General features: G+C 45.1%; 1 long non-coding RNA gene across 1 annotated transcript; it reads left to right on the forward strand.

Annotated features, from left to right (window-relative positions):
- Window positions 1–38,361: 38,361 nt before the first annotated feature.
- On the forward strand, window positions 38,362–43,808 carry LOC138745289 (uncharacterized). Its single transcript, XR_011346141.1, has 3 exons — window positions 38,362–39,307; window positions 40,016–40,081; window positions 43,420–43,808. It is a non-coding gene; the product is annotated as an uncharacterized lncRNA (long non-coding RNA).
- The last annotated feature ends 28,281 nt before the right edge of the window (window positions 43,809–72,089 follow it).

The following is a 72,089-nucleotide window of genomic DNA, read 5'->3' on the forward strand; positions in this document are numbered from 1 at the left end:
AGGAGAATTTAAATAGGAAATGGATAAGTATCTCATTAGTAAGGGTATCAAGAGACCTGGGGAAAAGGCTGGAAATTGGAACAAGGTTCAGCTGAGTGTAGAGTCATGGAACAGACTCGATGGGCCTAGTGACCTGCTTCTGTCCGTTTACCTTGTTATCAGATTTCCGAATGTTCAACGAACCATAGACACGATCTCATATTCTCTTCTTTTGAAAATGTAATTTATAGCAATATTTCCACCTGTGATACTGCTGCGGAACAATACATTCCGTGAAATGTTCATGACAATAAATTCAGATCCAGATTCTGCATTGTTCCAAAAAAAAGTCTCATTAATAGAGTAGAGATATATACTCCATTTATGTCTCCTGACCTATTGTTAATGTGAGGGGTGGTGGGGTGAAATCAGTCACATTGGACTCATTTAGGAAGATTTATTTTCGAGATTTGCAGTATATAGATGATTACTAAGTGATAAGTGATGAAGCTCCTCATGTCGGGGAAGAGATACAGAAGGATTTCAGCCAGATCCCACCGGCTGAGGAGCTGCTTCTTCCCACAGGCAGTGAGAAGAGCTGCTGAACAACGGATGAATTGCTGAATCAACTTCCCATGACTCGATGATTTGTGAAGAATATTTATTTTTAATAAATGTATTTCAGACATGCATTGAGGTGTAACGGGTTTACATCGAATGTAGAAAAAGAGACGTCTCACAGAATTGTTTTCCAGCATTTTGCTAAGTAGGTTCTGTGTCGATGTGTCGTTGTTCTGTATGTGTCTTGTGTCTGATGTGTGTTTGCATGTTTTTACATCAAGAACCAGAGGACACTGTTTCATCAGGTTCTACTTATGAAATCGGATGAGATATTAACTAATTTTCTTCGCTGAGTGTCGTGAATTCATATTGAAAGGCAGTGGATATCCTTTTCTGAGGATATTTCACCTGGTCACCTCATTCTAGGAATGAGGTGGAAGCTATGGAGAGGGTGCAGAGGAGATTCACCAGGATGTGGCCTGATTTGGAAAATAAGTCTTATAAGGCAAGGTGAGCAGAGGTAGGGCTTTTCTATGGACACCAAAGAAGGATGAGAGGTGACTTAATAGAGGTCCATGAGACGATGAGAGGCACAGATAGGGTGGACAGCCAGCACATTTATCCTGGGGTGAGAATACCAGAGGACTTCTAAATAAGGTGAGAGGAGGAAAGATTTGGCATAGAAAGATGAGTGGAGACTTAATAGCAGACTACAAGATTATGAGAGGCATAGATAAGGTGGAGAGCCAGCACCTGTTTCCAAAGGCAGGAATAGCAAGGACCAGAGGACATGTGTACAAAGTGAAGGGGAGGAAGTTTATGGGAGACATCAGGGGTAGGTTATTTTTACACAGAGAGTTGCGGGTGCCTGGAATGCTTTGCCAGGGATAGTGGTGGAGGGTCAAACATTAGGGGCATTAGACAGGCACAGGGATGGAAGAAAAATAGAGGGTTATTGGATAGGGAGAGTTTAGGTTTTTTTAAAAACAAGAATATATGGGTCGGCACGACATTCAGGGCACCCTGTGTTGAACAAGTAGTTTGTAAATGCAGCCGTTTACGTCAATGTTCATGGTGGACTTTGCTTATTGGTGTATGCTACTCTGACCTAGAATGATGGATGCCAGTGTAAGTTTGTTGTCTGTCTCAGTTGCTATTCTATGTGTGTGTCTGCAACTTCCAAAATGTCTATCCCTTGCATGGGGTCCCTTTCTCCCGGAAGAGGGGGTCAGGAAGCTCCAGTGTGATTTGGATAAATTGAGGGACTGGGCAGATACATGGTAAATGCACTACAATGTGGATAAATGTGAGGTTATCCACTTTGGTTATACAAACCGGAGGGCAGATTACTATTTGAATGGCAATAGTTTAAGAGCTGGGGAAGTGCAGAGAGACCTAGGGGTACTTGTACACCAGTCTGTGAAGGCCAGCATGCAGGTACAGCAGGCGGTTAAAAAGGCAAATGGTATGTTGGCCTTCATATCAAGAGGGTTTGAGTATAGGAACAAGGATACCTTACTGCAGCTGTACAGGGCCTTGCTGAGACCACACCTGGAGTATTGTGTGCAGTTTTGGTCACTTTATCTAAGGAAGGATGTTCTTACAATGGAGGGAGTGCAGAGGCGATTCACCAGGCTGATTCCTGGAATGGCAGGAATGACTTATGAGGAAAGATTGCGCAAATTGGGATTGTACTCGCTGGAGTTGAGAAGATTGAGAGGGGATCTCATAGAGACATATAAAATTCTGGCAGGACTGGACAGAATGGATGCAGATGGGATGTTTCCAATGTTGGGAAAATCCCAAACCCGGGGCCATGGTTTGAGGATAATAGGCAAACCATTTAGGACCGAGATGAGGAGGAATTTCTTTACCCAGAGGGTGGTGAATCTGTGGAATTCATGGCCACAGAGGGCAGTAGAGGCAGGTTCATTAAATATATTTAAGAGGGAATTAGATATATTTCTTCAGTATAAGGATATTAAAGGTTACGGAGAGAAGGCGGGGATGGGGTACTGAACTTTAAGATCAGCCATGATCTCGTTGAATGGTGGAGCAGGCTCGAAGGGTCGAATGACCTACTCCTGCTCCTATCTTCTATGTTTCTATGTCCCAAAGTGGTGTTGCCTGAACTCCCCATGTGTCTGCTGCCCTGTCAGTGGAATAAGCTTCTGCATTCAGTTGGGCCATGTTAGTGTCTTGGCAAGATTGACCATGTCCTGCAGGACATTCACCAAAAGCCTTTGTCTGATACTATCAGACTCGAGGCCGGCCACACAGGCGTCGCTGATCAGTTCTCCTGGTAGACAGCTGCCAGAACATCGGTGAGCCACAAGCTCACCTTTGCTTCCACAAGGCTCAAATGTATTCATCAACAGACTCATCAGGTGAATGACGGTGGCTGCCCAGAAGGATCTGGTGTTGATTACATTCTTTGAGGCTAAGGACTGCATTTTCAGGAGCGCCATAGCAGCTGAGTAAATCTTAGTCTCTCATCATCTGGAAGATGCGGTGGCCGACCTGTGCAAACAGCAGGTCTCTCCTATTGACATTTTTCCAAACGTCGTGTCACCTCAGAAAGGTGTTCAGGCAGCCACTGACCAAATTTTATGGAGGCCTCTGGATAATTGAGGTCAGTGTCCAGCTTCTCTGTTCGAATAGCCTTGTCCAGGGCATGCAGACAGAGTGATTAAATTGTAGCACTATCAATTAGACATGACAAACCGAAGTCAAGATTAATAGGCTTTAATCACTATAAAATTACAGGCATATCTTGCATGTTGTTGGCCCGATTCGAAGTACTGAGGGAGTAGATTGGGTGATACTGTCTTTATTAGGAATCCTGAAGGGGGAAGAGTTACAATATCAGGGGTGGGCCAACCAGTACAATGAATGTAATGCAGTGGTCCACCACAGTTTTGTTGGTATCTGTGTTGTGTCCAGTTCTGTGTCTGCGTGTTTTGCACTGAGGTCCAGACTACACTATTTTGTTGGATTGCACTTGTACAATCAGATGACAGTAAACTTGATTTGACCTCACCTGCAGCTATGAAGGAGGCCTGTTCATCATGGGGACACGGAGCTTTCTTCAATGACAATCCTGTTCTTCTCATCCAACTCTGCATAGATGTTCAGTCTGTCTAGAAGGGAGGCATCATTATTTGTAACTTGCAAGGTTGACTTGTGGCCTGTTATTGTCTTGATCCCTTGCCACGTCTTGTGTCTGTGGACGTCAGCAGGTAAGTGCATCATTTTCAGTAAAGGAATGGGAGTGAGATGGGTAGAAGTTGGGGAATATCCTTGATAGGGTTAGACCAAAAGATTTAATGCATGCAGTCGCCAGCTTCTGGAGTTCTGTTTTGATATTCAGACAGATATTGTGACCCTTTAGTCTGTGAAGTTCCTGCTGCATTTCAGTCAATAGAAATCATTTCTAGACTGGACTGGGGCTGTGTCATCAGAGAGGCAGCGTCGACGGGAACTGATCGCCCTGGAATGACAGAGGCTGAGGGGTGACATAAGCGAGGCTTAGAAAAGAGAAAAGACATGTGCCAAGCATAGAGAAATGTAATGTATTAATATGAACGTTACAGTGTGGTGTCTCACGAACCACTCGATTACTCCAATCACACCCAATTAACCTGCCAACGTAGTATGTTTCGGAGGGTGGGAGGAAACCGGAGCACTGAGCAAAAAGCCACACAGGTCATGGGGGGAAAGTACAAACCCTTCATACCCCAACATGGGGACACAACACAAACTCTGCCCATGAACCTCTTCACTCTGTCCTTTCATTTACACTTGTGTCTGCTCTCACTCAATCCCCCTGCTCATTAAACAGTTCTCCTGCCCCATTTCAGATTCAAGATTCCTTTGTTGTAATATGGCACGAGATTTGCTTTAATCTGTCCTAAGTCACAGAGCAGCAGCAATCATCAAGGATCCACACTACCCAGCACACGCTCTGTTCTCGCTGCTACCATCAGGAAAGAGGTATTGGTGTCACAAGCCCTGCACCACCAGGTTCAGGGACAGCTGCTCCCCCTCCACCATCAGACTCCTCAATGACAAACTCAATCAGGGATTCATTTAAGAATTCTCAATTGTGCACTTTATTGAGTTTTTATTTTATTCACTCTGTATTGCAGTTTGTTTACATTTATTTGCTTACAGTTAGAAACATAGAACACTGCAGCACAGAAAACAGGCTGTTCAGCCCTTCTAGTCTGTTCCAAAATATTATTCTGCTAGTCCCATTGACCTGCACCCAGTCCATAACCCTTCAGACCTCTCCCATCTGTGAATCTATTCAATTTATTCAAGAGTGAGCAGGCATTCACCATATCAGTTGGCAGTTTGTTCCACACTCCCACCACTTTCTGAGTTCCCCTTAATGTTCCCCAAATCCTTTCTCCTTTCACCCTAAAGCCATGTTCTCTCCTAATCTGTGGAAAGAGCCGACTCTCATTTACTGTCTATTCCCCAGAATTTTGTAAACCTCGATCAAATCTCTCCTCATTCTTTGACGCTCCAAGGAATAAGGTCCTAACCTGTTTAATCTTTCCCTGTAACTCAACTCCTGAAGAACTGGCAGCGTCCTAGTAAATCTTTTCTGCCCTCTTTCAATCTTACTGATATCCTTCCTGTAGTTAAATGACCCTGAACTGCACACAATACTCCAAATTTGGCCTCACCAACATCTTATACAACTTCATCATAACTTCCCAACTCCTCTATCAATACTTTGATTTATGAAGGCCAAGATGCCAATCCTTTAGTTCTTTACATGAGAACATTGAGTCCAGTTGTGTTTGCATGACCAATAAGTGGTAATTCTGCCTGACCCACAACAAAAATGATCTGAGGGTTGTATGTGATGTCATGTATGTACTCGGACAATAATTCTGAAATCTGGATGTTCCTGAGACTGGGGGCTTTGAATTAAAGGAGAGGTTGGATAGACTGGGACTGTTCTCCTTCGAGTGTAGGAGGCTGAGGGGGACCTCAGAGATCTTGAAATCTTAAAGTAATTCACCTTTTTCCCCAACATGTAAAATCAGAGGACATTGTTTAAATTGAGAGGGGAAAGATTTGAAAAGGACCTGAGGGGCATCATATTCACCCAGAGGGCGGAGGGGCGAGTGGAATGAGCTGCCAGAGGAAGTGGTAAAGCCGGGGACTATTGTAACGTTTTAAGAACATTTACTCAGGTACAGATTCCGAGGGATATGGACCAAATGCAGGTGAATGGGACCAGTTGAAGAGGACAACTTGGGTATCAGGGTCGAGATGGTCTGAAGGGTTAGTCTCTATTGATTACAACTCTACGAGTCTCTGATATCAGTGACTGCACAATCTCTTCCATAGAAAGCTCCAGCAGAAGAACAGGCCTTTCGGCCCTTTTAGTCTGTGCTGACCTATTATTTTATCCAGTTCCACTGACCTGCACATGGAACAGAGCCCTCTCATCCAGATACCTGTCCAAAGTTTTATTAACTTTCAAAATCAAGCCGGCATTCAACACATCAGCTGGCAGTTGGTTCCACTCTCCCACCACTCTCTGTGTGAAGACGTTCCCCCCAAATGTCCCTTTCAACATTTCACCTTTCATACTTGACCCATTCCCTCTGGTTCTTGTCTCACCTTAACTCAGTGGATAAAAAGCCTGCTTGCATTTGTTCCATCTACATCGCTCAGAATTCTGTGTTCATGTAAGCAGAGTGGTGCAGTGGAAGTGTGCTGGGCCCACATCCCAGAGGGGGATGGATCTAGATATTCTTTGGGTGTCATGGTTGGCTTAGCAGTTATCACAACTCTTTTCAGCGCCAGCGATTGGGCCCAGGGTTCAAATCACATGCTGTCTGCAAGGAGTTTATACTGTGACAGTTTATGCTATATTTTATATTGGTTAGAGATATGTTTTAAATGGAGATAAATTGTGGCATGTTTTTTAGTGTAGGTCAAATACAAACACTTTAAAACTGATCTCATTTAAAATTCCAGAGCTCTGCTCAAGGCAGACAGTCCAGGCTCTGGGTGCCTTTGCAAAAACTTTGAAGAATGGCTATAAGGATTTCACAAATAGGTGTTAATTCAACCTGCTGTGGAGTGATGGATTATTGTTTTGGAAAGCAGCAGATGGACAAACTCAGAGGATTAGCTCCGGTGCCGCAGTTTGAGTGCAGTTGGCTGTTCCCAGAGGGTCATGTGGTTTTCTGTGTGTGTGTGTGTGTATGTGTGTGTGTGTGTGTGTGTGTGTGTGTGTGTGTGTGTGTGCGAGAGAGAGAGAGAGAGAGAGAGAGAGAGAGAGAGAGAGAGAGAGAGAAGAGAGACAGAGTTGAGTTCTCCAGTTCTGCAGCAGCTGGGACTGGAACAGGACATGGTGGCAGCTTGTGGAAAACCCCATTTAGAAGATAGGTTGGGAGACCTGACTTCAGCCTGGTCAAAGCCCTTGTGGTCCACACGAGAGGAGATGTCTGGCTGGATAATGCTTCACTTCAAATAAGAGAAACACAAAAGGAACAGTGTGGTGACCTGTGTGATGATATGCTGCAGTACATCACTCGGCAACTAGGTGGCCTAGAGACAAGGCACCCGGCCTAATGACATCCGACCACCAGGTTGACCCAGAGGGCCCATGGTATAAAGCTGAGGTCCTGACCGTGCTCTCTCTCTCTCTCTCTCTCTCTCTCTCTCTCTCTCTCTCTCTCTCTCTCTCTCTCTCTCTCTCTCTCTCGCTCTTTCTCTTTCTCTTCTCTCTCATCAAGTTCTCAGTGGGGAAAAGGTTTAATGGTGATGTACAGTAAACTTTGGCAGATACTGCGACACCAGGTTCACAGTGGGGAGAAGTTTTAATGGTGATGTACAGAAGACTGAGACAAATATTGTGACACCAGGTTCACAGGGGGAGAAGGTTTAACGATGATGTATGGTACACTGAGACATATACTGTGACACTGAGTTCACAGCAGTGAGAATGGTTAACAGTAATGTACGTTAGACTTTGTCAGATACTGTGAAACCATGTTCACCATGGTAGGAAGAAGGTTTAATGATGATGAGAAATGAACTGTGGTAGATAAAGTGACACCAGGTTAACAGGGGGAGAAGGTTTAACAATTATGTATGTGAGACTGAGACAGATACTAAGATTATGGCTTCACAACAGTGAGAGGTTTTAACAGTAATGTACGATAAACTATGATAGATACTGTGACACCAAGTTCACAATGAGAAGAATGTTAAACAGTGATGTACGGTAGATTAAGGCAGATAGTGTGACACCGATTTCAGATTATGGAGAAGGTATAACAGTGATGTACAATAAACTGCGGCAGATACCGGGTTCACAGTGGGGAGAAGGTTAACGGTGATGGATGGTAGATTGAGATAGATACTGTGGCACCGGGTTCACAATGGAAATAAGGATTAAAGGTGATGTAAAATAAACTGTGGCCGATAAAGTGACAACATGTTCACAGTGAGGAGATGTTTAATGGTGATATATAGATGATTGAGGCAGATACTGTGACACCATGTTCACAATGTGGAGAAGGTTTATCAGTAATGTACAATAAACTGTGGAAGATACTGTGACACCAGGTTCACAGTGGGGATAAGGTTAACGATGAAGTACGGTAGACTGAGACAGATTCTGTGACACTGGGTGCACAGCACTGAGAAGGTTTATCAGTAATGTATGATAAACTGTGTCACATATTGTGACACCAGGGTCTCAGTGGCGAGACTATTTAACGGTGATGTATGGAAGACTGAGGCGGATACTGTGACACTGGATTCACAATGGGGAGGAAGTTTATCAGTGGTGTATGCTAAACTGTGGCAGATACTGTTACACCAGGTTCACAGTGGGGGAGAAAGTTTAGCATTGATGTACTATAGACTGAGGCAGAAACTATGAGACAGGATTCACATTTTATGAGAAGGTTTCACAATGATGTACGATTAACTGTGTCAGATACTTTGACATCAGGTTCATTTTGGGGAGAAGGTTTAATGGTGATGTATGGTAGAGGGAGGCAGATACTGTGACACCAGGCTCATTGTATTGTTCATTTATCTTAATTACTACATCTAATTTATATGCTCCATTTTTTTGTGGTAACTTCCAAACATTCCATAAACTTCAATTCTAATCAGAATTTGTTCATTTAAAAGCCCAAATTGTTTGATCTCTTAAGTACACAGCACAAAATTAAATTCTTTACCTGGGTTTGGTTCAACGGCACTTCAGTCTGCCTCATTATTTTTTCAGCCCCCTCATTTTGTGCTTTCTGCTTTGCCCAGCTGTTTTGCCAAATGGATATCCAACTCTGTCTTCTCAGCTTGACCCAACGTCTCCTCTGTAAACTTAAACAAACCAAGGAGACATAAGTTAAAATTTTCACATTGGCATTTTCAAACACAAAAATGACGCTGTGACTTGCAGTTTCATATCATAATCCCACTTGCTAAACTTGCAAGCAACTGCAACACATCCGACAGCTGGAAAATTGCAAGCGAACTGTTTGGTTAAAGCAAAGATTCCACCCAGGCACCCCATTAAAGTTCACAACAGATAGCAACCTGAAAGTTAAATACAAAGATCTGTATCAGGAAGATTAATGAACTTTAAAAAATAATAATTTCCACTATTGAAAGAAAACTCCTCTGGGAACACCAGGCTCTTGTTGAACATTTCCTGTTGTATTCCTCAAAATGGTTTGAATCTTAATTTCAAGCAGAGTCATTTGGTGAGATTGTTGGTCCAGAACAAACCCTGCCCACACATTCCCTTAAATACCTGCAAAGTCCTGATTCAGCTCTGCTCCATGCTAAAGCAATCAGAGCTTTTCTGAAGAGATAACAGACTTCAGATGCTGGTACATTGAGTCAAAAAAAACACGAATGCTTCCCTGAACAACACACCTCTCTCTGAAAATCAACAAGAACATTCCTCAACAGTAATTATTTACCTTTCTAGCACCAAACCTGGTGAACTTTATATATGTTCAATTCTGCGCACAGTATAAGAATGACCTGCATCCAGTGAACTTGAAGGAATGAGAAATGAGATTGGACTGTGAACCAAAGAACTTTTCTGAACTTACACACACATTACACACAGGTGCACTTAGAATTAGAAGGGGGGTAAGTTTGGTAAAGTAAGTTAAAATAGTAAAATAGTGATAAGTTAAAGTGTAAATCCGTGTTCATGTTGAAACAAAATCAGCTTTTGTTTAAGTCACCATTTGTCTTGGTGAATATCTATTGCTGCTGTGTTTTGGGATCCTCTGGTCTTGTAACACAGCACCAAGCTTCAGAACAACCCTCATTCTTTAGGTTATGATAATAGTCCATTAATGGGTCCCAGCATCTTTTCAAAATTATTAATTGACTCTTCAATAATTTTTGTAAATATCAACAAGACATAATATCATTTCACTGTTGTATATGTGTCGTTGGAGAATTCCCTTTCCTTTCAATCAGAATTAGAGTTTTGGGTGCTGTATTTGAGAAAATATGTGCTGGTGTTGGAAAAGGTCAGAGATGATTTACTGGAATGTAAGGGTTAGTGTATGAGGAACAATCGTCGACTCTTCAACTGTACTAGTTGGAGTACAGAAGGGTAAGGGGGGCCTCAGAGGCATTTTAAATGCTGGAAGACCTGGACAGAGTACATATGGCAAAGATGTTTCCCATGGTAGGGGATTCTAGGACAGGAGAGCATAATTTCAGGATAAAAGGGTGTCAATTTAAAACAAATGTGAAAATGTTGATTTCGTCAGTGGGTCATTGATCTGTGGAATTGAGGTCATTGGGAGTATTTAAGGTAGAGATTGACAGGTATTTGATTCGTCAAGGAATCAAGGGTAATGGGGAGAAAGCTGGGGAGTGGGGGTTCGTGGAAGAATAGTAGAACAGACTCGACGGGCCAACTTATGCTCCTATATCTTGTGATCTATATCCTGCTGGAGACTTAGACAACCCTCCCCTTGTATTCCATTCTCAGAAAACAGTCTGCATCATGAGTTTATGTCATGTGAACCCATTTCCGATTGAATTCCATGTTAAGTGACCCAATGCAAATTCTGCATTGAGAGGACTGCAGCTTCCAAATTTTAAAAATTGTTATCGAGCAGCTCAAATGAGATTTCTTGCTTCTTTTTTTGAAAGGGTTAAAATAGAATCAAATAAAATAGGAGAGGGAAAAACAGAATAATTTATATCCATGGGAATCGAAATTAATGGTTGGTGATAAAGATATACAATTGTTGAAACATTTGATTAATCTATGAAATAAAATAAATGATGAAATTGGTGTAAGTGGATGTACATCACCCAGAATGGCTTTGATTCAAAATTCTCGTATCTTTTTCAAAGGATCATCAATTTCTGGATTGCTGGTTTCGTAAGGGGATTATAAATGTTGAAGAATGTCATGAAAGGGGTCAATTAATGTCATTTGAGCAACTGAGAAAGAAATATCGTATAACTCATAGCAATCTTTTTTGCTACTTCCAACTAAGAGCATATTTGAAGGATAAGTTGGGACCAACCATGTTGTACTGAAATAGAAATTCCTTATAAAGAGGAATTGTTAAAAAATGTACTTTGATGATGTCCTCTTGATTACAAGTAGGAACTTTTAAATGAAGAGTTCATACATCTGGACAAATGTGGAAAATGGTTCTGAATATTGTAATTGATTGGCAAATATGGGCAGATTCATATAAGGATCTTAATGTAAGATATAAATTGGTTCAGTATAATTGTTTTTACATCAGTCATGTAGCAGATGTCAGGAAGGATTTTATCTGAAAGCTGCACCTGGAGTCAGGTGACTCAGGCAGTTGGATTTGAAAAGCTCCTCAGGAAGCTGATTTCCAATAGAGATCACGTGATCCAGGGGAGTTGTAAAAATTCACTTCAACTCAGCAGTCTGGAATTATTGACCAGAGTTCCACACTGCAGCAGTGAGGAAGGAATTCACAACTGGTTTTTCTTCTACAGTTACTTCTTACACCAGTGAAATAGAATAGAATAAAATCAGAATTATCAGATTAATGTTTTCGGAGTGGTGAAGATGTCACAACTTTCTTGCATTCGACTTAGCTTGAGATCTTCGATCTTAGATCTTAGATGTGATATCTTTTTGGGGAGAATTACAAATCTTTTTGAACATGTTACAGGAGATGTTTTTCTGTAAAATCCGACCTTATTTGTATTAGGAAATATTGAAGGAACAAGGCCCAAATTAAAACTATTAATATATCAATTGAAATTTGTTAAATTAACATTAGCTGTGATGAGGAAATGTATTGAACTTACTTGGAAATCAGATATATTTTTAGGGACGCCAAGATGACATGCAAAAATTCAAAGTTGTATTCCTTTGGAAAAAAATGCATATAGCTTGAGTAATATATACTCTATGCTTTTGTAAATTTGGCACATGAATATTCAAATATTAAGCGTTAATTTGTAAAAATGCCCTTTCCATCCCTCTAGACATGTGAGATTCTCCTCTACATTGAAAATTTGTTATTTAGATTTGTTAGATTTCTTCACCACTGCGAATGCTGGGAAAGCGGAGGACTAGTTCGGGGCAGCAGAAAACAGAAAGACCACACCACACCAATATCTGAGAAGCAGAGAATTCAGTCCACAGGTCAGTGACCAAGGAAGCAGATCAGTGAGGGGTTCTGCAGCTGAAGGACCCACATAGGTGGCAGGCTGTTTGTTACTTGAGGAGAGGAACCCACGCAGGCTGTTGGACTCTGTACAAAGCAGTCAAGAAACTAACACCAGGCCGTGGACTGCTAGAGACTGGTTCAAAACTGGCTAAAAGGGTGTCAGGTATCAGATCTGGGTTACGAGTGGGTGCTGAATGGTTCCTTATCATGTCAGAGTTCAAAAACTAGAGCTCGCATTGCCAATGACTTGGATTGGTCTGTGAGCACTGAAAGAGAATCCACAGACCCTCAGTGACTTGGCCCAGGGTTCGGGGTGACAGGGGTGGGGGAGCACTCAGTCTTTCTCTGACCGCAAGAGGCATTTCAGGCAATTTCTTTCAATGGCGAATCTGTCTGCCTTACAGTAGGAAAAAAGCAATTTTGTGTGATGTTACACTTTTTAATTACATGACAGTAAATTGTCTCCTGAAATAGAGATAGAGGTTCAAGTTTCAAACTATTACAAACTACACTCACCAGAGCTAACTGGATTATACCTCTTCCCACTTTTTGTTTGCAAGGACACTATTGATTTTATCACAACTCCTCTGCTTCATCTGTCCTGTGACAGATTATATATTTTACATGGTATATTGATATAATTTTGAAAGAGATGGATTATCGGAGTCGTGTAGGTCACAAACAAACACAAACATTTCACAAAACAGCTATTATTTAAAATGCTAGAGCTTTGTTGAGAGTGAGTCATGCAGGCACCGAGAACCTTTGCAAATACAGAACAAGGAGACTGTTTTGCTAAATAATTTCAAAATCAGGTGTAAATGGATTATTATTTTTTAAAGCAAGAGATGATTGGACTCAAAAGTTTGGGTCCAGTGCAGTCATCCGGCTGGTACCAGTTTGCTATTCTAATAAGATCATGTGGTTTTGCAAGCAGAGAGATGAGACCAAATAGGCTTTTTCTAAAAGCGAGAGAGAGAGAGAGAGAGAGAGAGAGAGAGAGAGAGAGAGAGATGGCAAGCTGGCATCTTGTTGAAACCACATTTTGAAGACGGGTTGTGAAACTTTGTTGTCCATACAAGAGGAAATGGCTGGCTAGAAATGATGTTTCTCCTGAAATAAGGGAAACAAAAGGAACTCAATGGTGTCCTGCAGAAGAGGTTATCATTTGGAAAACCCTGATGGTGAAAGTTTCTTTGGCAAGAGGGAATCAGTTTTTGTGTGTCCAATGAGCAAGAAAACCCACTCTGAAACCAACATGAGCCTTCCTGGAGGCTTTTCAGTACCAGAGCTTGGTGGAAATTCATAAATGTTGCATTCTGTGGACAGTATGAGAATTGATAGATATCGGTGAACTTGGAGGAGTGTCAAAGAACTTTATACACATTAAATACACCGGAACTTAGAATTAGAAGGGGACAAGGTAAGGCTATTCAGTTAATAGTGATAAGTTAAAGTTTGATCCTGTTTTTTTTTTGTTTATAGAAAATTAAAAACAACATTTGTTTTAGTATCCATTTGTCTTGGTGATTTCCTATTGCTGCAAGGTTTTAGGGTCCTCTGGACCCGTAACAGTCCCAAGATGAGGTCTTCTACTCCAGGACATCCAAAATGTCTTATTTCATCAATAAATGCAAATTCCCCCCATATTGTCTTTGATAAAGTTTGTACCCATATCTCCAAATCTCTTCTGCCCTTACCCCACCTCCTCTCCAACAGAACAAGGACAGGATCCCTCAGGTTTCTCACTTACCACCCATCAGCTGCCACATCTGACACGTTATCCTTGAACATTTCCAACTTCAGCATCATCCTCAAACCTGCTACATCTAAACCGCTCCACTCATATCCTTTTTTCACAGGGGCACGTCTTTCTGTGACTCTCTCGATGGCACTTACCTCTCCACCCACCACCACCTGATACACTCCCCATTGAAACCGGAGAAATTGCCAAACTTGTCCCTTCCTATTCTCTCACCTCCATCCAAGGCCACAATCAGACCTTCCAGTTGAGGCAGTGTTTCATATGCATCCCATCCAACTTAATCTCCTACATTTGGTCGAGTCAGTTGACCTCAATATCAGCAAGACCAAATACAGACTAGGTGGCCATTTTGCTAAACACTTTCAATATGTGGATCTAAACTTGAGCTTCCAGTGACCTAACATATCAATTCTCAAACCCTTCCCGCAACATGTCTGTTGGCCCCATCCCTCACCAGGGTGAGGGCAAACAATCTTAAAGAAAACACATTATATTCCTCCTGGGCAGCCTTAAACTCTATAGCATGAACACGAATGTTTCTAATTTAAGCAGCCACTCACCTCTGTCTGATTTCACTGTTTCCATCTCTTGATCTACTGCCCATTTGAATATATTTACTCCTTTAAGGCAGAAGAGTTGACAGTGGTGTTTTCCCCATATAGTTTACCATTGAACAACTGGCAAAATTAAGCGGCAGTTGTTGCAGAATGAATGGTGTTATTGTTCAAAATCTGTGTATGATCGAAAGTATTCTTGGACTGAATAGACATCTGGGCCATATGGCTATTGAAGAACAATCTGTACTTGGTTGTACATCCGAAAGTACAATGACTACTTCAATCCACTAAAGATTGTTAAAGAGCAAGAATAGACAATACAATCACATACAATTCCCATAAATACAGCACAAGTATTACTACATAAAACAATCACTCCTCCTTATTGGAGGCTGATGAGGTCAAGGCCAACGACTCTCATCCTGAGATTTTACAGGAGCGCAGTTGAGTCTCCTGTCTGGCTGCATAATTCGATGGTCTAGTAGCTGTAAAGCATCTGACAGGAATGATGCAGAGTTGTGAGGATCACTGAGGTCTCTCTTTCTTCTGTAGATGACATTTACTGGGATTGTTGTTCAAATAGGGCTCAAGGAATTGTAAAAAGACCGTTTCCACCCAGTGCACAGCATCTTTAACCACGTCCACCATCAAAATCAGGACTGCCAGGCTGGGGAATAGCTTCTTCCCACAGGCTGTGAGATGGATGAAAAGTATCCTGTAAGTGGGATAGATACCCCAAATATTTATATATGTAGCGGCTACTTTGATAGAGCTATGAACGCAACACACACACACCAGGTTAGTCAACACAAGACTGCTTTATTCAGACTTTGCAGGCTTCTTTTATTTACCATGTGTCCTGGCTCCATGGCAGAAGGTGGGACATCATTATGAGTTTGCTGCCGATCCACGGAACCACAGGTTTAAATTAAGCCCTGTGAGTGTCCCGCGCCTTCCGGCAGGAGAATCCACAGATCAGCGTGCCATTCCTCAGCACGCAGCACCACGCGAGGGTGGTCAATTAAATGGATGAGTATCCAGTTCTCTGTCTTATGATTTCACGCACCCGCCAAAGAACCTTGCCCACTCGGCCCACTAGACAGCTGCTACATCAACCCCCCCCCCCAGAACTGTCGCCAGAAACTAAAACACCAGCTGCTATTCTTCCCGCACCTCAGTCAGATAGCATTAATCCTAATGGACTTTGCTTAATTATCTGATTGTCCCGTCCTTCTTTAGGACTATTTCCCTTGCTACTCACACCTCCCATACTAACAGGTAAGTAAAGGTCCTCTTACCGGGATCCAGTAGCTATTCCTAGCGCGCTTCCTTAACGTCCTCCCGTCATTTGTTCTCAATGCCTCTTCTCGGATATCACTCGCTTCATCCACTGACCAGTCACCTGCCGTCTGTGAGTCCAGCTGAATCAGCCAGGGTGCACCTACCCCCGTTGTCGGGCACTCTGTCAGTGGAGGGAGTGGGATCCCGGACGAGCCCCCATTTGTTAGAAACAGAAGTACCTTTAAAGAAATTGCTCGAGACAAAAATTGAGAACAAAGAACATTTATTATACAACAATGCAAAGTTGGGTGCTTCCCCTTACCCTGGGAATACACACACACACTGGGGCTCACCCAACTTTTATACAGTTTATTTCAGTATAGAAGTACCCTCCCCCTTACATTCTTCTGCCTCCTGGATAAGTTTGGCATTAGGCAATCCCAATCCTGCCTATGTGCTGTTTCTGTGAACTTGGAGGACCAGGGAGTATCCTGTCGGTGTCCCATCATGTCATTGTCCTTATTCACACCTTCCCAACCCTCAGGACTTACTAACTCTTATATGCAGAATTTGCTAATTCTGTCTAAGGCTTACTAATTACATATGCGGAACTTGCTGACTCTCTCTCAGGCTAGAAGACACTTATTTTATTCAGACTAACTTTACTTCCTACATTCTACTATCTACCCTTATCCTATTCATACTGGCTTTATTCAATACACATATATCCATACTAGCTTTCTTCCTCTCTCATATTTTCATGTTAGTTTTACTCATCTCTCACAATCCTCACTTTTCTTTTAGCTACACTTCGTGAATTCTCAACTGGAATGTATTACTTGTAAACCTGGTCTTTTTCCCAGCGAGTCAGTAAACGAACTGCAGTCTCAGCATCATCAGAGAGAATTAGGGAAACATACATCCTTTGGGTTATAGTGATCTGACGAGGGGTCCGTTGAATTAAATACTGCACACAAGTCTTTAGGCAGGGGAGCACCATAATGGCCAGAACAGCGAGTCCAGCTGCTATGAGGGCTGTGGGTATCAGACTCCAGTTACCAATAAAATGTCTGGTCCATCCCACACCGACAGTCTGAACCTGGGCATGGGAAGATTTTCGAACTCCTGAAGAAGTGTCTTTAACCGCCTGACCGTTGTGAGCATTGTCATTAACCAGTCTTTCACAAACGCTGCCTTCAGCAGCCAACGAGTAATCGAGAGCCAGGCGGTTTTGTTGAACTGTGGCTCATATCTGTCGTCTTTCTTCAGCCCCTAAATTCAGGGCCATTGATATCTGTTCGGTGATGATCTCCAAGGCTGCCTGGAGTCTGATTAAACGATTTAAATGCCAAGCAGCTCTGGTGTTCTGGAACAGCTTACGTCCTTTACAACTGGAACTCCCCTTACAGTGGTGGTTCTTAACATTCCGAATGTCTGTGTGACCCAAAGGATGATTTACAAGAGACCAAGTTGGGGAGGGGTGTTTCTTGTCACTGAACCTGTGAGTTGCAGCCTGTCTGTGAATATTAGCATAAATATCACTGAACCTGTGAGTTGCAGCTTGTCTGCGAACATTAGCATAAATATCACTGAACCTGTGAGTTGCAGCCTGTCTGTGAACATTAGCATATGTATTCACTCTATCTCTGCTACATGTACAATCCTGACTAACATTCTGTCTGTCATTGTCCCACCATCTTCTTTGTGCTATCTCTTTAAAACTCCTCTTTTTAATACCTGTAGAGGCCAAAATACAAATACAAATCAAATCTACTCCCCTAGGGTCGTTCTGTTCCCCTGGTCCATGTTGGGATCCTATATTAACCCATACCCCACTATGACTATACTCTATACCTGCGCCCTGTCTACATTCTAAAGGTAAATATTTGTCACCTCTGCTGTCCCTGTTCCAGAAGGACTTAATACATTGTGAGCAATTTGGTGATTTCCCAAGAATTGGGAACCAACAAGTAAACAAAACAACAAATCGTAAAAACAGCATTACAGCACTTTTTCCCGGCGTAGTGTAACTTTCAGATCAGAAGGATGAAGGACTGCACGCCAGGTGGAGGGTAGATTATCAATGTCGTTAGTCTGTGGTTCAGCAGCTCGTTTAATTTGTTGGATGTGGCTCCATCCCTTTTCTTTCATTCGCACGGCGGTGTCTGTAATCAAAAGTACACAATAGGGGCCATCCCAGACAGGTTTTAGTTGGTGATCTTGCCATGCTTTTAGATATACCCAATCACCAGGTGTAATAGAATGAATAGGATACTCCAGAGGTGGGCAGTAACAGCTGCATGTCTATTTTCTCAGTGAGCGCAGCCTGTTTGGCAGCTGCATCTGCCTGTCTGTTCCCCTGTGCTTCAGGACTGTCACCACTTTGATGGCTTTGTACATGAACTACAGCTATTTCCTCAGGTAATGTAGGAGCATCTAGAGATTGGACAATTGAGTTTTCATGGATCAACTTTTGTCCTTTTCCAGTTATAATTCCCCGCTCTTTCCAGATCTTCCCAAAGGTGTGCACTACACCAAAAGCGTACTTTGAGTCTGTGTAGATCATGCCCACCTTGTTCTCTAGACCCTGGAGAGCTCTGCAGAGGGCATACAATTCACAAGATTATGCTGACCAATGACCGGGGAGGCGACCGGCTTCAATCACCACTCCTTCTTTCCCATCCACAACACTATACCCGCTATAGCGAGTGCCATCAATGCAACGGGAAGATCCATCAATAAACCACCTTTCACCCTCTTGTAAAGGCTCATCGCTTAAATCCTCTCAAACTTTGGTCTGTAAATCTATTACCTCTAAACATACATGCTCTAACTCATTTATGGTATTGTCAGAATTTGGAGAAACCAAGAAAGCTGCTGGATTGTGTTCTTTATTCGTAATCAGGGTCAAATCATCCCTATCCATTAGGATCACTTCATATTTTAAAATTCTAGAGTCTGTGAGCCACCTTCCAGCATGTTGTAAGAGAATATTGCGGACTGTGTGAGGTGTGTGAACTATCATCGGGGCACCAAACATAATCTTTCATCCTTCTTCAACTAAAATAGCAGTGACTGCAATGGCTTGCACACACTCTGGCCAACCACGACAAACAGGGTCTAAAACTTTTGACAGAAAAGCAACTGGCTGTCTACAGCCTGCCCTCTCTTGTGTTAGTACTCCGGTGGCTACACGTCCTTTCACATTGGTATATAGGTCAAATGGCTTATTTAGGTTGGGTAAAGCCAACACTGGGGCACGAATAAGGCGCTGTTTCACCAAGTTAAAATCTTTAATCTCTTCCTCTGTCCAAACAACAGCTTCGCCCCCTAGAATCGTGAGTTTATTATAGAGAAATCTGACCAGGCTAGAATAATTTTCAATCCAGATTCTACATTATCCCACTAAACCAAGGAATTTCCTAAGTTCTTGGGCATTCTTGGGAGGGGGAATCTGTAGAATACCACATATCCTTTCTGGACTTATTTTCCTAGTTCCCTGACTTACCAGATGACCTAAGTATTTAACTTCTGATTGAACAAATTGTAATTTGGATTCGCTCACCCTGAGACCCTTATTCTCCAGAAAATTCAAAAGTTCAACAGTATACTGTTTAGCTAATTCGTACGTTTTTCCCATAATTAACAAATCATCAACATATTGTATCAACTGACAATTCTCTCTCCGAGGAGCCTCATCTAGTATTTGTTCTAAGACCTGGCCGAATAAATTTGGTGATTCTGTAAAGCCCTGGGGAAGGACCGTCCACCAGTCTTGACTCTTGCATCCAGTAAAAGGATTTTCCCATTCAAAGGCAAACATGTCTCTGCTCTCTGTTGCTAACGGACAGGTCCAGAAAGCATCTTTGAGGTCAATCACACTAAACCATTTACTATGGGAATCGATTTTACCCATTATTGTATAGGGATTAGGTACAACCGGGAGACGGGTGAGAATAATTTTGTTCAGCTCCCTCAAGTCCTCCACTAATCGATAGGTACCATCTGGTTTTTGGACAGGTAAAATTGGGGTATTAAAAAGTGACATACAAGGTTCGAGTATATCATCTTTCACCAACTGGTCAATTACTGGCTGCAGCCCCTTTTGGCCCGCCATAGGAATTGGATACTGCTTTCGTCTAATTACTTGTCAGGATCTTTTAGAGAACTTGCAGGGGAGGAATATCTAACACACCTCTATTGCCTCTTTCTGCCCATACTCCAGGATTTATTAGTTCTCGATCTTCCTCGCTTAATACATACAATTGAACCCTGATACCTGATTCCTGTGGTCTGGTGCCAATAGCCAATTGGTCCTGTAAATCTCGTCCGAACAAATAAACTCCAGCTTGGGGAACTAGTAAAATATTCTCTGTTATTATCTTTTCTTCCATTTGTATTCTTACATCCCTTAATACAGGGACCGTAAAATCTCTTCCTCCTACTCCCAAAATCATCACGGTCCCCTCTATCTTAACACCCTTGGGTGGTTGTAAAATACTAGACCGTGCTGCCCCAGAATCTACTAAAAAGGTCATCTTGTCACTGTGGGGTCCTATGGTTAAATTTACCAATGGTTCTCCGTGCAGCCCCACGGTGTGTATTGACTGAGAACCGTGACCCCCCCCTATTCATAGTCTGCTTCCATCTGTCGGACTCTGGCTTTACCCTACCCTTAATTTAGTCTATGTGTCATCTGAGTCCAGCATGTTTGTTAAATGAAGTGATAGGAGAATCAGTTTATTACACAGCATAAGAATAAAGCTTAACAGAGCTTTGGTTCAGTCGTTTGTTCATAGGTCACTTGCACAATGAGCTATTCCCCAAGACTGACCTCTACTGTCCAGTCTCTACAGTTTATATAGCTCAACCTTATACAGAACAAAAGTTGGCTTCCTTTGCTAGATTTCTTGCATAAGATTTATCACAAGTAATTTCCTGCTCTGCAGCTATCTGGGGTGTAGAGCTCCCATCTTAATCCTCAAGGTCAGAATATCCTGTTGTTTTGATCAGAAATCAATTCATACCCCAGATATTTCTAATTATTTCTTTGTTCTCATCTGGCCATATTCTTCTGTTCTACTCAACACCTCCTTCTGTTTTAGCTTCTTACTGATTCCATTCTCTTTGTTTCTGACAGTCTCTGTCAGATTCTTTTTGTTTGTGCTAATCAACACCTCCTTTTGCCTTAACATTCCTACTAAATTGTTTCATACATATCCTCTCTTTTGTATCTTGGGAGCAGGCAATTCTAAACCTACTGGAATCAGCCAACTTTGCTACATACTGTGGCTGCCCCTTACTTACATTACTCTTTACCTTCACCATGAGGTAAATATTAAATTGTTACATAGTACTGAATTCATGTATATAAACTGAATAGTACATATTTTCCATGATTAATTAACCCCTATATTCCAACACATCAGTGCATAAGATCGCGTCTCCCTGGCTCGCATTGGCCATTCTCTCTTAAAATGTCCCTCCTTTTACAATGGTAGCAAACTAATGCTCCTGTTTCCCAATTCCTACCGGGATTACAACGCGGTCCCGGGAACGGTCGTCGTCCCCGGAATTCCCCTTTACCCTTGCCCCTGCTCTGCTCTCTACTCTCCCACTCCCGAAGCTCCTCCCAATGTCCAGGAGCTGGCACACAGCCCCTACCCTTTCCTTGCTGTCCCTCCACGACTTCCTTGACTGCTTGCATCAAAATCTTTCCTTTCTGTTTATTGGGCATTCTCTCTTAAAATTACGCACCTCCGTACTAGTCAGGAGCACATTAACAAAACCGAGACACCCTCCCATGGGAACTTCCTGTAAAGGTCTCATCCAGTTAATTTCTGGCTTATCCTCTCCTTTATAATGTCTAGGTTCCTGCTCTCAGGGAAATGAATCAAAAGGTTCTGCCCTTCCCTCCCGGAGGGTCTCACACTGTTTTGAATCAAAGTCTCCTCCCTCTCTTGTCAATTGAGGTGGTAATCTAGTACTTTGTGAACAGGTCATCATACCACCCCTACTTTCTTCTCCTTTCTTTAGCTGTGGGGGAGGAGGGGAAGGTGCAGAAGGGTAGAGCATAGGAGAGAGGGGAAAGATAGGAGCCGGCATAGGAGGAGCATAAGGTGGAGGAAGGGAATGTAACACATCCCATCCTTGTGTTTCAGGGAAAAAAGGTTCCTCATCCTTCTTGTCCTTACATTCCTTTTCATTCAAAACCAGTTGATCAACCGATCCACTGAGCCAGCAGGCTGCATATTCCCTGCTCTCAAGATTATCTCTTTGGTTTTGATAGAGCCAGATGTTCAATGCCTGATACATCCAGTGATCCTCGGATCTGAGCTTTGGCCAATATACCGAACACCCTTTTATCAGACTTTTAACCCATTCCAGACAGCAATACCTGACCATGGTCAGTTTGTCTTTCCCACGGGTTCTCCCCGCACCCCAATCAGATAGCATTAATCCTACCGGACTTTGCTTAGTTATCTGATTGTCCCGTCCTTCCTTAGGACTATTTCCCTTGCTACTCACACCTCCCATACTAACAGATAAGTAAAATTCCTCTTACCAGGATCCAGTAGCTATTCCTAGCGCGCTTCCTTAACGTCCTCCCGTTGTTTGTTCTCAATGCCTCTTCTCAGATATCACTCGCTTCATCCACTGACCAGTCACCCGTCGTCTGTGAGTCCAGCTGAATCAGCCAGGGTGCACCTACCCTCGTCGTTGGGCACTCTGTCAGTGGAGGGAGAGGGATCCCGGACGAGCCCCCATTTGTGAGAAACAGAAATTGCTCGAGACAAAAATTGAGAACAAAGAACATTTATTACAACAACAATGCAAAGTTGGGTGCTCCCCTTACCCTGGGAATACACACATACACTGGGGCTCACCCAACTTTTATACAGTTTATTTAGGTTTAGAAGTACCCCCCCCTTACATCCTTCTGCCTCCTGGATGAGTTTGGGATTAGGCAATCCTGTCTGCCTACGTGCTGTTTCTGTCAACTTGGAGGACCAGGGGAGTATCCTGTCGGTGTCCCATCATTTCATTGTCCTTAATGTCCTTATTCACAAACCTGCCTTTGTTCTAATTCACACCTTCCAGACCCTCAGGGCTACAACTTTCTTATATGCAGAACTTGCTAATTCTGTCTAAGGTTAGAAGACCCTTATCTTATTCAGACTAACTCTGCTTCCTACATTCTAATATCTATTTCTTATCCTATTCATACTGGCTTTATTCATTACACATATATCTATATTAGTTTCCTCATCTTCATATTTTTATATCAGTTTTACTCATTTCTCACAATGCGATTCACTTGCTTGCAAGTTTAGCAAGTGGGGTTTTGATGTGAAATTGCAAGTCACAGCATCATTTTTGTTTTTGAAAATGCAGATGTGAAAATGTTAACTTTGGTTTGCTTAAGTTTACAGAGGAGACGTTGGGTCAAGCTGAGAAGACAGAGTTGGATGCCCATTTGGCGAATCGGCTGGGCAAAGCAGAAAGCACAAAACTAGGAGCTGAAAAAATAATGAAGCAGACTGAAGTGACGTTGAACCAAACCCAGGTAAAAAATTTAATTTTGTGCTGTGTACTTAAGAGACCAAATGATTTGGGCTTTTCGTGGTGACCTATTTAAATGAACAAAATCTGATTAGAATTGAAGTTTATGGAATGTTTGGAAGTTCCCACAAAAAAATGGAGATATAAATTAGATGTTGTAATTAAGATAAATGAACAATACAATGAGCCTGGTGTCACAGTATCTGCCTCCCTCTACTGTACATCACCGTTAAACCTTCTCCCCAATATGAACCTGATGTCAAAGTATCTGACACTGTTAATCGTACATCACTGTTAAACCTTCTCACGAATTTGAATCCTGTCTCAAAGTTTCTGCCTCAGTCTATCATACATCAACGTTAAACTTTCTCCCCCACTGTAAACCTGGTGTAATAGAATCTGCCTCAGTCTACCGTCCATCACCGTTAAACCTTCTCCCTTGTGAATCTGGTGTCACAGTATCTGACACAGTTCATAGTATATCACTGTTAAACCTTCTCACAAATGTGAATCCTACTATAAAATAATGCTCCCCTTCTAAGTCTCGCTGTATTCGAATCCCCACCTATTTTAAAAATTCCAAAAAAAAGAGAAAAATCAATCCCAAAACAATCTACTCAAGAGTAGTAGCCCCCTAAAAATCTGGGTGTGGTAAAGTCCACAAGTGGCAGGTGACTAAAGGACTCAGTGTCACCCACCCCCAGTCAGACTTTCACAAAGTACTGAAACAAAAACCTTCAACCCAGTGATTCCAGTCCCAAGGATTGTTCCAGATCTTCAATATCGAGAAGACTTTGCGTCAATTCAACTTTTTTCCCATTCTTTCCATATTTTCCAATCTTCCCATTTCCATTCCCATTGACCCTTCCCTTCGGTGACAATGGTGACGATCGCCCATTTCCTCGTCCATCTGGCAATGAATTAGCAAATATTAAAGGATCATGGTCATCGTCAAAAAACAGAGATTGAAAATTCCCATAAAAATCTTTCAATACTGCTGAATAACGAAAAGCAAATTTATATCCCTTTCGCCACAATACTTCTTAGGCTGAATTAAATTCTTGGTCTCTTCTGATAATTTCTTGACTCAGATCCGCATTAAAAAAAACCCTATTATTTTGACCCATCAGTGGATCCTGATTTTGCCATGTTTTCTGCACCACCAATCGGAGGATCATCTCTCTGTCTTGATATTTAAAACAGCGAATCAAAACTGCTCGTGGTAATTGGCCTGGAAACGGTTTCTTCCTTAACGCTCTGTTCGCTCGATCTAATTCCAGTCCATCTGGAATGAATTACCTGCCCTACACGTCTGGGATCCATTTCTTCAAAACCTTCACCGGATCTGAACCTTCCATATCTTCCGGAAGACCTACTATCTTAACATTATTTCTACGACTTTGGTTTGCTAATGAGTCAAACTTCTTCAATAATTCCTTTTTCTGAATCCCCCAATCTACAAAAGGATCTTCCACTTTTTCCATTTTTTCTCTATTATGCTCCACTTGACTCTTGCATTCAAGAAAGCCTCCTCAATCTTTTTAAAATGATCTTGCACAGTATCCACTGATCGTGTACATCTCATAACATCACTCTTAACTACATTAATATCTTGCTTCACAAAGTTATTTCTTCACACACAGTGTTCATTTTAGTTTTCATTTCTGAAAATCCTTGAGTCATCTGATGAGTCATCTGCATTGATATATTTGACATATCTTCCATGAGCTGAGCAATCCCTTCCAGAATTGGAAACACAGAATCCAGTCCAGGATCCATCACCTCCCTTTGAGGCTGACAGCTCTCTTCTTCCTCCAAAGCAGTCAGTCCTCTTCCAGTATGGCTGCGGGTCTGGTCACCCGACAACAGCGTGCCGACCTCGTCAGCTCACTGTCGCTCAGGCTCCCCCACAGCCCACATCTTCTCCAAAGGTTCGTGGACCCTCGACACACTTCGCATGCACGGTAGGGCCACCAACTGCGCAGGTGCATCTTCTGATGCTACACTGCGCTCCCCCGGACCACCAGGCAATGCTGCAGTTTCACGGGCATGTCCTCGCTCAGCTGGCCCACCCTCACGCCTGTGTTAACGAGCGCACGAGTCGAAACTGCCGAAATCATCGCTGAGCTGGCGCCATTTTGCGATTGCACAAGTGGTGCCGATGTAATACTTAGCAGGGCAGGAGTCCTCTGAGGCTTGGGGACTCCAGTCAACGACTCCGTTGCTTCAGCTTGAACTCGGCCTCAATTCTTCAACACTTTTGTAAGGTAATTTCTTCTGGAACTGAGTTTTCGATTTTTTCACATTTGCAGCCATTTCGATCCTCCACTATTCCAAAGTCTTTTAACAGTATTTTAAATCACTTTTACAACTTTTAAAATTGAGCATTTAATAGTCTAACTGGGGAAGGGTGGAACCACACGTCTACCCTCTGCACCATCTTGTCACAGTATCTGACACAGTTTATAGTAAATCACTGTTAAACCTTCACATTACTGTGAATGCTGTCTCTCAGTTTCTGCCTCAATCTACCATTCATCAACGTTAAACCTTCTCCTCCTGTTAACCTGGTGTTAAAGTATCAGCCTAAGTTTACCACACATCACCATTAAACCTTATGCCCATTGTGAGACCAGTTTTACTGTATCTGCCACAGTTTATTGTACATCACTATTATACCTTCTCATTACTGTGAACTCGGTGTTACAGAGCCTGCCAAAGTCTACCGTACATCACCAGTAAACCTTCTCCTCAATGTGAGGATATGGTGTTACTGTATCTGCCACAGTTTAGTGTACATCACCGTTAAAAATTCTCCCCAATGTGAAGCTGGTGTCACTGTATTCGCCAAAGGTTATCGTACAACTCTCTTCAACATTTTCCCCACTCTGAACCTGGTGTCACAGTAACTGTCTCAGTTTCCTATACATCACCAATAAAGCTTTTTTTCCCACTCTGAGCCCAGTATCAACGTATCTACGTAGTCTCCTGTACATCACCATTAACCTCCTCCCCACTTTGAACCAGGTTTCACAGAATCTGCCACAGTTTATTGTACATCATTTTTAAACCTTCTCACTACTGTAAACCAGGAGTCACAGAATCTACCTTATTCTACCATACATCTCTGTTAAACCTTCTCAGTACTGTGAACACGGTGTCACAGTATCTGCCAAAGTTGACTGTACATCACCATTAAAATTCTCCCCATGTTGACCCATTTTTCACTGTTTTTGCCACCATTTATCATACATCACAGTTCAACCTTCTCCCCACTGTAAACTTGGAGTCACAGTATATTCCACAGTTTATTGTACATCACTGATATACCTTCTCCTCATTGTGAATGTAGTGTCACCATATCTGCGTCAGTCTTCTGTACATCACCATAAACTTCTCCCCAATGTGAACCTGGTGTCACTTTATATGCCACAGTTAAGATTACATCACAGTAAAACCTTCTTCCAACTGTGTACCTGGTATCACAGTATCTACCACAGCTTATCGTGCATTACTGTTAAACCTTCTCACTACTGTGAACTTGGTGTTGCAGTATCTTCCAAAGTCTACCGTATATCACCGTTAAATATTCTCCAAACTGTGAACCTTTTGTCACAGTGTCTGATCAGTTTATCATACATTACTGTTAAACCCGCCGGATAAGCTCCAGAGAGCGAAAGAGGAGTTCTCAAATCTGAAGGAACTGGGGATCATTCATCGCTCCGACAGTCCTTGGGCCTCGCCGCTCCACCTGGTCCCAAAAGCCTCCAGTGGCTAGTGCCGCTGCAGAAATATTCGACGGCTTAATGACACGACAGTACCTGACCATTACCCCATCCCTCACATTCAGGACTTTACGGCCAATCTGCATGGCATGAGAGTATTCTCCAAGGTCGATCTGGTGCACGTGTATCATCAAATCCTGTTGCACCCCGAGGATATCCACAAAGCAGCCATCATCAACCCCTTCGGCTTGTTCAAATTTTTATGCATGCCTTTCAGGCTCAAGATCACCACCCAGACCTTCTAGCACCTCATTGATACGGTGCGCAGGGATTTGAATTTCGCGTTCATTTATCTGGATGACATTCTTGTCACCAACAGAGACTGGGCACAACACAAATCTCAACTGCACACCCTCTTCTCCCGACTGGCCGAATTCGGCCTAATGGTCAGCCCGGCCAAATACCAGTTTTGTGCAGAAGAAAATTTGGATGGGATGAAACTAATCCAGGTGGTTTTCATCCTGTTACTTACTGAGTCCTGTGAAATAACCAAGTACGAGTAGATGGTGGATTTGTAATGGGAAAAGCCAGAGTGGCTCCATTAAAGTCAGTCACCACACCTTGAATGGAATTGACTGCTGCTATTATGGCGAGCAAAATGGACGCTATGTTAAGAAGAGAATTACAGATGGAGTTAGCAGATCCTGTGTTTTGGACTGATAGAACATCAGTGCTTAAATATATTAATAATGAAATCATGAGGTTTCATCTCTTTGTGACTAACAGAGAGAATGAAAACCTGGACAACAACAAATGGCAGATTTACCACAGGACAGAGTTTCACCTGATGAATTCCCATTTACATCCGTGGAAGTTGATTATTTTGGTCCTTTGCAATTAAAGTGAGGACGAAGTGTTGAAAAACAATATGGAGTTATTTTCACTTGTTTGACTATGAGAGCAATTCATATTGAAGCAGCGTCATTGCTTGATACAGACTCTTTTATTAATGTTCTTTGGCGTTTTATTCCTAGACGTGGTCAAGTAAAAGAATTATGTTCTGATAATGGATCGAACTTTAAAGGAGCTTATCGAGAACTATGAAAAGTTATTTAAAATTGGAATCAACATCAAATTCATGATGCATTATTTCAGAAAGAAGTTAATTGGATATTTAATCCACCCATAGCTATGGGTGTGGTACGGGTAAGGGTTAGTTGGTTGTGGAGAACATTTACGAAGGTCTGTACTGGGCAGTACTGGGCAGCAATGCTTAATGTTGTAATGGATGCAGAAGCTCTGGGAAGGGGTAAGGTAGGGACTGGCCAGAAAGTCTGCAGATGCTGGGTCCGAGGGCAATGCACAAACATGCTGGGGAAACTCATGGATAGTTTTGTGAGGAGCAGGTCCTGCATCACGAGTCAAATTGAGTATTTCGAGAAGGTGTCAAAGGAAATAGATGAAGGTCAAGGTCTGTATGTGCTGCACGTGGATTTTAGTAAGGTGCTTGACAAGGTCGTCATGGTGGCCTCATTCAGAACGTCGGGAGGCATGGGATCCATGGAGCCTTGGCTTTCTGAATTCAGAATTGGCTTGTCTGCAGTAAATAGAGGGTAGTAGTAGATGGAACAATGACTAGTGGCTCTCTAAAGGGATCTGCTCTGGGACCCCTGCTCTTTGTGATTTTTATGAATGATGATGGGAGTGGAAGGGTGGGTACGTCAGGGGATGACACAGAAGTAGAGATGTTGTAGACAGTGTAGAATGTTGTCATAGGTCATCCAGTTTGCAGAGAAGTGACAGATAGAGTTATATCCTGGAAATACAGATGTACTTAAACAAGCAACTGGTACAGGTTTATTTCCAGAGTCATTTTCAAGGGCACGAATAACAGTTATTCCAAAGAAGGTTGGAGACCCATTAAAATTAGTTTCATATAGATGAATATCTTTATTGAATGCGGATTACAAGAACGTGAGGGCGGAGCACTTGATTAATGGCAGGATGATGAACAGTGTGCAGGACAGAGATATATTTAGATCCTGCTCCATAAATCGCTCAAGGTTGCTGTGCAAATTGAGAGGGATTTTGAGATGGTGTATTGTGTGCTGGGCTTCAGGAGTCAGGGGATTGAGTTCAAGAAGTGAGAGGTAACGTTGCAGATGTATAAAATTCTAGTCAGACTACACTTGGAATATTGTGTGCATTCCTAGGGCGAGAATACCAGTGGACGTCTAAATAAGGTGAGATGAGGGAACTTTAGACAAGATGTGAGGGGGATATTTTGTTGAAACAGAATGTAGTGGGTGGCTGGAATGCATTGCCAGGGGTAGTAGTGGAGGCTGGTCCAAAAAAGGCATGAAAAAGATTTTAATTTCGGGACAGGAATAAAAGAAAAACAGAAGATACTGGTGAGAGGGAGGGAAGAGTAATATTGTTGTGGGGTAGGTTCAGATGGGTCAGCTGAAGGGACTCGACTGATCCATCCATGATTTTTCCAGCTTCTTGCTGCCATGTCGTGGTGAACCAGGGTGTTGCCTGATGGAGACACGGTACTCTGAGCTCTGCAGATATAGATTGTGGTTTTCTCCATAACACACTTCCTCAGGTAAAGCAAAGGAAGGGAAAGGCCCTAGTGTGCAGGGGTAGGGAGAGGGGTGATGGGGGAAGAGTTGGGGCCCTCCAAAGTCATCGTCATCAGGCCTCAGAGACGGCATCTCTATCACTCGTATTTCTCTTCCCAGGAGAAGGAGCGATCTCAGAGACAAGACACGAGTCCAGAAGAACATTGCATCCCAGCTGAACAGAGGACGGACAACATCATGATGGCCTGAACCCCTCCCCTTCTCCCTCTGGCCCTGCCAACTCCATTCCCCACTTCTTCCATATCCCTTCACCCACCCATTTCTCCCCTACCTATCCTCCATTCCAAACCCCCCCACTCACCTTCCCCTTCACCTACCCTCACACCTATGCCCTAAAGTCAGCCCTCCTCCCTTCACCTCCCCCTCCCCTCTCCTTTGCCCCTCCCCTTCACCTCCTACCCTTCCCCTCCTCCCCTTCCCCTCCTCCCCTTCCCCTTCCCTTCCTACCCCTAACTTAGGGGAAGGAGGGATAGGGGAAGGGGGTAGGAGAAAGGAGGTAGTGAGAGGGTAGGGGTAGGTAATGGGGTAGTGGTAGGGGGTACAGATATGGGGTAGGATTAGGGGAAGGGGGTAGGTGTAGAGGATAGGGGTAGGGTTTAGGTTAGGGTTTGGGAAGGTGGTAGAATTAAGATAAGGGTCAGGGACGGGTAGAGGTACAGTTAGGTTTAGGGTTAGGAGATGTGGGGTCAGGTTAGGTCGAGGTTTAGGGTTAGGTTTAGAGTTCGGGTTAGTGAGCTTGTGATATGTTTAGGGGAAGGGGGTAGGAGTAGGAGGTAGAGGTGGGGTGTGAGTTGGGGTTTGGGGAAGGTGGGTAGGATTAGGGTTGGGTTTAGGGTTCATCGTAGGGATAGGGTTAGGGGACAGAGTGGGAATAAGAGTTAGGGTTGGGGACGAGGTGTAGTGTTTAAGGGTATCGGTAGTGTTAACGTTAAGGTTAGAGTTTGTTAGGGGTTAGGGTTAGGTTGGGGAGGGGAGCGGGGGAGGCGAGCGGGCCACGGGAAATGGGGAGGTGATGGGGGAGGGGAATGGGCATGGGAATGAGGAGGGGTACGGTGTAGAGGAAATGGGAGGTGAATGGAGGAAGGCATCGCTACCCCCTCCCCTCCCCACCCCTTCCCCCACATTATCCCTGCCTCCTCTCCTCCTTCCAGAGGAAGCCCGGCCTCATACCGGCCAGAACCTCCCTGTAATTTCAGAGCGTCCGTATCAGGAAGTGACTTCGACGCTTGCCGCTGGACAGACATCTTGTCTCTTGATTCATTCTATACCATTGATATTAAATTTAAAAATGGTTTGGTCTTTTAAAGCTTGAACTCAAAAGGCTGGTCCAGATAGACAACACAGAAACAGGCCCTTCGGCCCCACTCTCCTGCTGGCTGTGCTGTTGTAATCAGTCCATATTCCTCTCCACCTTTTCATTCTTAGCTCCCATCCAGCTCATGTTGCCTTGTCAATCTCACGTTCTGTGGGAAGAAGCTATTTCCCTCCCTGGCTTCTCTGCTTTTATTCCTCCATATCTCCTTCCTGATGGCAGGGGGACAAAGATACTCTTTGCTGGATATCCGGAAGTCTATTTACAGAGCCCATCCCTGCAAAAAATTCAGGGGTCCCTTGCCTTGAGGTTCCACCCATGTTGCCTCTCCTCAGCACTCTCTCATCAGAACACAGCTGTACCTTCCTTCCCCTCCTCTCCCAGGTCTCAGTATCCCCTGACAATTCCAGTCAGCTGCCATGTCTACACCCTGCCCCACCTGCTATCGAATGCCCTGCATCCTCCTTCCCCGTTGGTTTCCTCCTGTTATCAGGCATCAGAATGGACCCCACCCTGTTGAAACTACCCGTATTCTCACTGATCTCTCTGCACCACTGCCCTCCATCCAGGGGTCTTGGTTGTCTTGTGGTGATGGTGGAGAACAAAGTACCAACTCAAGGAGATGGGGAGCAGTAAGGAGACCCCCAGTTCCAGGAGACATGGAGAACCACAGAGATGACCAACTCTGTCAATCCGGTAGAACCTGGTCATCAGGTGCAAGGAGCTCTCGGGTACTGCTGCACGTGAGGCAGGTGTGGCCCATCCCCACACCTCCACCCTGTCAATTCCCAAAACACATTTCCTATTCATGTGGGGGTCCAAAATGGATAGAGTCTGGAGGAACATGTACGACGTCAATCAATGGCGGCATAGCCCTAACCAGCATGACTATTGTGTATGGCTGTGCTTGGAAACAAAGTGCAAGGGCACCAAAAGCCGCTATGTGCTGAAGTTCTACCTGGCTCAGGTGTTGCGAAAGATTGGTCTGGCCCTGATGCCACACAATGTCCTAGTCAGCAGGACTTTGCCCCATCACCTTCATGGGAATGGTTGCATAGACAAACACTGATGGCCACAGGGCCATCAGGCAGTGGTCAGCATGGAATTCCTGCTGACACAGAGACTAGGACTTGATGAGATACTGCGGGGTGGTCCCCTGAGCAGAGCATCCAGAACTGCTGGAAGACCAGAATCTCAGTGAAAGATGCCCTTTGGTCTGCCTGAAACCCAGATAAGAGAAGCAAACACTAGAAGCCCAAAGCAAAGGGAGGAAGGTTTAGGGGCAATATAAGGGGTTTTTACACAGAGTTGTAGGTGCCAGGAATGCCTTGCCAGGAGTGGTGATGAAGGCTGAAATATTAGCGGCATTTAAGGGCTTCTTGGACACATGAATGAAGGAAACATAGAAGATAGGAGCTGGAGTAGGTCATTCGACCCTTCGAGCCTGCTCCGCCATTCAACGAGATCATGGCTGATCTTAAAGTTCAGTACCCCGTCCCCGCCTTCTCTCCGTAACGTTTAATATCCTTTTACTGAAGAAATAGATTTAATTCCCTCTTAAAAATATTTAATGAACCTGCCTCTACTGCCCTCTGTGGCAATGAATTCCACAGATTCACCACCCTCTGGGTAAAGAAATTCCTCCTCATCTCGGTCCTAAATGGTTTGCCTAGTACCTTCAAACCATGGCCCCGGGTTCTGGACTCCCCCACCATTGGAAAGATCCCATCTGCATCCATTCTGTCCAGTCCTGCCAGAATTTTATATGTCTCTATGAGATCCCCTCTCAATCTTCTAAACTCCAGCGAGTACAATCCCAATTTGCGCAATCTTTCCTCAAAAGTCATTCCTACCATTCCAGGTATCAGCCTGGTGAATCCCCTCTGCACTCCCTCCATTGCAAGAATGGAGGGTTATGAAGGAGGAAGGGTCTAGTTTTTATTTTGCTTGGAATTGATAGGTCAGCGCAACATCGAGGTCTGAAGGGCATAACTGTTTGACGTTAACCTGCTGGTCTTTTAGCACATGGAGATGTGGGTGAGGGAACGCTGCCCACCGGCCTATTCCAGGTTGCTGAGAGATGCACTGAGGCTTGGTGCAGCCAACACGAGGGCGCTGCGGGGAAGGACTCTAATCCTCCGGGTATTGAGGGGCAGAGACTAAGGGGAACACCTTCAACCACAGAGTGCAGGGAGTAACCACAAGGTGTCAAAGTTGTGGAATGATGTAAACAGAGAACATGTGCAATGAAGGGAATATAAGCATGCAACATGAGGATGAGAAAAGACATGGAACAGTTGTCCTCTTGGTCAATAATTTTAGAATAAAATTAATTTTAAGGTGAAAAAGAGAAAAGCCCGAACTCAGTCAACTTTGTTTCATGAGATACATTCTCCAATCCACGAAAGCTCCTCTGTACCCGTTCAAATTTAACCCGAGGAAACTGTATTCATGGTGGAAACCTCTGCAAACACACAACCGGACCTACGCACAGAGAGACAAATGATACACGTGCAGTTCCTCCCAAAAAAGAAATAAATTCTGTTGAATCAATCGCAGAGTCATGGAGTCTTTGTCTGAGCCGGTCATCCATCATTCTCCATTCTCACTGCTCGCAGGAAGAATCTGTTTCTGGGCCTGGTGCTACTGGCTCCGATATTCCTCGACCCCTTTCCCGACGAGAAGAGCTGCCAAATGCTGTGGGCAGGTGGAAGGGATCCTCGACGATGTTGACAATGAACCCGGTTTATCCCATTGATATTTGTGGTGGGTGGGTTGGGGGCTGAGAGTGCCCATGATCCTATCTGCCACTCGTGGTCCTGCCGATCATTTTTAAAAAATATTTATAAATTTAAAACCACAACAAATTCACACAATTAATAATAATGCTCATCTAATGTGTGGCATCTATAAAAGAAAAAATAAAAAAACCACCTCCCACCTTCATCCCCAATATCCTATCCTCTCCACTTCTCGCCTCAACAGAAGTGTCTGTTACTTTAAAGTTTCATTGAATAAACGGAGGCCTTCAGGTGAAAGGGAGTGTCAGGGTTTCATGTAAATATCCACACCCACCCTTGGTAAATATGGGCTCCATATTATTATGACATATCAAGTTGGAGTGGCCTGTTAACCGAGACACGAGCCACTACACTAGAGAGCTGACAAACACGCTGACAGCGCAGACCCCATTGGGGCCAATGCCCAGCCCAGGGGATGACCCACATGGTTGGGCACAATGAACAACGGGAGGGTCGCCTTCCAACCCGAGGCTGGAGCTGCCTGTTCAAGCAACTTATCTTCCACTTCCACTTCTTGGGTGCATGTCATTCTTTCCAGACTTCGCGGGAGTGCGCCTGCTACAGTGGTGAACTCAGCAGGACCCAGCCCTTCAGTTGGACGTGAAGATCACGGTCCAGTTGGCTCTTCAGATGGTTTGGTTGAAGCTGTCAACGTTCTGGATGTCGCAGCCACACGTGGGGTTCAAACAGGCCAAGGACCAGTTCCACCTCCAAGAGATCACCGCTGATGACATCCATTACTCCTCCATGACGTTCTTGCTCATCAGGACATGGCAGCAAGGCTCATCGACTTCCGACATTAGCCTCCCGAGCAAGGCAAATAGGATGCCCTCAAGGAGCTCTTTACCCGCACCTTCAGGCCACGCCTTTATCCTCCACCTCATTCTGTTCCTGCTCTCACTGTCGCATGGCCCAGACAGTCATTGTGCTATTTCTTTTCAGCTCTCACCAAACGCCCTGGACCCACTTTTCAGGAACTCTTCCCTCTTCCTCCCTACGTCATTGGTATCTCCATGTACCACAACCTCTGGCCCACTTTAGGATGTCTTGGACACCAGCAGCAACACCCCAGACACTGGCACCAGGGAGGCACCACCTGGAAAAGGTCCAGGGTCCTAGTCCAACAGTCTTTTTCCTGAGCATCCAGGCAGCAGAGAAATATCAATGGTTGCTCAAAGCAAAATCCTCATTGCGGTGCCCACCGACAAGTTGAGGCACAAAGTTTTGTGGGTCTTTTGGGTTACTGGTGCCAACATATTCCCCATCTCACCCTGCCCCTCCATCTACTGTACAATGTTGCCCAGAAAAAAACAACTCTCCACTTCATTGATGACCTGAACAACAAATGGCTTCTTTAATGGCAAAACACGCTGTTGAACACCACTGCCACTGACCACAAGCATCCCCAACCCCTCAAAACTGGAAGACCCTTTGAATGACTTGTCTCTGCCATGAAGACAATGGCCTAGTGGAGCATAAAGCAAAAGAGGCAAGGTCGCCGAGTCCCACACAGCTTCTGGTTCAATTCCCTCCTGGAAGCTGCCTCCCGCGACTCCCCATCTGAGTGTCAGATGCTCGCCTGCTCACCACAGAGAACCAGATGGCAGCAGAGACATTCACACTCCAGCCACACCTCCCCAACATGTGATGGGTTAAATCTGCGGATGCCACTCACAGCAGACCGAAGAAGTGGTACATGGCAGACCGCAGAGAGGCCGGGCCCGAAGGGCTGAGCCACTTGCAAGAACAGATCATGTCCTGTCCGAAAGTGACAGCCTCCCACCTGAATGACCCCGAGAAGAGCTTGGCACCATGGCCTGGGGAAAACCGTTCAACACCCTCGATGCTGGACAGCAGGAAAAAGCTTGGTTTACTGACGGCTCCGGCTGGTGGAGGTGCGAAAAACAGCGGTGTAAGGTGGGAGTGCTCCAGCCCACCACAGATAAAGTACTGACACAAGAGGGTGTGGTGGAGGGGAGAGCCAACTGTTCAAGCTGGCAGCTGTGGCACTGATCCGAAAAGGGACAACCAGGCGGGCCCAGGAGCCTCTTTTCCGATTAGTGCCACAGGATTTCTGGGCTGTGCCAAATAGCACGTCAGTGTGGAAGGGTCGGCGGCAGGAGACAGGGAGGCAGATCCATGGCTGCCTGCTCTGAGGACAACAGCACTGGCAGATATTCTGAGAGGTGGAACAACAAAAGAATAATCAGGGTCCACCACGTGGATGGACACACCTCCAGGAAAACCGCTGAAGCTGACGCGATGCCACTGTGGACTGAGCTGCTCAAATATGCTCTGCCACTATTTTCCCCAAGCAGAGTGACCCCGGAGCCTTGGCAGCATTGGTGCATCATAAATGTGGGCATATGGGGGCACTTTGATGGACAGAGGATCTGGGGGTCTCATGATGTTGCAAGAACTGTGATGGCCAAATGCCCTATTTGTCAGCAATTAAAACCAAGGGCCACATTCGCCGGGGTTCGGGAGCTGTCCAAGTCTGATAAATTGACCATATCAGTCCTCTCCCCTGCCAAAATAAAAAGTGATATGTTCTCATGATGGACAGCACATACTCGAATGTCCTGCCAGCGGGCCGACCAAGCACCATTTAAGCGTGCTCCATATGTGGAATACCCTATCGGATAACGTCCACCAGCAATGGGTGGTGATGCCAAGTATTTGGGGCCACCTGCATATCCCCTACTACCCACAGGCATCCAAGATCAATGAGTGAATGAATGGCCTGTTCAAGGCATCGTATGTGACAAGTTGATTGTCAAGTCTTCTATCCATGAGTGGTTGCAAGTGTATCGATTAATCCGGCGAGTTTGTGTCTGTGTGTGTCTTTTACTCCTCATGCGACTTCACTACATGTGTCAATAAAAGACAACTGTGTTCAAATTCGCCACCCTTGGGACCCCTCGAATCAGTTTCACACACATAATAATTGGTGCAGTGAGCAGGGTCCTTCGAGTTCCGTCTGAACACAGCTGCAGTGGAGATGCTTTTGAATCAGGACAGGAACTATAGTGCAGGCAGGGAGAACAAGATCTGCGGGTGGACTGACGAGAGTGCAGGATTGGGGAGCTTGGCAAGCATGCTGGCGGACCACGGCAAACTGGTAGACTGGTCCAAGCTCCTGGATCCACATCTTGAGAAAATAGGTCACCACGTGTTGTCCCACTTCAAGAAGTCGGGGTCCCCAAAATCTAAGGGGAATCAGAGGGTGCCTTTTGACTGCCAGTGTTTCTCCTGAGAAACCAATGTGAGATCATAGAAAGGAAAGATTTGGAGAGGGCCCAGGAAAATAAGGAGATAAAGGTGTCCCAGCAGCGCTGCTGTGCACTGCAGAAGGCAGTACAGACTCCCCCAACCTGAGCCACTGATGTCGAGATGAGAGGGACAGAGGTAGCCAACAGGCATGCCAATCAAGGTCTGACTCCCCCCCCCACCACACCCGCAGTGAGTGAGTTTGTACTGGCCATGGAGCGATTAGCCGAGGCCATTTGCCAGGATTCAGGCATTAAAGGTTTCAGAACAGGCCAGGAAGAGCATGAAATCAATTTATTTGCAGAAGTTGTTCTGATATATCTAACAGACCCGTCACACTCATTGCCCAAGTTGTGCTCCACGCTGGAGGACTATGGGGAGATCTCTGGGTATAAGTTCTTTTGGGATATGTGCAAAATCATGTCACTTAGGAAGGGGGATTAGAGCCAATGTGAAGAAAATAGTCAACAAATGTGGCGGCAAAATGGGATCAAATATCTAGGAGTTAGAATAGATAACAACGAGTAATTTAGACCAGCTGAATTATTCTCCCCTTGCTTGGGGAAATTGAGAAGGATTTAAATGGTTGGATGTCCCTGCCCATTACACTAGTGGTGTCACAGAGAGGGGAGGTGTCACAGAGGGGGGAGATGATGACACAGAGGGGGTGATGATGTCACTGCATGGGGCAGCCATAGCTGAGTTGTGCCATGGCACAGCAACACAAGAAAGATGCATCTCCTGGAAGGGGATTCTGGCCCGCATGTCGGAGTAGGATGCTGTCTCATCCCAGGGACCCTCTGATCAACAGGGTTGTGTTTGGAAGCACCCTGCACCCATGGGTGAGATAAAGAGCCTGTTACAGGCTCCCCGACTGGGACAGAGCCTCCTCTGGCACCATCCTTCACCCAGTGTGGGCAGAGAGAATGGAGGCTGCATTTAATTTCCCCTCTCCCCATCCTGAGTGCAGGGCACTTTATGAGGCAGCTGGGGGGACTGGGGAGGGGAGAACAATGGCATGTGAGGGAATACAGGGGTAGGGTCTGTAGGAGTGGAGGGGAGAACGAAGGAACGGGGTTGCACCACAGGCTAATGTCAAGGGAGATTGGATCAGAGGTAGGGGACATAGGGTTGAGCTGGGAGGATGGGGTGCGAGGGGACGGAAGGCACTGGGGAAACCATGGGGGTGGTGTTGGGTGGGGGATGAGATTGTGGTAGAGGAATCGGGGAAGGGGAGATTGTGAGGTGTCTGAGGGAGAAGAGAAGTTGCGAGGGGGATGGAAGGTAGACCTTTCAACAGATATGGGACAGAGCTCCCCCTCCACCTGGAATGGGATCTGTCCACTGAGAGACAGGACCGCTCCTAACCCGCCCACCCCCGGGTTACAAGATCCCTTCCACCCTTGCATACACCCCCACACCCCCCCAACTGGGATAGGATTCTTTCCCCCAGTGGACCTGGATCAAGGTGCTAGAAAGTGTTTCTGCTGCGGCGGACCCAGCAGAGTTGAGCGATGAAGCGTGGGGGTCTCTCCGCACCACCTGCTCCCTCAGGCGACGGGGTCTCGCTTGCATCATGGAAGATCACGGTGTTGCTGAGCTTCTGGGAATGTGGAGGGCTTCTGCTAAACCTGTGGTAGGGTTCAGAGTGGTTCATCTCCCCGGGACGTGCTGAAGGTCAAGGATGACCCGATCCTCTCATGGAGGGAGGGTTGTAGACAAAGTGAACGGCTGCGGAACTGGCTTCAGTCTGAGGAGAGTGATCAAAGAGGGACCTGGGGTGGCAATATTTCTACTGAGAGGCTGGAACGAACCACCAGAGGATCAATTCTGACATTTAGGTGACCCTTGGAAGGGAGTTAGAGGGAGGGGTAGAGACTAACTTGGACAGCAAGGCTGGGTTGGGATAAATGACCTGTTGTGTACCCTCTGGGTGTGTAAATGCTGCTGCTTCTGCCCCAGAGGACATGGCAATAAGGTCACAACAGAGGTGGCCACACCGTGTCATGGACCCAACGTCTCCAAAGTGGTGTCCTGCACAGATGATAAAATCATCGACAATGGATCTTTTGGTGTGGTGCACCAGGCAAGGCTGGTGGACTCCGGAGAGCTGATTGCCATCAAGAAGATCTTGCAGGACAAGAGATTCAAGGTGAGGGGGAGGAGCAGTTGTGTGGAAATGGAACACCCTGATATTTAACTTTAGGCCTACAGCACGTTCACAGGCCCTTGCGACACATGACCCGTTTCGCACGTTCACAGGCCCTTGCGACACATGACCCGTTTCACACAATTACACCTAATTGACAAACAACACCCCAAACACATTTTTGAACGGTGGGTGGAAAGAGGAGCATCTGACAGAGACCAAGGCAGCCATGGGGTTTGGAAACAGAGAAAGTCACACAAACCAACAACAGTCCCCCCATCCCCACACACAACCCCCCACCCCACACACACACACACACACACACACACACACACACACACACACACACACACACACACACACACACACACACACACACACACACACACACACACACACACACACATACACACACCTGGCAAATATCAGAGATTTTCTTCAAATTCATTGTTTAGTAGAAGCTGTGAAAACAATCATAAAAACTGAAATGATACTTCATTGAACCCCCTGACGAGTCCCCACTCCAGCGACACGAAAAGTCCCCCCCACCGACTCTCGACGAGTCCCCCACTCCGGACTCCCTAGGAGTTCCCCACCTCTGACCTCTTGACAAATCTCCTCCCCGCCTCCCCCCTCAACTTGGACAAGTCGCCCCTCAGGGCCCCGACCCATCGCCCAGCCTTGCTGATGTTCCTCTCTCGCAAACTGCAGATCGTGCGAAAGTTGGATCACACCATCATCGTCCCTCTTCTCAACTTCTACTCCTCTGTAGTCAAGGTAAGATCCACCTGCACCCACCCCACCCCCACTCTGATGCATATCATTTGCTGCTACCTTCCCCATTCCTTCAATCGATCTGTCTTGCTGCAGCCTCTCTGTTGCCTCCATCCTGCCCCTCTGACCAGTGCCGACTCCTTGACGCTGGCTGCCCTGCTCCTCACCCATTAACTCATGACCTCTTGCCATTTCAACTCCAGACAGCAGCAGCCAAGACCACAAGACAAGGTCGCCAAATTCGGCCACTCAGCCCCTCCAGTCTGTTTCCCCAATTCATTTCATGAATGTATTTTCCCCCATAACTCACTTCCCCAGAACCTTTTCGTGCTCTTCCAAATCAACGCCTGCTCTGAATCTTCCCAACAACTCAGCCTCCACATGTTCGACCCCAGCCAACACCCGGCTGCAAACATTTCTCATCTCGAAACGTCAATGGTTTTTCTCTCCTGGTGAATCCTTGCCTCACGAGGGAGGGCGGTCAGAGCTGCACATTTTTGCAGTCTCACCAGAAGCTGAATGATGGGGCAGCGGACGGGTCCACTACGGCCTGTTGACGCTCTGCTCGCTGAGCCCTTGGATTCATGCCATGTTGTGTTGAGCACTGGGGGCATCAGGCCTACAGAGAGCAGGAGGGGCTGGCACTCCTGTTGGGAGAGGCGCTGGGTGTTGGAGGGTAAATCCAGCTGACATGTTTGTATTGTGTCCAAGAGAAAGAGGAGATTTATTTGAATCTGGGTCTGGACTATGTTCCAGAGACGGTTCACTGCATGGCCCAGCACTTCAACAAGGCCAAGCAGCCCATTTCCATGATCGACATCAAGGTGGTTGTGGGTCTGGGTGGTCAAGTTGTCCACTGGGGCAAGCTTGGATGTTGGGGTTGGAGGATATGAAGGAGTTCACTGGCTGAGTCTCACTGGGGACTGGATATCGATGAAGGGTGCATGAGGGTCTCAATGGGTATTGGTGAGGAGAGAAAGGGTAGTGAGGGGAGAGGGGTGGAGAGGATGATGAGGATGGACGTTGATTGGCAGGGTGGGGCCCTTCACCCACCTCCCCTTACCCTCAGGATCCAGACCCGGCCAGTGTGGAGGCAGAGTGGGTCATGTTATATCGTTGTGTTGCCAGATGTTCAGGTACCAGCTGTAGCAGAGCCTGGCCTACATCCATCCTCAGGGGGTTTGCCATTAAGACATCAAGCCCTAGAAGATGCTGGTAGATCCCGAGATGGCCTTCTTATTGCTCCTTTATTTCGGCAGGTAGATCCACCCATGTCTGCCCGTTCACCACCTCAACGCGGTCCTGATCCCTCTCCCCAACACGTCCCCTCCGCACCAGCTCTCACCCCTCCCACACCAGCTCTCTTCCCTCCTCCCTCTCCCAACTTTCCCCTCCACAGCTTAATAACTTATTCTAAATAAGATTGTGGGGGGCTTAGATGGAATGAACAGCCAGCAAATTTTCCTAAAGTGTCAGGTGCAAATCCCAGAGGGCACCCGCTTCAGGTGAGGGGAGATTTTTTTTATGCAGAGAGTTGTGAGTGGTTTGAATGTGTCACCAGAGAAAGTGGTAGTGGCTGGTAGAATAGGTACATTTAAAAGTCTCTGAGATGGGCATGTGGATGTAAGGGAACAGAATTTTTACATGATAGAGGAATTTGGGGATATGGCGAGAAGGCAGGTAGGTGGAGTTAGGTCATAAATTAGATCAGCCATGATCATATTGAATGGTGGAGCAGGCTCGATGGGCCATTTTTGTCCTACTCCTGTTCCCACTTCCTATGTTCCTATGGGTGTGGTACAGGTAAAGGTGTGGAGAACATTGACAAAGGTCAGTATAGCCTTTATGGGCCAAAGGGCCTGTACTGGGCAGCAATGCTTGATGTTGTAATGGATGTGGAAGCTCTGGGAAGGGCTAAGGGAGGCACTGGTAAGGAAGTCTGCAGATGCTGGGGCCGAGGGCAATGCCCAAACATGCTGGGGAAACTCATGGATAGTTTTGTGAGGAGCAGGTCCTGCTTCACGAGTCAAATTGAGTTTTTCGAGGAGGTGTCAAAGGAAATAGATGAAGGTCAAGGACTGTGTGCTGCACGAGGATTTTAGTAAGGTGCTTAACAAGGTCCCCACAGTGGCCTCATTCAGAATGTCCGGAGGCATGGGATCCATGGAGCCTTGGCTGTTTGGATTCAGAATTGGCTTGTCTGCAGAAAACAGACGGTAGTAGTAGATGGATTAATGACTAGTGGATCTCCAAAGGGATCTGCTCTGGGACCCCTGCTCTTTGTGATTTTTATGAATGATGATGGGAGTTGAAGGGTAGGTATGTCAGGGGATGACACAGAGATAGAGATGTTGTAGACTGTGTAGAAGGTTGTCATAGGTCATCCAGTTTGCAGAGAAATGACAGATGGAGTTCAATCCTGTAATTCAGATGTACTTAAATAAGCAACTGGTCCAGGTTTATTTCCAGAGCCATTTTCAAGGGCACGAATAACAGTTATTCCAAAGAAGGTTGGAGACCCATTAAAAGTAGCTTCATATAGACCAATATCTTTATTGAATGCGGATTACAAGAATGTGTGGGCAGAGCACTTGGTTAATGGCAGGATTATGAAATGTGTGCAGGACAGAGAAATATTTAGATCCTGCTCCATAAATCACTCAAGGTTGCTGTCCAAATTGAGAGGGAGTTTAAAATGGTGTATTGTGTGCTGGCCTTCAGGAGTCAGGGTATTGAGTTCAAGAACTGAGAGGTAACATTGCAGATGTATAAAATTCTAGTCAGACCACACTTGGAATATTGTGTGCATTCCTAGGGCGAGAATACCAGAGGACGTCTAAATAAGGTGAGCTGAGGGAACTTTAGGCAAGACGTGAGGGGTACATTTTATTCACACAGAATGTAGTGGGTGGCTGGAATGCATTGCCGGGGTAGTAGCGGAGGCTGGTCCAAAAAAGGCATGAAAAGGATTTTAATATGGACAGGAATTAAAGAAAAATGGAGGGTACTGGTGTGAGGGAGCGGAGGGTAACATTGTTGTGGGGTAGGTTCAGATGGATCAGCTGAACGGTCTCGACCGAACCATCCATGATTTGTCTAGCATCTTGCTGCCATATCGTGGAGAACCAGGGTGTTGCCTGATGGAGACACATTGCTCTGAGCTCTGCAGAGAGAGATCGTGGTTTTCACCAAAACACACTTCCTCAGGTAAAGCAGAGGAAGGGGAAAGGCTCCAGTGTTCAGGGGAAGGGGGGATGATGGGGGAAGAGTTGGGACCCTCCAAAGTCATTGTGATCAGGGCTCAGAGACAGTATCTCTATCACTCGTATTTCTCTTCCCAGCAGAAGGACCGATCTCAGAGACAAGACACGACTCCAGAAGAACCTCGCATCCCAGCTGAACAGAGGACGGACAACATTATGATGGCCTGAATCCCTCCCCTTCTTCTCCCTCTGGCCCTGCCAACCCCATTCCCTGCCTCTTCCATGTCCCTTCACCCACTTCCCCTCTTCTCCTCTACCCCTCCTCCATCCCAACCCCCTCCCGCTCACCTTCCCCTCCTGCCCTCACACCTATGCCCTAACCCCAGCCCTCCACCCTTCACCTCCCCCTTCCCCTCTCCCCTTCCCTTCCCCTTACCCCCTCCCCTTCCCCTCCCCCTTCCCCTCCCCTAACCCTCCCCCTTCCCCTCCCCTTCTCCTCCTCCCCTTCCCCTCCCCCTTCCCTTTCCCCTTCCTACCCCTAACCTAGGGGAAGGAGGGGGAGGGGGAGGGGGTAGGAGAAAGGGGGTAGTGGTAGGGGATAAGGGTAGGGGTTGTGGCAAGGGGTAGGGTAGGGGGTAGTGGTAGGGGTTGCGGGGATGGGGAAGGGTAGGGGGTAGTGGTAGGGGTTGCGGGGATGGGGAAGGGGTAGGAGGTAGGGTTAGGGGAAGTGGGTAGGTTGTAAGGGATAGGGTAGGGGTAGTGGTAGGGGGTGCAGATATGGGGAAGGGGTAGGAGGTAGGGTTAGGGGAAGGGGGTAGGTTGTAAGGGATAGGGTAGGGGGTAGTTGTAGGGGGTGTGGGTATGGGGAAGGGGTAGGAGGTAGGGTTAGGGGAAGGGGGTAATTGTAGGGGGTGCGGGTATGGGGAAGGGGTAGAAGGTAGGGTTAGGGGAAGGGGGTAGGTTGTAAGGGATAGGGGTAGGGTTTAGTTTTGGGTTGGGGAAGTTGGGTAGAGTTAGGGTTAGGGTTAGGAGCATTGTAGAGGTAGCATTAGGTTTAGTGTTAGGAGACATGGGGTAGGGCTATATCTTGGTTTATAGTTAGGTTTATAGTTCGGGGAAGTGGGCTTGTGTTAGGGGAAGGGGGTAGGAGCAGGGGGGTAGAGGAGGAGTGAGGTTTGGGGTTAGGGGATGGTGGGTAGCATTAGGGTTGGGGTTAGGGGGCGGCATAGGCGTAGGGATAAAGTTAGGGTTAGTGGACGGGGTGGGGGTAGAGTTAGGGGCCGTGGAGTGGTGGTAGTGGGTATCGTTAGTGTTATGGTTAGTTTTAGGATTTTGTTAGGGGTTAGGGTTAGGAGTAGGAGGAAGGGAAGGGGGAGGGGAATGGGGAGGCGAGAGGGGGACGGGAACTGGGGAAGGGAAGGGGGGAGGGGATGTGGGAGGGGAACGGGCAGAGGTAAGGGGAGGGGAACGGGGTAGAGGAAAGGGGAGGTGAACGGTGGACGGCATCCCTAGCGCCTCCCCTCCCCTTCCCAACCCCCGCATTTCCCCTGCCTCTCCTCTCCTCCTTCCAGAAGAAGCTGGGCCTCTTTCCGTCCAGAACCTCCCTGTGGTTTCAGAGCCTCCGTTTCAGGAAGTGCCTTCGACGCTTGCTGCTGGACAGACATCTTGTCTCTTGATTCATTCTGTTCCGTTGATATTAAATTTATAAATGATTGGGTTTTTTAAAGCTTGAACTCAAAAGCTGGTCCAGATAGAGAAAACATAAACAGGCCCTTCAGCCCCTCTCTCCTGCTAGCTGAGCTGTTGTAATCAGTCCATATTCCTCTCACCCTTTTCATTCTTAGCTCCCATCCAGCTCATGTTGCCTTGTTAATCTCATGGCCTGTGGGAAGATGCTATTTCCCTCCCTGGCTGCTCTGCTTTTATTCCTCCATATCTCCTTCCTGATGGCAGGGCGACAAAGATGCTCTGTGCTGGATATCTATGAGTCTATTTACAGAGCCCATCCCTGCAATCAATCAGGGGACCGTTGCCTTGAGGTGGCACCCATGTTGCCTCTCCCTCAGCACTCTCAGAACACTACTGCACCCTCCTTCCCCTCCTTTCCCAGGTCTCAGTAACCCGCTGACAATTCCAGTCAGCTGCCATGTCTATACCCTGCCCCACCTAAACTGATGGATCGACCAGCGCCTTCTCCCCTGAAGAGTTCGAGGAATCCACGCTCTTGCAATGTCCTGCTATCGAATGCCCTGCATCCTCCTTCCCACTTGGTTCCTCCTGTTATCAGGCGCCTGGATGGACCCCACCCTGTTGAAACTACCCGTGTTCTCACTGATCTCTCTGCGCCTCTGCCCTCCATCCAGGGGTCTTGGATTTCTTGTGGGGGTGGTGGAGAACAAAGCACCAACTTAAGGAGATGGGGAGCAGTACAAAGACCCCCAGGTCCAGGAGACAGGGAGAACCACACAGATACCCATCTCTGTCATTCGGGTAAAACCTGATTATCAGGTGCAATGTGCAAGGAACTTTCGGTCCTGCTGCACGTGGGCCAGGTTTGGCCCATCCCCACACCACCACCCTGTCAATTCCCAAAACAAATTTCCTATTCATGTGGGGGTCCAAAATGGATAGAGTCTGGAGAAGGACCGTGTACATCATCAATCAATGGGGACAAGGGTGTAACCAGCATGACCATAATTGTGTGTGGCTGTGCTTGTAACCAAAGTGCAAGGGCACCAAATGCTGCTCTGTGCTGAGGTTCTACCTGGCTCAGGTGTTGCGAAAGATTGGCCTGGCCATGGTGCTGCACAATGTTCCAGTCAGCAGGACTTTGCCCCTTTACCTTCCTGGGAACGGTTTCATAGACAAACACATTTGACCACAAAGCCATCAGGCAGTGGTCAGCAGAGCATTGCTGACACAGAGACTCCAGGACTAGATGGGATACTGCGGGGTGGTCCACGGAGCAGAGCATCCAGAGATAGACATCCAGAACTGCTGGAAAACCAGAAACTCGGTGAAAGATGCCCTTCAGTTTGCCTGAAACCCAGATGGGAGTAGCAAACACTAGAAGACATCTGTCTAAAGCAAAGGGAGGAAGATTTAGGGGAGATATCAGGGGTATTTTCTTTTACCCAGAGTTGTGGGTGTCAAGAATGCCTTGCCAGGAGTAGTGATGAAGGCCAAAACATTAGGGACATTTTAGGGGTTCTTAGTTACATTGAGGGGCTGAGATCAAGGAGGATATTCTCCAACAGCAGAGGGTGGCAGTAACCACAAGATGTCAAAGTGGTGGCAATGAAGCTAAACAGAGACCGTCTAATGTGACTGTGCGCCTGGCTGCGGGAATTTGGACTTACGATATAAATCTTGCTAAGTGCTAGTTCAGGTTGGAAACGTTCGACTTCCTTGGGGGTCAAATCAACAGGCACGGAACTAAACCCTGCTTGAAAAGGTAGAGTTTGTTAAGTGCTTCCTCAAACCCCACATAATGAAGGGGCTGCAAGAATTCACTGGTACGATTAATTTTTATCACTGATTCATACCGGTTGTGGCCGACATCATTTTTTTGTTTTTAAACTTTATTTAAGATTTTATAACATGAATAACATATAGAATTACATTTAAAAATTAAGAACAAAATAATAAAATTACAATACAGTATCAGTAATCTAAATAAACTATACCCTCCCCAATAATTATTACACATTAATAACCCAACTCAAATTAGTACAACCCCCCCTTCCCCCCCAAAATAAAGAGGGAAGAATTAATAAAGTTAATAATATATGTGAGAAAAAAACCCACTTACAAAAAAAACAAAAACATAACCAATTAAAATACTAACAAAAAGGAAAGTAATTAATACTAAGATATCAGACTTAAAAAACATATTTAAATCAAACTTAAATGCATATATTTAACAGAGTTAAGATGAAACATATAATTAACAAACTTAATATAAAAAATTAGTAAAATCAGTAACATTGTCTATCAAAAATTCTGAAACAATAATCAATTCTTTAAAAAAAATTGTAGCATGAGAAAAAAAAAGATGAAAAATAAAACTTTCTCAATAGAGATAAACCTTCACCAAATATCAACTAACTTCACATCTATCATCATATTAGTCACATAAACTGCCATCTTAAAACAAAATTCCAACCTCATTAAACATTGTACAATTCAAATTTGGTACTCTTCCACCATTTTTCCCTTTTAACCTTGAATAATTACCCAATAAAAGCTCCAAAACCACATTTAAATATCCCCAATCATTACGTTAAAATTCAGATATCCAAATATAAAAATACATCTGCAACGAAATCTATATCTTCAACAAATGGAGCATAAGCCAAAAACAAAATTCAAGCCTCATTAAGAATTGTACAATTCAATTTATAACTTTCACCATTATTCCCTTCGTTCTATAACTAAAATAGCAAAATAATATACACCAGAATTACCACTCCTTTCACCTTAAAGTTAAAGAAAAAATATTAAAAAAAAACTTATCCATCCCATTCACATTTAAATTTCAAATATTCCTTATCTACTGAATAAACTTTACAAAAAAAACCACATGAATTTTTAGTTTTTTGAACAATCAAATACTTTCTCATGCTTTTTTTTATAAACACAAAAGAAAACCCTTAACTCTTTAATCTAATAATACAAAAAAAGGAAAAAAAAACAGGTAGGAGGTTAAAAATACCCCCTCCCGTCTAAACCGCGCAATGCGGTAACTCCCAAAAAAATGGGTGTGAGATAACTCACACGTAGCAGATGACTTTCAGGAAATAGTGCCCATCCAGTTCTCTCCCCCAACTCTCACTTCATCTTAAACTAACATCATCATTATTTAATATTCAAAAAAAAATTAAAAAAAAAGAACAACTCTTCTTTTAATCAGCTCCAACTGCCGAGTCACCATTACAACCATTCCTTCTTGCAGCACGGCTCTTTTCTTCCATCTCTTGTCTTCTTAGAGATCGCGGCGGACTACGTCTCTGTTGAAACCGAGTAATTGGCAGCTCTTGAGCAAATGCTATAGCTTCCTTTGGAGAATCAAAGAACTTTGGTTGGCAACCATCTTGAAAAACCTTCAAAACAGCTGGATATCTAAAGGTTGCCTTATAACCTTTCTTCCACAACAACTCTTTAGCAGAATTGAATTCCCGTCATTGGAACATAACTTCTTGACTCAAATCCGCATAGAAGAAAACTCGATTATTTTGAATCATCAAGGGTGATTTTCTCTGTTGTGCATTTCTAATAGCCACTCGTAAAATTATTTCTTGTCGTAATAATTCAAGCAACGAACCAAAACAGGTCTTGGACTTTGACCTGAAATAGGTCTTCTACGCAAGCCTCTGTGAGCACGTTCCAGTATTATACCTTCCAGGAAATGTTCTTGACCCAGCACCTGCAGAATCCATTCAGTAAAAAATTTTCTTGGGTGTGGTCCCTCCATTCCTTCCGGCAAACCAATAATCTTTATATTGTTCCGTCTGGATTGGTTTTCCAAATAATCAATCTTTTTCACCAAATTTTTATTTTGAGTTTGTAAGTCTTTGACCATTTTGGTCACATCTGAAACATGATCTCGTATTTCGTCTATATCTTCTTCACACGAATTAAATTTATCTCTCACTTCAAGCTTAAAAGCTCCAAACTCAGCCATCTGTTGAGAATGTATTTTCACCACAGAGTATTAAACCTAGTACCAAGTTCAGTCATAATCTTGGATAATCCCTGCATTGTATAAGATCATTTAGATTCAAGATTCACAAGAATCTTTTCAATTGGAAGAGATTCTGGCTCAACAGATTCCTGCTTCTTCTGCATAACCAAAGGGTCTTCTTTTGCTTCCTTCATTCTGGTTGCCTTCCTTGTAGTATAGCTGCGTGTGGAAACCCCAGCCACAGCCTCTCCAGCAATGACTGGAGGACGCTGGCCGGGGTTTTCCCCAGTCCATCAAGTTGTATAGGTTCTTTTATCTCAAAAGGTGCAGTTTGCAGTGCCACCGCTACAGTTGACAAATGCCTTTCCTCAGCCGGTACTTCAACTGATGTTACTACAAGTGGTTCATTCATAACATTGCCGTCAGATGGTACTGCACATGTGCGAACCTGAGTAATTCTTTGTTCTAAAGGCTGTTTGGCGCCCACTTTAGAGGGCTCTACCGATGTAATATTGAACTCTACATCCGAAAGCTGTACCTTTCTCCTGGGATCCATTTCAGGCTGAGTCTCGATGTCTTTCCTGTAGGTAGGCTCCAAAACTTGAACTTTTGGAAAATGTAGTTTTTTGATAATCTGTTGTCGTTTTTTTTTGCTCTTTTCCACCAATTTTACCATCATAAGTTAAATTAACATCACTGAAGTTATCTAAACTTTTAAAGAATTTTAACGGGCATTTCTAGACAAAACATTAAGATAGAGTCAGGAGAGGACTGGAAGGCACGTCTGATCCTTACACCATCTTGCCACGCCCCCCCGTGGCCCACATCATGCGGAGAAAGGTAAAGACATTACCTGGGACAAAAGGATTTGGAGGCGTTCCAGAAGGCCAAGGACGCACTGGCCAACACAACCCTTGTGGTACACGCCAGGCCAGAGACACCCACCACTCTCACAGTAGATGCTTCCTGCACAGCAGTAGGGGGTGCACTGGAGCAATTCATCAAAGGGGAATGGCAGCCCCTGTCCTTCTTTAGCAGACATCTCTGGCCACCTGAACTCAAATACAGCGTCTTTGACTGAGAGCAATTGGTGCTGTACCTGGCAGTCAGGCACTTAAGGTATTTTTGGAAGGTAGACAATTCAGTGTCTTCATGGACCAGAAGCCATTAACTTTTGCCTTCCATAAAGTGTTGGACCTGTGGTCGGCCAAGCAGCAGCGACTCCTCTCATATGAGTCTGAGTTCACTACCGACATTCAACACATCATGGGTGACGCACTGCCCCATCCCCGCAATCAAGTCTATCCAGGCCCTGTCCCAGTGAATAGACTACTTAGCCCTCGGCAGGGGACAGCAGGATGACCCTGAGATCCTTGCAAGCAAGACAGCAATGTCCAGGCTCAGGCTGGAGAATGTTAACATCGATCCTGGTAAGTAGACGCTCCTCTGCGACATTCCAACGGCAAACCCCACCTCATCGTGCCGACAGCATTGAGATGGCAGTTTTATGATGAGGTGCACAATCTGACGCACCCAGCCATCAGTACTGTCAAAATGGTGGTCAATCGGTTGGTCTTGCTGAGCCTTCAAAAACAGGTTGTCAGTGGGCCAAGGCCTGCACACTCTGCCAGATGACCAAAATACAGACATACGTGAAGGCACCATGCCAGACATTCGAGCCAGCACCACATAGGTTCAGCCACATCTACAATGACATTGTAGGGTCATTACCGGCCTCCCGCGGGATGAGTTACCTTCTCACCAAGATTGCCTGCTCCATGAGGTTCCCCGAGGCGGTCCAGCTGGCTAACACAACCACTTGTGTCCTCCATTAAATTGGAAGCGGTAATAAATATAAAGGAAAGTTTGATAATAAATAGTCTCCCTTGCAGTTGGGGTACAATGTATTTCTTGAGATCAGAGGAATCCTGGAGCCAAGACAAAGTGATCCAGTGTTTCCCAAGGATTAGATTGAGTTGTTGGGGTAGTTGTAAGTGGAAGGGCCGAAAGGTCTCCTGCTCCTTCCACTGCCTTTGATTTCTGTCTTGCGATGCTGATTGAGTTCACCTGTGTGTTCGCTCGCTTGCTGATTGGTTGCTTCAGTTGCGCGAGCCAATGGGTTGATTGGGTGAGGCCGCTATGGGATTGGACGCTAAAGTCGGGTTGGATTGATGGGCGGTTTCGCGGGCTGATTGGCTCTTGCTGTGAGGAGGCGGGACGTTGGTGGCGGCGTCGTCTGCTCGGGGTCCGTCGCGTCGCCGCGGGCACGAATGGGATGAAGTTGGCGGCAGCGCCGGGACCTTCCTCAGCCGCGCAAGCGGGCGACCCGCAGCCCGCTGGGCCCCACCCAGGAGTGGCCGGTACCAGCGGGGTGTTTGGGTGGAGTCGAGGGGTCGGTGCAGGGGGCGGGGAGGGGATGGGGATAAGGGAGAGGGAGGAGGATGGGAGGGGCGGGATCCCGGAGGGGGCAGGGCAGGTGAATGAGGGGAGGGGGCGGGGCGGTGAATGAGGGGAGGGGGCGGGGCCAGGCAGGGGTAAGTGGGAGGGTGAAGGGGGAGTTGTAGGGCGAGGGGGAGGCTGGGCATCCAGAGAACTTGGAAGAAGGAGAAGTGAGATTGAACCTTGAACCAAAGAACTTTTCTTAAATTTATACACATTACAAACATGTGCGCTTAGAATTAGAAGGGGGTTCATTTGGATTAGTTAAGTATCGAGTTAATTTAAAGTTTCATTCCAATTTCATGTTTAAATTTGATTAAAAATAACTTCTGTTTTAAAAACCACTTGTCTTGGTGAATGTCTCTTGCTGCTGGGTTTTGGGATCCTATGGGCTCTTAACAATATGTGCTTGGATATTGACATTGGGCCTGTTCAAAGTAGGAAATGGCTTCTACCAGCAGCAGTTTCTGTTTGACAAAAAATATTGATAGGTGGCTGACCACATACGTTTCCTAAAAATTAATACCCTTACCCTCCCTAAACCACATTCAGCCCCGTGACATCTTTCTACGTTGCATTACTGGGACCACCAAGGACCTGACCCATTTCCCATCTCTCCTTGCAATGCCAATATGGCAGCTGCCATTAAGAACTGACAAATCACATTTTAATTCAGCAAGCAAGATGAAAATCATCCTGACATCCTGCTTAAAAACAAGGGTCAACAAACCTTCCAAATTTTGTCACTTCATTTTTATTTCGATTCCCATGGGGCATTAGTAAAAATGTCCCATCCATTTGCTCACCAAATTATGAGTAAAATCATGATCCCTGTTCATGAAAACCCATAACATTCAATGTTACACAGATAATCTAGGAAGAATTCTGTAATAAAAGTGAATGAAACATTGAAAGAATTTCCCCCTTATAAATGCTGAGATTATGGTGCGTCAAGAGACCAGGTGAGCAAAAAGAGGCCAAATCGCTGCAACACTTGGATAATCCAAGATGGCACAGACTCCCCTTCACTGCCGAGAAGGAGCCCACTCCTAGCACCATGTATGGGCTGAGGAGCCCTACACTTCCACATAGCGGCAGCCAGCTGGAGAGTGACTCCACGACACAATGACGTAAAGATGGAAGTCAGGGAGTACGTCACCAGAAGTGGGTTGGCCAGCGAGCACACGTGGGGAATTTAAAACAGTATGTGGTAGCGCTGCCACAGCGGATGCTACAAGGCGATAACTTCTTACTTGCTGCAACCAAACAGGTCTGCAAGATACATCAACCTAAATAGAAAACTTGACGAGAAATCCCAGAGATCATAAATTCAAAAGGATTAGTGAAATATTGACTCTGTATTGTTAACACCAAAGTCCCTATATTTTTAAGGCATTTGGACAAGTAACTGAGAAACATTGCATTTTAAACACTTGGTACATCAGGATCAGAAGGATTGGAGCAATTATTGTTCAAGTGACACTACTTTAAAAAATAACATCTAACTTTATGAAGAATGTGATACAACAACAGGAAAAACGGATGGAATCAGACACATTCTATAAGCATTGGGAAGCAAAGAAAAATGGATTTGTGAGAAGTGGCTTCACGTTCACAAAATCTGCTCGAGACAAAAGTTGAGAACAAAGAACATTTATTTACATTTACAACATTGCAAGGTTGGATACTCTCCCCCTACCTCGGGAAAGTACACCGAGGGCGGGAAGCTTCTTTGTTTTTATACATTTTTCAATTCACCTCCCCTTACATTGTTCCTACATTTATCCTTCTTGGATTGGTTTGGCTCTTTTCCCTATTCGCCTGACTCTTGACTGAGTCCGACTTTCTCCTATCCCGTACTCACACCTCCTTTCCCCACCCCCTATTAAACAAGCTCTTTGTGTGTGTACGTGCATATTTCTTAAATTCCTCTGTTATCTTGTTTACTCTGTTCTGCTGTTTTTCATGCGCCATTTTACACAAAGAACATTTTAGCTTTTTTCTTGCTTTTTCTTTCTACCTTCTATAACTGTTTCAGAACTCCTAACATTAAAATAATAACTGTTTCTAAACTCCTGCAATTAAAATAATAACTATTTCTAAACTCCTTCAGATTTGTTTTCCATCCTTTCCTAAGCGACCCAATGACCCCCGACAGGTCCTCCCCGACTTGCGACCGTAATGAAACCCGAAAGGTCCCACAATGGACGCAAGTCGGAGATTTGCCCCTGTGTGAGGAGCCCTGAAGTCTTAGAGACTATTTTTAAAATCAAACGAGAACAGAGACACAGGGCACGTATGACCCAAAATGTGCAGATTGATTTTGTGACTCAGTTTCTCAGGGTCCATCGGCTGGGGGCAGCCACCTTAATTTCAGTGCGTATGCGCGACTTGTTAGTTGGCGCTTCCACAAAGACTTTGCTGAGTGGCCCTCAGTCGGCACGTGCGTATCAGCCGCACAGGCGCGACCCCAACTCCAAGTCGCAAATCCACAGTGCATGCGCCAACCAGACTTCCAAAACTTCACCATTATGGAGGAACATAATCAGGTTGCCAGGCAGGGAAATAACTTATTCCCACAGGCCCACAGGTTGACAATGTAATGTCAGTTGAATGGGTCCGTGGAATGAAAAGGTTGAGAGGGATATAGTTTGTTTGCAAGCAGCTTGGCCAGCAGAAAAGAAGGAGCGAAAGGACTGTTTCAGAGTTGTTTATATGGACCAGTCATTTGAGTTGAATCTTTAAAAAATTCATGACAGGCTGGACTATCATTTTAGATGGAGATTTTATATTGACACATGCAGCCCGGGAACAGGCCCTTTCAGCCTATGAGCCACAACCACTCAATTACACCAATGACCTACAACCCCCGGTACGTTTTAAATGGTGGAAGGACCAGGAGCAACTGGTGGAAACCCACGCAGACACGGGAAAAATGCACAACTCCCCACTGACAGTGTCAAATTTGAACCCGGCTCGCTGGCCCCTTAACAGCGTTGTTCTAACCGCGACGCTAACCTCGCCAATCTCAATGGTTCCCAGAGTTCTTCCTCCTACTTTCCATGAGCTGTGATTGCTTCAAATTCCAGTGCCCTTGTTTCCCTGAGGCTCTGACCCCTGCCCAGTGACTCTGTCCCCAATGCTTCTCCCTGGCCAGATGATCATCGCTCTCTTTCCCGGCTCTCACCCAAACTTTCTTACCCCATTTCCACCACCTACAACCCCCCTGTCATGTCCCACCCATTCACCCACAGGGCCAAGGGTAATGAGGTGGGGGCAGGTCCAGGCTGTAGTCACACAGCTTGTCGAAGGACAAGTGAGAGCAGGAGTCCTGGGGCAAATGGTGAAGGGTAGTGTGTACTGTAGCAGCCAGCTACAGGGGCACAGCCTCTAGTGTGGGGGTGGGGGTGGAGAGAGGACTGGCTCAGATGGGACAGATGTCCCGGTGCCAGGGGTCAGGGAATTCCCCAGCTCAGTGAAGGTCTGGGATGCAGCCACCGGCAAGGAGACTGGGCCACTGCTCTCCCCACATCTCCACCATCTGGGGGTCCCTGCAGCAGCACGTTCCAAGTCCTGTCAGTGGGGGAAGGGGGAGGTTCAGTAACTGGGGTGGGGCAGTTCCGATGCGTGATCGATTGGAGATGGGCCTAGTGAGAGGATCGGTCCAGTGGGAGGTCAGACATGATGGGGAATGGGCCTTTGGGGGAGGCCTAGTGGAGGGTTGGGGCTTCAGGATGGGTCTAGTGGGGAGGTGGGGGCTTTGGACACCAGCCAGTGGGGGACAATGGCTTTGGGAATGGACCTGGTGGGAGTCAGGGGCTTTGGGGAGGGACCAGTGGGGTATTGTGTTTGTGGGAGGACCTGTCGGGCAAAATAATTAGTGACAGGCCGAGTTGGGAACTGTATTGGGGACGGAATCGGTAGGAGTTGGGAGGTCCCGGTGGGGATGCGATTGGGAATGGATCCAGTGGGGGATGGTATTGGGGTCTGATCTGGCGGGAGATGGTATTGGGGTTGGATGCAATGGGGGAATGGATTGGGGATGGACGCAGCAGATGACGGGATTGGGGACGGACTCATCGGGAGACGGGATTTTGGATGGAACCGGCGGGGACAGGATTGGGATGGACCCGGCGGGGGTTGGGATTGGGGATGGACTCGTCTGGAGACGGGATTTTGGATGGAACCGGCGGGGACAGGATTGGGGATGGACCCGGCGGGGGGTGGGATTGGGGACGGACACGTCAGGAGACAGGAATTTGGATGGAACCAGCGGAGACAGGATTGGGGATGGAACCGGTGGGGGATGGTATTCAGGTTGGACCCAGTGGGGATGTGATTGGAGATGGACCCGGCGAGGGATAATATTGAGTATGGATCTGGTGGAGGAGCATTTTGGAGATGGACCCGGTGGGGGATGGACCCAGCAGGGGGCTGCCCATTAACTCACTCTTCAATGCCTCACACCATCTTTGCCGAATGATCACAGCCGGATGATCACCGCTCTCTTTCCCAGGTTTCACCCAAACTTTCCTACCCCAATTCCACCACCAACAACCCCGTCGTCATGTCCCACCCACTCACCCACAGGGTAATGAGGATGGGGCAACTCCTGGCTGTGGTCACATAGCTCGATGAAGGACAAGTGGGAGCAGGAGTCCTGGGGCAAAAGGTGAAGGGCAGCGTGTACTGTAGCAGCCAGCGGAACTGGGCCACATTCTCCAAGGTGGAGGGAGAGAAAGGACTGGCTCAGATGGGACAGATATCCCTGTGCAAAGGGTCAGGGGATTCCCCAGCTTGGTGAAGGTATGGGAAGCTGCCACCGGGAAGGAGATGGACCACCACCCTCCCCACATCTCCATTGTCTGAGGGTCCCAGGAACAGATCATATTCCAAGGCCTGTGGGTGGCAGAAGGGGGAGGTTCAAGAACTGGGGTGGGGAAGTTGTGATGGGTGATTGATTGGAGAGGGTTCCAGTGAGGGAACGGGTCTGGTGGGTGGACAGACCTGAAGGGGATGGGCTTTTGGTACAGGCAAATAGGTGAGGGGGGATGGGATGGGGACTTTGGGCTGGGCATGTTGGGGGACAGGGGCTGGGTGAAGGCCCTGGTGGAAGGCAATGGGTGGAGCATTGGGGACAGGTCCAGTGGGGGACAGAGGCTTTGGGGATGATCTCAGCAGGGGGAGGGGTTTGGGGACGGGCCTGGTGGGAGATGGGGGCTTTGGGGATGGGCCTGGTGGGTGACAGGGGACAGTATTGGGGATGGAGCCAGAGGAATGAGACCACCCCTGGAGCTCCAGTTCACCATTGGGTCACTCACCTTGGCCCATGGACGTACTTTGATCTGCGGGGACTTGAATTCGGTGCACTTGGGGTTCATCTCTCGGATCTGCTCCCTGGTTGAGGTCCCCAACACCTATTGGAACAGAAACCACCTTCACTACTGGCTCAAGGTGAGGGGAGCAGGAGGGTGACTAGGGGAGGGGATGCAGTGTATGCGTACCAGGTCAGGGACATGGGACGAGCCCAAGAACTGGGGTGGTGGTGAAGGCTGAAATCTTAGGGGCATTTATGAGGCTCTGAGTCACATGTATGAAAGAAGAATGGAGGGTTATGAGGGAGGAAGGGGTTAGTTATTTTTATTTTGGTAGGAATATATCAGTCGGCACAACATCGAGGGCTGAACTGCTTGTACTGTGCTCTCGTGTTCTATGTTAAAACCTGTCAGTCTTTCAGCAAGAGGAGATGTTGGGTAGGGAACGCTGCCGACTGGCACATTCCAGGCTGCAGGAGTACATGATGAGGAATGGACGGAGACTTGGCGCTGCCAATACGAAGGCACAAAAGGGATGGATCATAACCCTCCCATTACTGGGCACTGAGAGGCTGAGACCAAGGGGAACTCCTCCAACAGCAGAGGGGGCAGTAACCACACGGTATCAAAATGGTGGCAATGAAGATAAACAGAGACGTATACAGCAATGTGCAGTGAAGGGAATATCTGGATTCAACAGGAGGAGGAGAAATGACTTGCAACGGTCTTCCTCTTTGGAAATAATTTCTGAATAATGTCAATTTTGTGGGGTGGGGGGTTAGGGAAGAAAAAAGCCCTACTCAGTCAACTTTGCTTCATGAGATACATTCTCCGATCCAGGAAATCTCTTCTGCACCTGCTCCAAATTACAAGGTCAAATTTATTACCATTGGATAACACAAGTACGACCTGATGAAACAGCGTTCTTGGGATAAACACATGTAAACACACAACCAAGCCCTCACACTAACAGACAAATGATACATGTGCAGCATGTCCAGAAAAATAACTCCATATTGTTGAATAAATAGCAGAGTCGAGGAGTATTTGTATGAGCAGCTCATCAATCGTTCCACGTTCTCCCTGCTTGGAGGAAGAGGCTGTTCCTGGGCCTGGTGGTACAGGCTCTGAAATTCCTGGATCTCTTTCCCAATGGGAATAGCTGGATGATGCTGTTGGCCTGGTGAAGGGGTCCTCGATGATTTAGTCAATGATCATAGTGGATCACATTGATATTTTGGGTGATGGGGGGCAAGAGGGTGTCCCCAGTGTTGCTCTAGGCCTCTTCAGGTCCCGTGGATTGACCTCTGATCATTTAAAAAATATATTATTTATACATTAAATACACAAACAATTAACACAATTAATAATAATACAAATGAAATACAAATATATGTGGTATATATAAAAGAAAGAATAAAGAAATCCCCCCGTAAACCACCTCATGCCCCCTCCATCTGGACATTAGCAAACTGGCCTCTACTCAGCCCCCACGACACAGATATAGGCGACTGAAAGCAGCAAAAGGTGCTCCAATCACTGGTTCTGGGGAGGTGGGGGATCATGCTAACTGGGAATCCACCCTATACACAAGATGGCTGACGAACGTGGTGACCGCACAGAGTCCACGAGGACCAACAACTTTCAACCCAGGGGACAACCCGCACGGAAGGAATCAACAAGGACAGGAATACTGATCAATCGGAGGCCGGCGCAAATGTGACATCACTCCTGTCGACAGCAGCGGGGAGAGAATAGAAGTAGAGCTATCAGTGTAATGAAGCATCTTTAACTTTGATTGCTTGAGTGTGTGTCCTCCTTTCCACCCTTCAAAGTAGCGCGAACTCTCCAATTTCACATCGGGAGTCACGTGTCCAGTTTCCTTATATGAAGAATGAGAAGTGCACACATATTGTCAAATTTGTTTCTGGGATGTTTTAACCGGGTGATAGGAGGAAAGTTTGAATATGGATCTCTTTGTCATTGGAAAAAAGGGAGATGACCTTACAACATTATGAGAGGACACAGCAGCAGGGATCGAGAGACGATAATGGAAAGGAGCCGAACACCAAGTGTCACAATTTTCCAATAACCGATCGGCTGCTTAGACTTTAAGAAATGTCTTAAATGAAAATGAAATTTCCTTGGAATTCTCTACCCTATTGAAGGTTCATTTGAAATTGGGATCCATGGACTTGTGATGAGTTTATTGGCGGACACATTCATAGAGGGATCATATGCATTTAACTTAGATGCAGATACTTTGAAAAAATTAACAGACATTAAATTGGAAGCAGTAATAAATTTGGAGAAAAGATTGAGAATAAATAGTCTCCCTTGTAGTTGGGGTACAATGTATTTCTTGAGATCAGAGGAATCTTGGAGCCAAGACAAAATGATCCTATGAAATCTAAGGATTTGATTGAGTTGTTGGGGTAGTTGAAAATGGAAGGGCCGAAGGGTCTCCTGCTCCTTCAACTGCCCGTCTTCTGTCTTGTGATGCTGATTGGGTGCGCCTTTGTGTTCGCTCGCTGATTGGTTGCTTCAGTTGCGCGAGCCAATGGGCTGATTCGGTGAGGCTGCTATTGGATTGGACGCTGAAGTTAGGTTGGATTGATAGGCAGATTCATGGGCTGATTGGCTCGTGCTGTGGGGAGGCAGGATGTTTGCGGTGGCATCGTCTGCTCAGGGTCCGTCGCGTCCCCGCTGGCTCAATGGGAAGAAGTTGGCGGCGGTGCCGGGATCCTCTGCCGCACGGTCCAGGGAAAACGGGTGACCAGCAGCCCGCTGGGCCCCACCGGGAGTGGCCGGTAATGGCGGGGTGTTTGGGTGGAACTGAGGCGTCGGTGCGAGGCCTGATGGCGCCAACAGGGCGAGGCTGGAGGCCGCGGGGTAACTTGCAGCGAGAAGGGGTGGAGGGAGGCGATTGGCAAGTCTGGTTGGCGCATGCGTGGTGAGTTCGCGCATATGTTGCAGATACACCTGTGCTGATTATGGGCCAACTGACGATTGGCGCATGCGCACATAAATTAAGATGGCTGCCCCCAGCCAATGGATCCTGAATCACAAAGTCAATCCGTACATTTTGGGTCTTTTGTGCCCTGTGTCTCTGTTCTCGTTTGTCAAATCATTGGATTCTAAAAATAGGCTCTAAGACTTCAGGGCTCCTCGCACAGGGTCAAAATCTTGACTTGCGACCATCGTTGACCCCCTCCCCTCCCCCGACGCGATCATTATGGGACCTTTGAACTCCACTCCGGTTGCAAGTCGGGGAGGACCTGTCGGGGTCATTGGGTCACTTAGGAAGGGATGGAAAACCAATCCATTTTTATTTGCTTCCCAATGCTCATAGAATGTGTCTGATTTCATCTGTTTTTCCTGTCGTAGCATCACATTCTTCATAAAGTTAGATGTTATTTTTTAAAGTTGTGTCACTTGAACAATAATGCTCCAATCCTTCTGATCCTGACCTACCATGTGTTTAAAATGTCATGTTTCTCAGTTACTTGTCCGAATGCCTTAAAAATATAGGGACTTTGGTGTTAACAAAACAGAGTAAAGATTTCACCAATCTTTTGAATTTATGATCTCTGGTATTTCCGGTCATGTTTTCTATTTAGGTTGGTGTATCTTGCAGACCTGTTTGGTTGCAGCAAATAAGAAGTTATCGCCTTGTAGAGTCCGCTGCGGCAGTGCTACCAAATAAAGAGATGTCGCCACAAGGTGAGTGTAAAACAAAGACTGGCTTTACTGGTTTAAATTCCCCACGTGTGCTCACTGGCCCACCCACTTCTGGTGACGTACCCCTGACTTCCAGCAGTGATGTCATTGCATTGTGGCATCACTCTCCAGCTGGCTGGCCGCTACGCGGAAGTCAAGGGCATCTCAGCCCGCACATGGTGCTAGGCCCAGGCTCCTTCTCAGTGGTAAAGGGGACTCTGTGCCATCTTGGACTGTCCAAGTGTTGCAGTGATTTGGCCTTTTTTGCTTGCCCAGTTGCCTGGTGCGCTACAGTCTCAGCGTTGATAAGGGGGAAATTCTTTCAATGTTTCATTCACTTTTATTGCAGAATTATTCCTAGATTATCTGTGTAACATTGAACGTTATGGGTTTTCATGAACAGGGATCATGATTTTACTCATAATTTGGTGAGCAAATGGATGGGACAGTTTTTGCTAATGCCCCATGGGAATCAAAATAAAAATGAAGTGACAAAATTAGGAAGGTTTGTTGACCCTTCCTTTTAAGCAGGATGTCAGGATAACCTTCATGTTACTTGCTGAATTAAAACGTGATTTGTCAGTTCTTATGGCAGCTGCCATATTGGCATTGCAAGGAGAGATGGGAAATGGGTCAGGTCCTTGGTGGTCCCAGTAATGCAACGTAGAAAGATGTCACAGGGCTGAATGTGGTTTAGGGAGGGAGAGGGTATTAATTTTTAGGAAACGTATGTGGCCAGCCACCTATCAATATTTTTTAATCAAATAGAAACTCCTGCTGGTAGAAGCCATTTCCTACTTTGAATAGGCCCAATGTCATTATCCAAGCAAATATTGTTAAGAGCCCAAAGGATCCCAAAACCCAGCAGCAAGAGACCTTCACCAAGACAAGTGGTTTTTAAAACAGAAGTTATTTTTAATCAAATTTAATCATGAAAATAGAATCAAACTTTAACTCTATACTTAACAAACCCAAAATAACCCCCATTTAATTCTAAGTGAACATGTTTGTAATGTGTTTAAAGTTAAGAAAAGTTATTTGGTTCACAGTTCAATCTTACTTCGCCTTCTTCCAAGTTCTCTGGATGCAGGCAATTCTGCTGTGCACAGAGTGGAATATGTATAAATTTCACCAGGATTTGGTGCTCAAAAGGTAAATGTTTACCGCTCAGGATAGTTCTTGTTGGGTTTTTAGAGAGAGATTTGTTGTTCCAGGATTTCCACAACTGAGGTACCACCATTAGTCACCTCAATATCTCACTGATGAACCTTGCCCCGTTAGGGTTTTCCAGATGGCAACTTCTTTCTACAAGCTACTACAGAGTTCCATTCCTCTTATTCCAAACAACAGGAGTTCTTTCTTCTGCTTAACCTAGTGTTAGATAAACAAAACCGAGAAGTGACTTTCCTGGAAGCACCCTGCAGAAAGGTACTTGAAGCAATCCTGGCTCCATTTCCAAACAATGTTCATTCATTCTATGACATCAGTTTGATTAACACCTACTTGTGAATGTGCAGAACATTCTCCAGAGATCTTCAATATTTCTTCAGTCTTTCAAATAAGATGTTTTAAAATGTATGTAACCTACTCTAAATCTTACCAAAATCCCAAATATTACCAAATTCTTCAAATATATTTATCCATTACAATATCACGTAAGGAGCATTTAAGAGACTCTTAGACAGGCATACATGGGTGAAAGAAAAACAGGGTTGTAGCGGACGCACAGCGCGATATTACAAAATACCACCATCAGTTCACAGAGTTACCTGACACGTCGCGGGCTAAGAGTGCTGGGCACCAAAGTACAGTGAGTGGATCAGATGAAGACCCTGCCTAAAGGCACGGGGCACTAATGGCTCGTAGCTTTAACCTGCTGGTCCTGTGGACCGGAAGGTGTTAACTAATATTCTCATTGACAGGCAGGGAAAAAAAGGTCTGTGTATGTCTGCAATAAACCAGTCTTGAGTTGACAACCTTTGTATGTGTTTGTCTTTATTTAGTAGCATCTACCGCAGTAGCCGCTACAGGGTTTTTTTTTGTTAGAAATATCTAGATCAGCACATCGTGGGCCAAAGGGCTTGTACCGTGCCGTCATATTCTGTTATTTCTGCTATTGCTTGACTTTGAATATCTATTGTAAGCTCTGTGAGACTTCAATAATGTAGCAAATTTGCACAACAACATTGCAGTCAGGAGTTTGTATCTCCTGGTTGACAAGATTTTCTCTTTTTTACACAATGCTTTCTAGGTCTGGTCAGTAAGAAAAGAAATATTGTGTATGTTGAATATGTCTTTATGTCTGAAAGTAACACTGGAAAAGAGTCAGTAACACCAAGGTAAATAGTACCCTTTAGCGGCTGGTGAAGTTTCCTGATGGGCACAAGTTATCACTCAGTGGCAACAGTGATGTGAAAATGTGGGTAAATAATTTTGTATATGATTTATACATGTTAAAATTAGCTGTTTTCTGTTCCAATTTCAGGTAGGTGTGGTTGCAAAATGGGTAAGGATAGAAAATACTTGGGGATCAAAAACTGGGGCTTGCATTTGATGGTGTGAAAGTCAAAATGGAAACTCAGAATAAGGCTAATCTGATTAAGCAAGTGAATGGCTCTCATACTTCCACCAGAAGTTAATCTAGAATTGAATTTTGAGTCTTTTACGGTGGGTATCTTCAAAGTCTGTTGATTGCAAGACTAAATTAAGAGCCCTTTTGCCCTTGGCTGTGCTGAAAGATTGTTTTGTTTATTAACTAAATCTTTCTGAGAGGGAGAATAGAGTGAAGCTGCTTTCCTACTCATTGGTGATGAATCTTACAGTAAGGTCTTTCAAATAATTACAGATTTCTAATTCCTCCCTGTCCTCGGGCATTTTCTCCTGCAATCTAGATCAGTTACCACCATCCAGGGATTCTCATGCAGGGTGATGTTTCACGATCACCTCCTCCAACCATGTCCTTGCACTCTGTGGCAGGAAACCCAATGCAGAGTAAATGACAGATAGGCTGAGCACCTCCACTTGGATCACAATGGCCATCGTGGATCATGGTCACAAGATGTTTTAAGTTCCATTCCATTCCCACACTGACCTTTGTCTTCTGCCTCCTCCATTGTCAGGGTGAGGTTAAATCCAGAGGAACCATTTCTTATTGCATTTGTGAATCGATGGTATGAATATGGAATTTTCCAAGTTCATGTAACCTGCCTACACCCCCACCCCCAAATGTTTCTCTCTCTCCTGTTGATTCACCCAGTTCCCCTCATATTTTCCTTTCCAAACCAGATGACTTATAAATGTGGGCAGAGGAATGGCAGATGGAGTTTAATCTGGACAAGTGTCTTGCACTTTGAGAGGACTTTTAGTAGTGTTGCAATGAGGGATCTTGGGGTGCAAGCGCGAGCTCCTTGAAAGTGGCAACACAAGTGTAGGGTGTTAAAGAAATTATTCTTCATTGAGCAGGACATGATGTATAAATGTGATTAGGCCACATTTTGAGTGTTTTCTGCAATTCTAGTTGCTGCATGACAAAAGGAGTTTATCAGGGGGTTGCTTGGGATAGAGCATTGGCTCTGAGGAGAGATTGGACAAATTTGGATAGTTTTCTCTGGAGGATTGGAAGCTGAGTGATGGCCTGGTTGAAATTTATCCAATTATTGTAGTCCTGGAGAAGATAGATTTCTTCTTCCCCCGACCCCGTGGGAGATGTAAAAATACTACGATGCCTATATTGAACATGAGAGGGGAAAAAGGAGAGAAGTGAGGCAGGTTTTTGCACAGTGCCATGGGGGTCTGGCCCACGCTGCCAGGATAGTGGTGAAATCGCCACGATTTAAGAAGCATTTGGTTGGGCACATGAACAAGAGGGAATGGGCGATGTGTTTGGACCATGTGCTGACAGATGGGATTAATTTAAATGAGCATCATGGTCACCACAGACATTGTTCACCAAATGGCCTATTCCTGGGCTGCTCTGTTGGGTGATGATTCATCTCTCTTCAAGGATTGTTGCCAATGGGCAGTAAACTTTTCACAGAGGTCTATCTCCAATGAATATATTTAGAACATTTCCGTGAGTTAATTCCCTGTAGAAACAGCAGTTTATCATTCAAGCTGTGTAGCCACAGCAATAATGCAAAGTTTGAAGGCCATCATTACTGAATCCATTTTAATCAGCCTTCACCTTGTACCATGTTCAGTTGAGACAACAAAATCAAAATGCAACTTTTAACCTCTAAGAAAGATGAGTAATCCTCTGTACCACAGAATTATTGCTGAAAAAATATTTTGAAACTTTTGTGAATTCAGCTTCCAAAGAGGTGATGAAGAGGAACCACAACAACATTTTTAAAAATTAAACCCAGAACATTTATTAGAAGATGTTTATCACAATAAACATGTTCAGATTCAGTGATGATCGATTCTAGAATGGCATGTGGCAGTAATAAAAGGAATGCAGGATAGATATATTCCAAGGAAAAATAAATTAATGATTTGAATTGTGGTTTAAATGGTTTTGTGGCCAAATTTGCAGAGGTCACCAAGATAGGGGACAGAGTAGGAAATGTAGAAACCGTAAATTTGCAGAAGGATATAAACAGATTAGAAAACTGGGCAAAATGATGGCAGATGAGATTTAACACCGAGAAATGTACAGTTGTACATTTTGGCAGTGGAAATAAACAGGAAGCATACTATTTGGATGGGATGAAAATTCAGACTTGGATGTGGAAAGGGACCTGGGTGTCCTTGTGCAAGGACACCTAAAAGTTAATGACCAGGTGAAATTGGTTATGAAGAAAGCGAATGCTATGTTGGCATTCATTTCACGAGAAATGGTGTACAAGCGTAAAGAGGTGTTAATGAGGCTCTATGAGGCACTGGTGAGACCTCATTTCAAGCACTTGGTGCAGTTTTGGGCCCCCTATCTGAGAAAGGATGTGATGTTTTTGGAGAGGGCGCAGAGGAGAATGACGAGGATGATTCCCAGAATGCAAAATATAATGTACGAGGAGTGTTTGACAGCTCTTGGGTTGTAATCATTGGGGTATCGGAAATTAAAGAAGAAAGCTCATGGAGACATTTTGTATTTTGAAAGATTTAGATAGGGTGGATGCGGGTAAGATGTTTCCCTTGGTGGGTGAATTGAGGACAAGAAAATTAGAGGTTATCCATCCAAAATAGAGATTGGGAAGAAATTCTTTCACCAGAGTGTCTTGGAGCTGTGGAACTTACTGCCTAATGCAGCAGTGGAAGCCAGATCACTGGGAGTATTTAAACAAGAAATAGACAAGTATCTCGTTAGTGAGGGCATGAAGGGATATGGGGAAAAGGCTGGAAATTGGAAGTAGTGAAGAGTAGGTCAGTGTGTATTTAGGGAGCAGACTTAATGGGCCTGGTGGCCTGGTTCTGTTCTTTTGTCTTGTGATGTTGTTCTCATTTGAGAGAGATTATCGAAGGCAACTGAGAAAAATGGAAACATTCGAGGCAATTGTTGGACTAGGTTATTTGTTTGCCATCTCTATGTAAAACTCCAAAATTATCTGTCACTTTGGATCAGTGCCGTTTCCTCCAATCCCTGAGGAACATAGTCTTTCTAATATGTCATGTGTTCTTTCAACCACAAATGATTCTCTTTTTCAAACATGGGCACAGGTTACTCATGCTTCATTTCAGTCTTGCAATCTTTTTGGGTGGTTTTTCATTTGTAAATGTGGCAAATTCCATTTTGGGAGTGGATTTCTTGTCACATTTTTCTATGATGTATTTGAAAAAAACGTTGTGTGGACTGCAGCTCTTGAATGCAAGTGAGCTGCATTTGTTATCCTTCCAATGCCATCTGCTGCCTGACAAGCCTTCAACCTGATTCCTGCCCTTTCCAAGCCTTGCTCGTATTTTCCTCGCCTTGTGACCCCATCGTAATGGTGTACAGACATGCAATAAGCCACCATATAGAGGCAGGGTCTGAGACGCAGGCTCGTAATACCCCCAGATTATCTTAAAATCGCAAGATTGGATTGGCAAGAGTTGGGCGTAGTCCACAGATCTGACAGCTGCTGGGCTTCACGGTTGCATATGGTTCTGAAAAAAACTAGGGATTGGCGGCCTTGCAGAGATGATCGTCCCCTGAACAATTCCACCGTGCCTGACTGATACAATATTCCAAATTTACAAGCCTTCTCAGCAAACCTACACGGCAAATATGCATTTGCTAAAATAGATCTAGAACGTGCTTACTATTAGATTCCATTTGAGTCTCCGGATGTCACAAAGACAGCAGTGATGCTCCCATTCGGTATGTTTGAGTTTCTGAGAATACCATTCGGTCCATGGAATGCAGCTCAGACATTCCAGCGGTTCATGGACCACAAACTCACTGGCCTTGGGTTTGTTTGGTGCTTGTGTTGATCGAGGAGATTCTGGTTGTAAGTGTGGATGAAGAGGAGCACAAGAGCCACCTTATCTCATTGTTTCCGAGGCTTGAGGAATGTGGCATCGTGATCAATCCCAAGAAAGTGTTTCTGGTGTTTCTGATCTTGTATTTTTGAGACCTAGAGTTATGCAACATGGTATTTTGCCTGATGAATGGGAAGTGCGTGAATTTTGAGAATTTCCTCCCCCCTTTAAGGTTGGCCAGTTGTGATGGGTTTTAGGTGTGAGGAATTTTTATTGCTGTTCCCTGGTGAATGCCACAGCATCTCTATACCTCTTGCTGAATGACTCAAAGGATCTGATGTCTGTTTCAAAAAGACCTTAACTTTGAAAGACGATGCCGTGTGTGCTTTCCATGATGTGAACACTGTTCTTACAAATGCCACTAAAGTTGTACATCAAATGCCCAAGGCCTTGCTCTCTTACCACAGATGCATCGGTCAGTGCTGTGGGACCAGTATTCGAACAACGAGTCTGTGGGCAATTGGAAACTTTGGCATTTTTTGTTCCAGCCAAGTGGTCACCAGCTCAGGACATTTGGCAATAACTCTTATCTATCTATCTCGCAGTGAAACATTTCAGTTTAAAAAAATATATTTATAGTTTTATATACAGTTCAATATAATAATAGAATCATATCCAAATGATACTTACAATGATCAAAATAGAATAAAAAAATAAATGTTGTACTATACATAAAAGTGAGAAGAGAAAAAAGTATAAAAGATAACAAATGCAGATCTAGGTGCAAAGCTCCTGTGATAACTATTCCCTCCCAAAAGGAAAGGCAGGATATTAATAAAATAGTAGAATTAAACCAACATGATAAGGTTCAACCATTAAGATTAAAGAAAAGTGGTGGTGGGGTGGAGAAGTGAATACATTAGATATCCCAACCCATATCTAAATCTGGTTTCCATATTTTGAAGTATGTATCATACCCAGTTCTAATATTATAAGTCACATTTGCTAAGGGTATACAATTTTGCATTTCCCCACAATCAATTTTAAGCTGGGATTCAGATCTAAAACATGAATTTGAAAAATTAGGAATAAATTAATTGATGTGGCATTAAATATAATTGATGAATAAATTTGTAATTAACTAATCTATCAAAAACATTAATTACTGTGCCAATAAATGTCAGACCAGCAAAAAGGGACAATTTCAGTTCCCAAATCCAATTCCCATCTTTCTTTTAATTTATTCAAGTCTGGGTTTGGAGATAACTGTTGAAGTAGAAGATATAATTTGGAAATGTTTCTTTGTAATTCCCTCATGAATCCCAATTTCCAATCCAATATTTCAGCTTTTTTACTGGAAGGTCATCCTTTGACCATTTGTACAGACCACCAGCCTCTTATGCATACTGTATCTCTACTTGCCAAGGGAGATTTGGCACTTGCACTTCATCCTTCAATTTTCATCGGACACACATGACATCTGAGAGAAAGCGAATGCTGTGATTGGTGCCCAATCCAGGTGCGACATTACATACAACTACTGACATCAATTTCAATGCCATGGCTCATGCATGGTGCACTGATCCCGATTTCATCCGGTGTAACCAAATCTGGTCTCCATCTTCAAGATGTGACCCTGGATGAATCGGCTGAAAAGTTGGTCTGATTTTTTTTTTCCCCAACAGGAAGGACTAGGCTGTTTGTGTGGGCGGCTATGAGGCAGGAGATTTTCTCTTCACAATCTATCTCTTCCTGGTAGAAGAGCATCAATCAAACTGGTGAAGGAACATCTTACCTGGCTTCGTGTTAAACAGAATGTTGGATTATGGGCAAGGATTTGCTTGCTGGGTCAACGCCCTAAAGTCTCCAGGCACATGAAATTCAAGCTGGGGCATTTTGTTGTTTTGGATTCCTATTTCCAGCACGTGCACCTTGTGGCTTGGAAGGTCCACTTCCGCCATCTCGGCAATGTACTTCTCTGCTCACGGGTGAGGACAGGACTACCAGGTGGAAGGATGAAATTCCTATCATCGGCATCTCTGCAGAGACAATTGCTAGGGCTTTTGTGGATCATTGGATTCCACCTTTTGGTGTTCTGGGCACTATTACAACAGATCGAGGGTCTCAGTTCGAGTCAGCATTGGTCCGAGCTCTCATTGATCCTCTGGGCACTACCTGAATTATGGCTAAGCATTTCAGGGCCAACAGCGTCTTTGAGCATTTTCATTGACAATCGAAAGCACCATTGACAGCAGGTGGCAAATCATCGATATGGAGCGAACGTTTGCCCATGGTTCTCCTTTGCGTGACTACAGCTCTTAGGGCAGATCATGGATGTTTAGTGGCTCTATGCTGATCTTGCCAGGTGAGTTTGTGAATCTGAGTCCAGATACAGTGCTCCATGAACAGGTCAGTTATCTTGACCGTCTTCGAGAAAATGATAAAACTCTGACGTTCTCCTATGTGGCAGCATCATCTCCAGTGGATGTGCCAAATGATTGACAACAGTGTTCTCGTGTATTTCTTTGACATGATGTTGTTCGTAAACCACTTTAGCCCATTAACAATGGTTCTTTCCAGGTCTTATGGCACCATCCATAGTGTTTTGTTATTGACAGGAATGGAAAAGGTAACACTGTTTCCATCAACAGGTTGAAGCCAGTGTATTTCGAATGTCCACATTCTGCATCAGGGCCAGAGCGAAAGGACCAGTCATACCCCTGCACCGCCTGTCTTGCAGTATCATACGAGATCAGGCTGAACTGTCAACCTTCCAGACCGCTACACTGGGGACAGTTCCATTCAGTCGCCTCCTTGCATGGCTCGGAGGCTGGAGGTGGGGGTGGGGGGAGGGGTCTGTCACGGTGATGCATCTGCCTGCTTTGGGAACGGTGCCAGTTGCCGCTGATGATGTAATTGAAGCATCACGCTGGAGGATTAGCCCATGTGCGCGGGTGTGTTAAACATCAGTATATGGGTGATGGATCTCGGATGCAGGAGGAGTAGAGAGAGAGTGTCAGGATCACCATGTGGCCCTGATCCAATGAGAGGTTTGGCTGGGTGGTGTTTGGGGAGTTGAAGAATGCAATGTTGTGTCTAAGGAGGATTGCCTTCTGGAAGAAACAAGTGAGGGTATTCTTTAATTGTTTGTAAATGGTGGTGTATCAGTGCCGTTACAAATCTAACCTTTCCCTACTTCACACTCATTACCCTCTATTATTTTTCCATCCATGTATCTTAGAGTGTTTTGAATGTCCTTATTGCTCCATCCCCCACCTCCACCCCAGCAATGCATCCCAGACCCTCACTGCTCTGTAATTTTTTTTAAGCTTGTTTAGACGATCAAATCAAAAGATGAATGAAGTTCTTCTGCAACATCTTGTGATCTCATCATCATTTCTTTGCAGATTATGGGCAAATTGAGAGAAAAAATGTTTGTCTTAAATAGACACTATGAAGGAGAGGGAGAAGGGTGGATCCCTTATTATATCTGCTGTGCAAATACTGCGAGCTGCATTGTTACACCTCTTAACAACACATGTAACACCTCCTCATCAGATGTTGAATAATACTGGGGAATATTAATGATCTAAAATGCCCAAAGTGGAGAAGCAGGTCGAGATGAATGCGTTGTATTCCCAAATCGGAATGCACTTTGGAAGGCATCATTGGGTTTTAGTGACTTGCTCGTGAACCGGAATTTCTCTCACATGGATTCGTGCTCCTGAGACCATTCTCTTGCTTCCATTTCAATAAAGTGGCTACTTTCCCTTCCTGGCTCCCATGCAAGCTCGCTGTGGCTTCTTTTGTATTGACTGTCATTATGTTGTTGCAAAGTACTGTCCATCCATATTTTCTCAAAATCTGGACGAATCCGTACCAATTCACAAAATATTGATGCTCTCCATTTATTGACTTTCTTGATTTGAGTTTCTTCCCATCCAACGTGGTTCGACAGTGGATGGCACAATCGCAACTCTGTTGCGCTGCCATTGATAGGGATGGGGTTCAAATCCTGCTCTCTCTGTGAGGAGTTTCTATGTTCTCCCTGTGTGTGCTTAGGTTTTCCCCGGGGTGGGGGAGGGGGCTCCAGATTTTTCCCACTGTTCAAAAAGTATGAGCGTGTTGAAGGTGAATTGGGAGGCACAGGTTTGTGGGCCGAAAGGGTCTGTTACTGTGCTGTAACTAATCTTAAAGTATCGCATTGACTCTGATATGTCACTAATGTAAATCTTGGTAGTAATGGTGTGTATGATTCTGCTTTGTCTTGATCATTGTGGCTATTGGCCTCGTCTCTCATGTGGAACCCTATAACTTGGGTGTTTTTGAATTACCTTGTTGTGAGCAGAATATCTGAATGAATAGCTTCACTAATTGCTCACCATGTTCATGTTTAATGTCCATCTATCCTTGTCTGCTAAGTCTGGACTGGAAAATTGTAAATGTTACTCCACTCTTTAAGAAGGAAGAGAGGCAAAAGACTGTAAATTTTAGACCATGTCTTCACATAAAAAAATTATTATGAAAATTATGTTATCTTTTCCAAACAAATACAAGCTTTCATTTTGCCAACAATTCATATTTAAATCCACATCACTTTTCCACGTAATACAAATACATTCCCCAACCAATGCTAATGCGAACCGAATAAACTCAATTAGAGATTTATCCATTCTTAAACCCATTGTTAAAGTTGGAATATACCACATTTAAAAAAAGCAGTAGATCTAACATTAAAGTAGTCTCTAATAAATCCACCTTAAACTGTTTCATTTTTATCCAAAAAGGTTTACTTTATCACACAACCAGACAGAATTGAAAAAAAAAAGTACCAATTTGAGTCCCACAATGAATACATAAATCTGAATGACTAAATCCATATCTTTTTAACTTTTCTGGTGTTTAATTCAACTGATGTAGAAAATTGTAGTTCACCAAATTTAGTCACACTATCTTCACACATAGTAGTCCATCCTTCTTGGGACAATTCTAAGGATAAATCTTTCTCCCCTTTAAGCTTTGATTTATCTCAATCCAGTTTAGCCATTTTCTCTTGCAACAAAGAATACATTTCTGAAATAAATCCCTTTTAAATTTAGTTAACTTAGGCATGTTCGATTCCCGCCCAAAACTCTTCACTACTGGAGAATGTACTTGAAAATATGCAAGCAAAGAATTTAACAGTACCTCAATTTTTTCCTGAAGCCTAACATAGGAAAAAAATATCCCATCTTCAAAACAATCTGCTAACACTT

This window comes from Narcine bancroftii, chromosome 11 (genome assembly GCF_036971445.1).
Source record: "Narcine bancroftii isolate sNarBan1 chromosome 11, sNarBan1.hap1, whole genome shotgun sequence".
NCBI classification, from domain to species: Eukaryota; Metazoa; Chordata; class Chondrichthyes; order Torpediniformes; family Narcinidae; genus Narcine; species Narcine bancroftii.